This window comes from Conger conger, chromosome 3 (assembly GCF_963514075.1).
Source record: "Conger conger chromosome 3, fConCon1.1, whole genome shotgun sequence".
NCBI classification, from domain to species: domain Eukaryota; kingdom Metazoa; phylum Chordata; class Actinopteri; order Anguilliformes; family Congridae; genus Conger; species Conger conger.
This window is the reverse complement of record NC_083762.1, coordinates 66,189,708-66,261,796: the sequence shown is the minus strand read 5'-3', so window position 1 is coordinate 66,261,796 and position 72,089 is coordinate 66,189,708. Positions and strand designations below refer to the sequence as shown.

General features: G+C 41.5%; 1 protein-coding gene across 1 annotated transcript; it reads right to left on the bottom strand.

Moving 5' to 3' along the window:
- Positions 1–28,292: 28,292 nt before the first annotated feature.
- LOC133123516 (uncharacterized) lies at positions 28,293–31,975 on the bottom strand. Its single transcript, XM_061233986.1, has 4 exons — positions 31,633–31,975; positions 30,858–31,124; positions 30,192–30,335; positions 28,293–29,341 (listed from the first exon to the last, which is right to left on the bottom strand). The coding sequence occupies exons 1-4, from the start codon at positions 31,973–31,975 to the stop codon at positions 28,293–28,295; spliced, it is 1,803 nt and encodes a 600-aa protein (XP_061089970.1).
- Between the last annotated feature and the right edge of the window lie 40,114 nt (positions 31,976–72,089).

Genomic DNA, 72,089 nt, shown 5'->3' with positions numbered 1-72,089 from the left:
ACCATCACTGGGCAGTGAGGTGTGGGGTAAGATTGCGGTGGTGTGGAAAAATATCTCCTATTCCCTCAGCAACCTCCACTGCCCTCCTCTCCTCTGGGGAGGGAAACTGCTTGCTTCTGCTCTCCAGTCCACAGAGGGAGGGATGGCAGAGATCCAGGATCCAGGAACAGAGCGCCCCAACAGCACGTCACAACATCCCACTGCCGCCTAATCACTGTAAACCTGGATGGACTAAGTGAACCAGCCTATTATTCACAAAATGCTTTTCACACTACATTGCAGGGGATTCTGAATATTTGCGTACACTTCAATAGGATTACACCTTCTATGCTATTAGGGAAAAACAAACCAAAAGAACATTATTTAATTATTTATTCATTTAGCGCTATTTGCAAAAAAAGGGACATAGTTTTTTTTTTTTTTAAAGACCAGCTTCTTCACGTCTCGTTGCATCAATTTTCATTTTAAAGGTTTTCATCCCCACTCCTGTGAGAGACAAATACTATCCCCTGGAAGCGAATTAGATTAACGCATAGAGCATAACACATGCATAATGTATAACACGTAGAACGCATACCCCAACCCTTCGTTTCCCCGGGCGATGCCGGATAGACGCTGTTTGTCCTTTGTGTTGAAATGTTGAATCAAAATAAGCATTGCTAGGTGACCTTTGGGTGTGGGGGGGGGGTTCGACATTTTGTCGTTGGTGGAGCAGAAGTGTTCGGTTGAAGGGCAGTGCTGATGGTGCTCGAGAGCGAGTGACAGGGTGAGAGATTCCATCTTCACTCTAAAGACCAGCGTTGTCCTGGAGGAAGCACGTGGCCCCTCGTTGAAGGACTCTTTTGCGGGGAAACTCGCCGTCGCCTCCCGCGGAAGATGCCGGGGAGTGATGGTATTTGAGAAGCTCTGAGGCGTCGGCCCGTTCCCCCTTTTATGCCAGGGACGATTGGCCGCTAATTGAGGCAATCTAAAGCTAAACGCTTGAAGAAACTTCCCTTTATCACCCTCTCCAGCGGTTGTTTCTCATAGCGCTCTGCGATCTGTCTTACTGCGCTGTGTGTGCGCAACAGTTATTTACACACTGTTTACGTGCTGCGCCTACGACAGTTTTGAATTACAGGCTATGTAGTATGGGTACAGCTGTGCCTACCACAGAATGTATCGCAGTATTCACTGATGGACTGAATATGCACACACTATGCTTAATACTGTGTACTATTATGCACTTTGCATGCACTGTGCTTGTCAAAGTGTTACGTTACAGTCCATGGCATTCAGTTACACACTGTGTATGTACACAGTCAGCTTAACAATACCATTCATTTAGGCAGGCTTTGTTTCGCCATTGCAATATCGTAAGTGGCTTGCATGAAGGAATGGTTAACATCATTTTCAGAATTATGCAACAAATATCCATTTGTCACACTGATGAGGACAACAGACTGGTCATGAATTTGACTGCTTTAGAGATGTGTTGACACATTTTTGATTTTCAGATGTACTGACATATGACATTTTCCAAATGATTAATCAAATGATGTTGCTATGCAGACGTCACTTCTAAAACTGGTCAGTCACTCGCAGAACTTGGTGAATGCAAAGCAACTAACTGTAGGTGGGTAGATCAGAAAAGAAAAGGTGACTTTTACCTCAATACTGTTGCCATCAGCAGGCCTTGCTGCAGATAAAATAAACCCAGAACAGAAATGTGAAAATCAACATTTTGCCGTTTGCATTTATGAAAAACCGTATCTTTGGCATTCCTAAATGTGAAGTCAGTCTGACATTTCGTATAACTACATGTCAGATTTGAGACTGAGGGACATGCAGTGTTTGCAGTTATTTTTTACTTTCCCCTTCAGGTGGTGTTCTACACTGCTGAGTTCACAAGCCTCAGATGCCCTATTCATTTCTGTGGCTGCTGATTGTTTGTTGTTGCACAGAACTCCAGTACAGGTCATTACCCAGTCAGGTATTTGTGCTGTGGCAAGGGATCATCAGTGTTTACACCGATTGAACAATAACAAATAATAATTAAAAGAAACAAAGATGAAAACTTATTTCTAATAATAGGAGAGAGACAGAAAGAGAATTAGAGAGGGATTTTTCTTCCTTTCACAATTTCACAGTTTTACATAATGCTTGGTGTAAGAAAGTTCAAACCATTAAATCCTTGCACACAGAGGGAAATATAATACACTGGATATTAGGGCAACCTGTGGTGATGTTTTTCAGTCAGTATCATGGAAGGTGTTGTATACAGATATAAACCTTTGCATATTTTCTCTCAGCGAATGAATCATTTAAAAAGTGCACATTGGCTCCACATTTAGCCCTGTAGCATGACCCACAGATAGTTATTCAATGCTTTTGACAGCTAATATCACATTGATATCATAGAACACAGGCTGATTATCATAATAGACTAATAAAGTAAGTATGGGTCAGTATTCACCTACACTGTCACAAAGGTCCCATACAATATCTATGGGAACAACATGTAGATATCCTTACTGAAGGTGGGTTATGAACAATTAACTTCCTGTGTACTCAGACCATAGCAATATGAAATACACCTTTCTATGGTGATAACATTTAAATGTTCATTGCAAATCCCTAAGAAGTTTCAATAAAACCCTTTTACTAGCCAAAGTGTAAAATTGTAATGAATACATGTGCTTTGGGTATTGCTTGAAATATTGCTTTTCTTTACAGATATCCACAGATTGGATGAATAAATAAATACCACTCAAGCCTGCTGCACTGCAGATCTTTCTAAATACTTTCCAAAAAAGTGAAAACATACTGTATTCTGAATTTCTGAATTGGTCATTGAGATCAATTATACTGTAAACATTTACCAGTGGCGATGAAACTGAGAAACTGTCTTTTTTTCCAGTCAATGAGCAGTGTTCTCATTCATAATCATCATATCTGCATTTGTGCCTTTATTTTAGCTACTTCATCACTCATATCCTTCTGAAATCACAATCAAAACACCAAGTGGGCAGCCTGTAGCCTCGTGGCTAAGGTACACTAACACAACTGGAACCCGGAAGGTTTGCGGATCAAGTCCCGGTGTAGCCACGATAAGGTCCGTACAACAAGGCCCTTAACCCCACATTGCGCCAGGGGTGGATGTCCCCTGCTTAGTCTAATCAAATAAGTTGCTATACATATCTACCTGCCTGTCTGTTTGTCTGTTGAGGATGGTATGGTTGTGCGAAGGTCTATTTGAATCCTGCTAGGGGCCTTTGTGTCTCTGTGGGTTTCCTCCAGGTACTCCGGTTTCCACAGTCCAAAGTCACGCAAGCCTCAAGGACCCTGACCAGGAATAAGCTGGTTAGACTCCCCTGCAAGGGAGATTCTGGAATTTCACCATTGTTTCCCGCACGGAGAGAGAGAGCACCAACACATACCCTCATGGGGTCTGGGCAAAAACAACAAACTAACACAATAAAGTAGCATAAAAAAGGCAAAAGAAAGTAAAATTGAGCGACAACCTTTCAGCTCTTCAGTTTTTTCAGCTGTGCCTTTCTTTTCTAAATTCCTGCTGAACTGAAGGATAAACAAAACAAACTTAAATAAAAACCACCACACAAAACTGGCACTCTGGAGTGATCTTCCGGTCTCGGCCCCGTACTGTGGAAACGAGCGCACATTTAAGCACCTGGACTGATTATTTAACGCACCAGTTGGCAGAGCCGAGACAATCTGCTTCTCCAGCAGACTGAATGTGACAAAAATATATTTGCTTAGGCCTGAGCTGTGGCAGTGGTGACCGGGACGCATGGCGTCTTCATGCTGGCAGCCAGTGCCAGGTTTAAACAGCCTTCTCCAAACCCCAATGTTCACATCTTGTCACAATAAGTCACAATACCAGCCTGCTTTACACCTCCCCGGGCTGACATTTAACCAAGACCCTCACACTCAGAAGCTTGTCCAACCCCTTCTAGTGCTCAGAGCCAACAAGCAGTTGGCACAAGCTGCCAGTGGTCATGACATTTTCCTCATGTACACCATCGCCACCATAAGGTTACGCCTCAACCCTTCCAAACAAGCAGTGCCATTTTCCTTACTGATGTTACCCAGGATCCCCCTGACAACAGACAGACGTGAAGAAATAATCATGAAAAAAAATAACAAAAAAACCACATGGGAAAAAAAAAAAACATTTCAAAAAGAAAATGAACTTCACAGGAATTCCAATGGCTGAGCACCCCTTTATTCTGGAGAACACGCTTTCTTTTGATCGGAATCTCTGTCTTTTTTTATTTAATCCAGTCATCCAGCCAGGGGGTGGTGGAGGCTGAGTCCGGGGTCTCCGTATTAATTTAGAGCTGTACTGCATGGGACCAAGGCCTGGAGAGAGGCCTGCGCACACATTCTGATCACAAAGTTACCTTATCTATTCTCAACTGGAGTGTAATGCCAGATTCGCACACAGATGAAGGAAACCTTTGGCTGCATAAGCTGTTGTCAGTTCCCACCGAATGCTTGGCCTCGAGTTTTATCTCAAAGCAGAGTGAGATTTTTCTATGATCAACTGATGTCCGTGCACACATACACACACATGTACGCATACACACACAGACACTCTCTCTCACTCTCTCACACACACACTCACATACACAAGCACATACACATGTACGCATACACCAGTGGCGTTTCTTCAGCTATATAAATAGGTTGTCCATGGGGGGGCCAAGGCTACTTTAGGTGGTCTAAAATCCATGAACATGAAAAATAACCCACAAAACAAGATAAAGTATGTATAGCCCTTGGATTCATTTTAACATTTTTATAATGTGCCTCAACTGGAATAACCTTGAGCAATTGTGGATAGCAGGAAACTTTAGTGACGTCAATATTTTAATTTCCAACTGTGGTATTGGTTGGCGCTTGGAAAAACTTTCCTCAATTTCAGAACCACAACACCACAACTAGCTTTTTAGCTGACGTTCGCTGACGTGAGATAGCAACATTAGTAAAGCTTGCTAAATTAATTCATCCAAATTGTTTGAGGTACCGCAAATATGACAATGTCAATTTCTTTCACGTAAGAATGATTGCACCCACAAACCATATATTTTTTCAATAATACTTTCTAAACTTTGAATCTGTTGCCACTGGACGCAATGTGCGGGGACTCAAACGTGCACTAAACGAACCTCAGCTACTTACTTCCTAGTGGGTAGGTGTATTCATTCTTATCAGGCAGTTAAGTGATAGAAATTTGGGGCATCTGGGGTGGCCAATCAGATTTCAGGAGTAGCCCAGTGCCCCCCCCCCCCCCCCACCCCATCAACCACTGGCGTACTCATGCATACTGAAATCCTCCCATTCTCTATCTCTCTCTCTCTCCCACACATTTAACCACAGCTGCCCATTTGAATTGTATTGGCTGTGTTGGAAGTGATCTGATGGGAAAAGCAAAGTGTATTGACAGGCTGCAGGACTGCAGGTTTGTTGGATTGATTGCAGACAGCCTGGCATCTCCATGTCCTTCTCCCGCACGAGTCCTAGCAGGCAGCTGCTCGCTCACCCATACCATGGTCTGACCCATGGGAATTCCTCCACTAATCTCCTCTAATCTGTCTCTCAGCTGGGGAATGTGGATTTCCTGCTTCCTCTTCCCAAAACGCCTTCCAGGCCTGTGTGGTCTTGGCAGTGGTGGCAGATGGGCCTTGAGTGAACCGGATTCAGTAGCTATGTGACTAATGCTAAGCTAATCTTGTTTTTAATCAATGTTTTGTAACCGGACCCGGAGTCAAATTCAAACACTCTACTTATGTAAGTGCCGGTAAATTTCCCACATTCCCCTGCTAATACCTGATTTGTCACATAAACTCTGTATGCCTCTTCATACAGAAAGCATGCTATGATCCTGCCGCCTTTATAACTCACCACTGCACAGTGGTGAAATCCTACATAATTCAGGCTGAAAAATAACTCACTCCACCATACACTGATTATAAAGTGGGGCAAATGCCCAATTCCGTAATGTGTAATTGAGTATAAGAGGGAATAGAGGTCTGTAGTGCCTAATCACAGTGATGATTAATGCGACTCTTTTAGCTTGACCAGTCTGAGTGCTTCACTGTTGTGAGTACTAGAGGAGCGGAACTGGCAGGTCTGAAGATGCTGCATCCAGAGTTCAGGTTGGGGCTCTCATCTGGCAGCCGTCTTCTGCACTGCGTACCGGGTGGCTGAGTCACTGAGTGCACTTCCTTTGTCTACATTCTGCATTGTGCTTTGTAAGAGCACAAGAATAAGTGATTGGAGCAGATCCTTGGTGCTGAATAGGTCTCTCTTCCCCTGGATCCGACAGGACAGAACACCAACAGTAAAAACAAAATCCATTTAAATGTGATATCTTTAATCATATCGTGATGCCTAAAACAGTACGGAGCTAAAGCTTTGATTATAATCTTCTCAATGTGTTCGTCACAACAGCCATTTGGCTAGTTTGGCGACTGCCAAAATTTACTTGCAAAACTTTGTGAGGAAAAAAAGTAACGCTTGCATTTATTTGAAAGTCAAGTGTGTGAACATGACATAACAAGCAAGTTAGGATTGCCTATCCCTCAGTCTGACTGGTTGGATCCCTCAGGTGTAAACATGGGCCTCAGGTTATTTTTATGCTCTGCGTGCAGGTGTTGGTGCTGTGTGTTCAAGTCAAGGTTATTCTGGCTCCCAGTAATGGGATACTGTACACTGACAGTAAACTAAATTTAAAATCCGAGCCTCCATTGTGTCATCTTTTTAATGCAGCAGACCAGTCACATTTGTATTTACGCACTTACTTTATTCTACGGCAATTATTCAAGCCAGCGAGACATGATCAATCATTCAATGAATTAACCAAAAAACAAATCAAATTGCACTTGACATAGTGCTTCTCACAACAAGACAGTAATAGAGAACATTGGGTAGAGGAATATAAATTATAGTTGATAGTAATCTATGGAAAGAGCAATGGGACATTAGCTAAATAAGTCACCTAAAGTGACAGTGAAAGAGGCAGTGAGATGGGTTTAAACTATGCTTGACTATTTTTGCACCGTTTTATGAGCAGGGTAACTTGCATTGTAAGTTGTTCACACACACACACACACACACACACACACACAGATAAAGGTTTTGGCTAGCAATATCCAGACTGTGCACATGCTTACTGCTATCGTCATGGTTAGCAACCGCTCTAGGCCTTGATAGCAGTGTCACGTGCTTACCGTTAGCATCACGGTTAGCAACCACTCTAGGCCTTAATAGCAGTGTCACGTGCTTAGCATTAGCATCACGGTTAGCAACCGCTCTAGACCTTGCTAGCAGTGTCACATGCTTACCGTTAGCATTGATTGCCACATGGCCAGAGGCCTGAGACGGGTGCATGGGGATTGGACCCAAAATGCACGACTCAGAAACAATGGGTAGATAAAGTCCCGTCAGGGCTTTATTTGGGACGAATCCCAGGAGAGTGGTCAAAACAAGCAAAGTCCATACACGTAGATCCAGCCAAACAAACAGTAAACAAACAAAAAGCACGGTGCCGAGGGAAGAGGCGAACTAGTAGTCGGTAGACGTGCAGGGAGGTCCGGTAGCAGGAGAGCTGTCAGCGAGGCAGAAGTACAGGCGGACGGCAGGCAGGATCGCAGTCGAAGGCGAAGCAGAAGTCGAAACCATAAAACAAACAGCGAGGCAAAGGTACAAAATCACTAGGTGAGGACGTGGTCAAAAACAAACGATGGTCAACAAAACAGAAATCAATAATCAATGGTCGGTAAAACAGGCTTGGATCGTAACATGTAATCAATAACAGTAAATGCTCAAGAGTTGCGTTGATAAACAAGAGGCAGACAATTTCACGAAGAACAGTAGTGCGACTGGGCTATAAATGCGGGTGTAGACAGGTGTAAACAATTAGCTTAGAGAGCAGCAAGAAAATGAAAAACAGGTGCGGTGGATGACAAGTTTAACAAGGCAATTAGTAATCGTTAGTAATAAACCTATCCTGCCCTAGCATTAGTAAATTAGTAAATGACATGCACGAGAAACGTAAGGTAACATGAACACATGATTAGTTTGTTAGTTCTACCCAATCCTGATCTAGCGTTAGTAGTTTTAGTAAATAGACAAATGGAAACAATTAGGGTGTGAATGACAGAAAGAGAGAGAGAGAGAAAAGGCGGAACGCAAGGTTTGCGGAAAGACATGTAAAAGTGTATGTTTAAACCGTAACCAGTCTAAGCAACAATAAACATAAATCAAAACATCACACTAAACGAAACTAAGACGATAACCACTCAACATAACAAGGTAATATAATCGTAACGAAACATAACTAGACATGACGAGAAAATAAATCGTAACAAGAAACAAACTAAACAACATGACGAACCTAGACTAACATAATACATGATAAGACAATACGTGACTAAGACAAAATGAATAAACATAAAACATGGCAAGACAGACCTGAAACGTGACAGGGCCACTAGGATCCATTCACATTTCAAATATCACAATGCTTAGATAGTGTGCCTGATTTGCCTTGATTGGTGTCGCGAGTGGAATGCTGAAACGCGGTACTTTATTCCATCTTCCATCTAACTCTGCAGCAATTAGCTTCACTCTTCCAAATTACAATCCTGATAATTAATTTGACTAATTATAGGCAGCATATTGTCCTTGGAGCATACATGTTCCTGATCTCTTAGCAACGACGCTAAGCGAACGTAATTTTCCCAACATAAGCTTCTCTCTGCTCTGTACTTTTCCAGCTGTTTCTGTTTGTTTGTGCATTCCTCTCAGGAGAACACCTCACACGGTACCAGGAATTAAAGAGGAATAGCACTATTGTCCTGCTAACACCTTTATTAACACCACTGGAGTTATTTTCCTTTATGCCACACTCAACCCCATTCTCAATGGCCCAACTAAAGCCACCTCTGCGGACATTTAAACCTCCAGGTGAGTCCCCTTGGTCACTGAACTCTGTTAAAGCTGTGAAGACCTCTATTAAGGCTGTTTCAATCGGGCAGTTTTCAAAGTACAATTTAGGAGTAGGGGAATAGTGTAGCACAATAGATGTTTAAACATTGCATACATATGCTTGAGAATGTCTTCAACCTGTTTTATACCCTTACAGGGCTGAGGTTTTCCACTGAATTAGTCATTGCATTTTCCTTGGCTCTCTCCCAGGGACAAACGGCTGGTGGAGTCTGCCACCGGATAAGATGGCATTCCAGAACAACATCCAAGCAATCCACCGCTAAGTCAGATTGAGTCAGATGAAGGAGAGTTGCATTAAGGGAAGACCTAAAAGGGCTTGTATCAAAGCCTGTAGGAGATTATCAGGCGTATCAGATAACAACTTTGTTACCCTGGTTCTGTGTTTTTTTTAAAGGTATTTATTTTTTTCTTAATGCAAGCACACATTTTGTTCGATGGGATATTTTTTCATTTTTATCGTGTGAAGTGATGTAACGGTTCACCATGCTGTCGTTTCATGTTCTATATGTCATGTTTTATGTTCTCCAACACATCTGTGGTAAGTGAAGGTAACGTGCAGGGTTCACCAATCTGAGTTTTAATCAAATAGACTGACCCAGAGGAAGTGATAAAATGGCTGTACTGGTGTGCTGTCTGCAGTTTACTGTGGAAGAATGATTGTTTTTTTTTTTTTTCAGTGCCAATATACAGCACTGAACACAGCAAAAAGCTGAATGTACAGCGATGCGTTTTCTGCCGACAGGATGTTTATGAAGAGAAGAATATCAAAGAGACGCCGTCCCACAAGGCCTGGTCCAGATGGAAGAGACCCTAATGTGATGTCGCTTATTTAAGATTAAAAGCCTTGGGAATTGGGGACAGCAGCAGTTCTAGGAAAAACATTTAAAAGGACCTTGGGGAGACGAACATTACCGAACATGTCATTTACTACAAAAACAGCATATTCCTTATTAAAATGTATCAAAGCGGGGGGCTGGGGAGATTCAAATGTACCCGCCGTCATCAGGAGATCCTTGTTGCAGTGGGCCATCCCTGCCTGGTGATTGCGTTCATCTCCTCTTTCCATCATTACCCATTTCTCTTCATTCCTGCTTGCCAAGTATATGTCTTCTGATTGTTTTTCCAAGCTAATTTTAATCCCATTTTCTTCCTCTCAATCTGGAATGCCCAATTGTATAATTAGGCCCGTCACAAGACTGCAGTGTGTTCTTTATAAGCTCAGAAAATCTCCCAGACTGTTGAAGCTCGCACAGCACGAGAGATCTTCTACAGGCTACCTTTTCACTTTCATCTGGTGGAACAGGGGCTCCAAAGACCTAACAGAAATGTGAGGTGTACTCTGGATAATGACTAGCTTGCCTCCAGTATCAAGGTCACAACACTACACCACACAACACTTCTGCTCTACTGCTGTAATCAAAATGCCTTGGTCAGTTCAAATAGTTAGCCTGCAGAAATGCCTCTTTCTTTAGGATTTTTTGATGTCCCCTTTGATGGGGGTAGGTAGAAGGAGATAGAGGCAGCCTGCTTCAGACATGCCATTGTCTGGAGATCACCTCACGTGGATAGCATCTCGTTCTGCTCTCTTGTTTCAGAGCTCATTAGGCACCGTGGTGCCGATGTTATCACATTCATTAAGCTTAATCTCATGGTTAATATTTGTATCGGACTGCATTATGGACTCATATTTTTCTTTATTTGATACGGAATCTTATATTGAAGCAAAACAAACCAGAAAATAAACAAAAACAAACCAAAAAAAAAAGAATCCAAACTTCAATTTCAGAAATTCATCTTAAACCCTAAAATATGTTCACCTCAGCGGAGCTAATATAATTTATCTCTCTAATCTTGTGCATGTGGGGCGGAATGTGGGAAAGCAAACTCATATCCTTCCCTAAATAAAACATAAAGAGGAATGCATTTCCTGTAGGGAAAGGCCCCTGTCAGCATTTCACATGGTCTCTGCTCTGGCTGATGTGTCAGAAGAGTCTAAATGAAAGAGCGGGTGAGGTGTAATATTCCTGTCCTATGTGCTGATGGTCACATTTTGAGCTTTCCTCCCTCTTTTTTGCCCATGCAGCAGGTATATTACATGTTGTTAACTGTCAGATGCACTCCAAGGGACAGATAGCAAGTGCATATGCTTACACATGCACGCACACGTCATGTACGCGTGCGCGTACACGCACACACTTTTCTAGGCACACCTGCTGCGTAACGCAAATAGCCTGCCCCTCATAAAGCATGCAGCCATGGTGAAGCTTGTTGTTCAAATACCATTGGAATTGGCAAGGTGCATGATCTACATGACTTTGTCTGTGGTATGATTGTCAGCGCCAGGTGTGTTGGTTTGAGCATCTCAGAAACAGCTGCCCTCCTGAGATTTTCATGCAGTACAGTTTACAGAGGATAGTGAAATAAACAAAAACATCCAGTGAGCAGAAGGTGTGTGGGTGAAAACATGTTGTTAATGAGAAGTGTCAGAGGAGAATGGGCAGACTTGTTAAAGCTAAGAAAAAGGCCAGAAATGCCCAACTAGCAGGTGTTTACAACAATGGTATGCTTAAGGGCATATCTGAATGCATAATGTGACTAACCATGACACTGATGGGCTGCAGCAGCAGAAGACCATTCCAGGTTCTGCTCCTGTCAGCTAAGAACAGGAAGATGAGGTTAGTCAGTATGTGATCGAAATAATATGGTCTGACGAATCTCGAGTTTGGCTGTAAAATGCAGGGGTAGGGTTAAAATCTGGGACAAATCTATGGATCCATTCTACCTTGTGTGCAGGCAGGTGGTGGTGTACTTTTATGGGGAATGTTTACACATTACATCCCTTAATGCCAATTGAACATAATTTGAATGCCAATGCATATGTAAGAATTGTTGATATCCATGTGCATCCCTTCATGGCTACAGATGTTTTTCAAATGCATACGTCCAGCAGGATAATGCTTCCATGAACATGAAAGTGACTTGAGTTCACTCCAATGAACTTCACAGTCCCCAGATATCAATCCAATTCAGCACCTTTGGGATGAAGTGCCTGAGAGGTTCAAAGCCTGCAAGTGTGGGCAAAAAATCTTCAGGAATGATGTGACTCTATCGAGTCAGCATTGACCAAAATCCCAAAATACATTACATTACATTACATTATTGGCATTTGGCAGACGCTCTTATCCAGAGCGACGTACAACAAAGTGCATACCCATAACCAGGGATAAGTTCGCTGAAAGACCCTAGAGGTAAGTACAATTTCAACTGCTACCTGTACAACAAAGATAAGGACAAGGGCCATTTTTTTTTTTTTTTTTTTTGAACAAACAAACAAACAAACAGAGCAAAAGTCACCAAAGTTAACTATCCAAACACTGCTTACCTAGCCAACTAAAAATACCGATACACAAAGCAAGTCACAGAGACAACAATTAAGGTTCACAGGGAGGTAGGGAGGGATGGGGAGAGGTGCTGCTTGAAGAGGTGTGTCTTCAGCTTGCGCTTGAAGGTGGGGAGAGATTCTATAGTTCTGACCTCAACGGGGAGTTCGTTCCACCACCGTGGAGCCAGAACAGACAGTAGTCGTGAGCGTGAGGTGGAGGTTCTGAGAGGGGGAGGTGCCAAGCGGCCTGTGGAGGCTGAACGAAGAGGTCTGGCAGGGGTGTAGGGTCTGATGATTTTTTGCAGATAAGCTGGGGAAGTCCCTTTAACTGCTTGGAAGGCTAGCACCAATGTTTTGAATTTGATGCGAGCCATGACAGGCAGCCAGTGGAGGGAAGTAAGCAGGGGGGTGACATGTGAGTATTTGGGAAGGTTGAAGACCAGACGAGCTGCTGCATTCTGGATGAGTTGGAGGGGTCTGATGGCGGACGCTGGGAGGCCAGCCAAGAGGGAATTGCAGTAGTCCAGGCGGGACAGAACCATCGCTTGGACCAGGAGCTGGGTCGAGTAGGGGGTGAGAAAGGGGCGGATTCTCCGTATGTTGTATAGGAAGAACCTGCAAGACCGGGTCACCGCCGCAATGTTCTCGGAAAGGGACAGTCTGCTGTCCATCACCACGCCGAGGTTCCTTGCACTGGGTGACGGCGTGAGTGTGGTATCCCCGAGGGGATGTTTCCGGCACCATGTTGAAGAATGGCGTGAAGAATATTGGAGGTTGCCCATGGAGGAAAAAGGGGGTCCAACTTGGTAATAGATAGGTGTACCTAATAAATTGTGTGTGTGTGTGTGTGTGTGTGTGGGTGGGTGTGCTAGGCAATTGTTGTGCTTAGAAGTGAAGTGAAGTGGCTGCAGTATAATTTAATTTGAAAAGCACTGCAGCCAGAGAAACTACTTCTACAGCAACTATAGCTAGATGACCTACTGGTATAATTACTATACCAGGGCCAGATAATTATTTGAACTCAACAATTTAGACTACTTCAATTCCAGCTGATTTTCACCAATACTCAGGATATACATCATTTATAAGGCTGCATTCTTCGGCTAGTATTAGCATTCGGGGTTATTGAAATCTGATCAGGATATAATAAGAGCAGTTTGAGTAATCTTCCCACAATGCAGCAGTGCAGATGCCTTTCCCAACACAGACCCTCATATGGAGCTCTCCTGAACGAGTGAGCTCACTGGAAAACAGGCAGAGCCGGGAGAGAGCGTGTCAGCCACTCAAAGAGGGGATTAAAATGCTGTATCTGTATTCTTAACACACACCTCATTCTCTGTCATTCTATCAAGCACTGATACGCCTTGCATGCTTCACACATGTCCCTCGCACATTCTGCGGCAGGTTGCGATAAGCTCATATATTCCTTATTCATATTGCTGTGCTTGTATTTTTCTTCCTCTGCTTATATGCTCATTCTCATTCATGGCACTCTCTTTAGTAATGCAGTTAAATGCAAACGTATTGTGACAGTGTGTAGCTGTGCACATTGGATTTCATTTGAAATAAAATAATGAATATGAGTTTAAAGATTGTCAGCTATAATTTGAGGGTATTTACAGCCATATGGGGTGATTCATGTAGGAATTACACATACCTGCATTAAAGTCAGGTGGGTCTTTGTCTCAGAGTTTTCCTTGGAACATTTTTGTTTAGATGCCTAACTGTAGCTATGAAAGCAAAATGAGCTTGCAGGGGATACTGTAAACCGAGCACAATAACCTTATATGACTAGCTGTTTACAATGCAGACAGTGCATTTTGTTTTGTTTTTGTTTTTTACAATCAGGCTTCCCACTGCAGCTGACTTATTAGCAAAATGTCAATGTAAATGCTAGCAGATGTATTGTAATACCCTGGATTTTGATGACTTTGCACTTCCTGTTATCAGGTTAATGATTGCTTTATGTGTTTAAAATGTGAAATTTTCACATTAAAAAGGCGGATTAAATTGTATTTAAAATGAGTTGCCAATCAAAGCTTTACATGATTAATCTGACCAATGAATAGAGTAGTGGTTATGGTACATGACTGAGACACACAAGGTCAGTGGTTCGATCCCCGGAGTAGCCACGATCAGATCCGCACAGCCATTGAGCAAGGCCCTTAACCCTGCATTGGTCCAGGGGAGGATTGTCTCCTGCTTAGTCTAATCAACTGTATGTTGCTCTGGCTATGCACGTCTACCAAATGCCATTAATGTAATGTAATGTATAATGTAAGCCCCATTGTAGCGCTTCCAACTCAATGCCATGCTACAGCTGTGAGAACAGCAATGGGGTAGGACAGCAATACGCTGGACATCCTATTGAAATTAACTCACAAAGCGGTCCCTTTTATGAAATGAACCAGAATACAGGCCTAACCAAATTCTTCTGTTTGTGTTCAAGTGGGGTCCCTTTTACAAAATGAACCAGAATACAGGCCTAACCAAATTCTTCTGTTTGTGTTCAAGTGGGGTCCCTTTTACAAAATGAACCGAAACGCATGCCTAACCAACTTCTGCTGTTCATATTCAAGTGCTATTTGTAAGCCCTGCTAATACACAGAGTCTTTAGTTGAGGAGGATGCTACAACAGTAGACCAGACCTACACATACGATTGGTCATTCCAGATTGGAAGAAAGCACAGGGGATAGATATTGTGAAAGGAAGTAGAGACGGACCAGACCACACAAACTGCTGGACAGGACCAGCTCAGAATGAAACATTGCACATTTTCTGGGCTGGCTGTCTGATTGCCCGTAAGTGTTTTCGCATATTTACAAGTCATAAAAAGATACTCAGTCTGTAAAGGAGCAAAGCAAATAAAATAATTACCAGCCCCAGTCTTGTGTGAACCATTTATGTTTTTTAATTATACTGTATATCCTATAACTCAATTACCGTTAGCAAGGCTTTTAAAATACAATGGCTGCACTGCATAATTACACTGCATTTTCAGGGGAGAGAGAAACTAATTCAACTGCTTATTGAATATATAATACCCATATATAATTTCATATGCGATAAAAATTTGGCTGTTCCCATATTTATGATTTTTTATCTTCCCCAAACAATTATATGAAAAATAATTAGATCATTACCAAGTTCCCAGTTATTTTGTGGACAAAAATGGCATAAAAAAGATGAAAGGCAATTTTAGGACTCTGCTTCAATAGATCAGATGCAAGTCTATAACACTATAGCCAGGCAACATGTTTGATTGGGGCATCATCGAGATGTAATGCAGCATAGGAGCATTGATAATTCTGCAAATTCTGCTAAGTAAAATCCTCTGCTGAATTCTGTCAGAACTTGTAAAAAGATTAAAGTTGTATAAAATGTAGCAAGTGACAGTGATTAACTTGTTCAGCTAAGGTTAAAAAAAAGGCAAAATTGATTTTTGTTACACCATGTGAAATGCTAGGCTAAGCATAAAATAATCATAACAGTATATGTTACCTTCCAGTAAGTGAATTCTCAAAAGAAACCTGTTATCAAGCCAAGTACAGACATTTTCAATTCTCTGAATGACTCATAAATTGCTAAGTTGCTTTGCCAAACTTCTGTTTGCTTCCCTGTATACAGCAACAAATAAAGAAGGTTACTGTCATTGACAATAGTACCAGTAGAATGCTGTCTAACAGCGGAATGACACATACACTCTGTGTTTCACTTTATTAGACCTGTACACCAGCTTGTTAATGCAAATATTTTATCAGCCAATCATGTGGCAGAAACTAAATGCATAAAAGCATGCAGACGTGATCAAAAGGTTCAGTTGTTTTTCAGAGCAAATGTCAGAATGGAGAAGAAATGTGATCTCAGTGACTTTGACTGTGGAATGATTGTTGGTGCCAGAGAGGGTGGTTTGACTATCTCCCAAACTGCTGATTTACCCTTGATAAAAACGAAGACAAAATGGCTGTATACACTGAACTGTAGCACTTTATTAGGTATTTATTGAACTTATTTTTCAGACTTCTACTGCTGTAGCCTATCCACTTAGAGTTATGATGTGTTGTGTGTTCAGAGATGTTCTTGCATACCACTGTTGTAATGTGTGGTTATTTGTGTACTGTCACCATCCTGTCGGCGTTGACCAGTTAGGCCATTCTCCTCTGAAGTCTCTCATTAACAAGGTGCTTTTCTGTCTGCAGAACTGCTGCTCACTGGATTTTTTTAGTTTTTTGCACCATTCTTTTTGCAAACTCTAGAGACTAGTGTGTGTGTTTGTGCGTGTGTGAAAATCCCAGGAGTTTCTGATATATTCAAACCAGCCTATCTGGCACCAACAATCATTCCATGGTCAAAGTCACTTGGATCATATTTCTTCCCCATTCTGACATTTGATATGCAAAACAGCCAAACCTCCTGACCATGTCTGCATGCTTTTATGCATTTAGTTGCTGCCATATGATTGGCTGATTAAATATTTGCATTAACAAGCTGGTGTACAGGTCTACCTAATAAAGTGCTTGGTGAGTGTAATAATGATTATATATAAGTCTATATTGCTGGTTAGCTCTGCTGTCTTGAACACAGAGCATTCAAGTGATACGTCCACAAGATGGATGATCTTGTATCTTCATGAAATAAAATCTCAATGACACATTTTATTCTTGATAAAGGAGAGGTGTCCTCTCCTTAATCGAGCCAAATGGGTTGACAAATTGACTGCACCAATAAAATGAATAGTGGGCATACACGGGTGTTAGGTTCTCTGCCGTTGATTGGCTGAGTCCGCATGCATCATTCATTTCCATCAAAATGAAGGCAGGCAAACTTTTGCTGAACCACTTTCAGAAAGCTTTTGATCCACATGTATGTTAAATGAAAAGTGCTATCTAACAATTCCCAGGACTGAAAGTGAATGGGACATCTGTCTGCGTGTGGGCAGCTCCCCTTTCATCACCGTTGAAAAGAACACCCTGGAATCCATTGGGGGAAGCATTTTACACCAAAGTGCTTCCCACGGGGAGTAGCTGAATCCCCAATCCACTGCGGAAGGTACTCTCAACCTTCTCATGAAGCAAACATCAAAGTCAGCAAGCTGCACTACAGCTCCCGCTCAACCCAAAACACCCCTGACATGCTTCTAACTTTGCCCTAATATATCCTTTAAATGCCCCCCCCCCCCCCCCCCAATACCCCCAAAGGCCATAACACTGCAAAAACACAAGCAAAAACAGCCCTCAATCAGCCCTCAGACACCCCAAACTGCTGCACCCAAGCATTACACATAATATAGCAAAACTACATTAGCTACCCCAAGTCTGTCCATCTCCTTCTCATGAACAATTGGAATATACAGAGCTGTGGACATACAGTATATGCAAATTCACACAAGATGTCACTCAAATTAGCAAATTGTTGTAAGACAATGTTCTAGGCAAGATACTATGACGGCCCTGGAGTGCAAAACAAAACAACAAAGCAGAAAACAAAACACAACAAATGCAGTAATCTAAATGCATCATACCAGAGGGGTGTACGACAAAGTGAGCTTACGGGGCTAGCGAGGAAAATGGACAGTGTCTGAACGGTTCATAGATGAATGAGGAGGTTGGTCCACCACTGGGGAGCTAGTGTGGAGAAGCTCTGTGGTCAAGAGGACAAGATGGAAGGAAGTGCAAGTTGCCCAGCTGCAGCACAGCGGACTGGTCGAGCTGGTCGTGTTGGGTTGAATTATGTCCTGTATGTAGGAAGGGGCTGTCCTGTTGGCTGCAGTGCAGGCCAGAGAGTCAGGACTGATTCTGACCTTGGCGGCAACTGGCAGCCAGTGGAGGGACCTCTGCAGGGGAGTGACAGGCAAGAACTTTGGATGATTGAAGGCAAGTCGGGCAGAGGCATTTTGAATGAGTTATGGTGGCTGTAATTTTGTCATGCCGTATGCCTGCTGTGGTGACACCCTGAGCCCACCAGGCAATGGAACTGAGCCCTGGGGATTCTTACTCCACCCTGGATCATGTCCTGCTTTGGGCCAAGTGGGCTTATGGTCAGCCTCAGGAGCAGGGTAGAGGGTTCATCAGAAAGGACAGGCAGGGGTAGTAGCACTAGTATACAATAGCCACAAGTTTTACCACTCAGTTTTCATAAAAGTAACATCACAGAACTTGCAATAATGAATGAGGCATACTCAGTCCAAATAAACTATATAGTATATGCAGGCAATACCTACAAAAAAACAAGCAAAAACTTATAAAAAGTAGTTTTTGTTTAAAAGTAGTTGGTTGTTTACATTTTCTCCCACTTTATGTGTCAGTGTACTTTCATGCTGAGGTTTAAATGGTTGAAAGTAGTATCATAACAGTATAAATAACATCTTTTTAAAACTCACCATTTTAATAGAAACGGTGGGTATGTTTATGTACTTTGTTCTTTACTGGGTGCATTTCAGAAACCCTGCTTATTTTCTAAGCATTAAATACTGTGTATGCTTTACGTTATCTTACACTCACCCAGGTTTAATCCAGATTTAACTGTATTCATATTGGTAGCCTAATCACAACGCCCCATGTTAGATTATCAACCATGACCCTGATGTGCTAAACACAAAACCATGGCTGTTTCAGTGTTTATTAATAATAAACTTAGACACCATTATGTGCTGGCATAATGGATCAAAGCAATGTCTTCAAAGTCCTTCATACTATTAATAAAGAGATTACATCTGGCATATGGCTTCCCTATTGCTCCTTTGTAGTCTTTCAGCATGAAAGGTTTCTGGGTCCCAGGAACATGGATAACTTCCGAGCCATCTGGATACAGGAGTGTGTACGCTAGCGCCCTCCGTCCATGCCCTTGCTGAAGTCTGTCATTTATTTTTGTACCCAAAGACATCAGATCATCTCCTGTGGGTTTTAGAGTTAGTAGACAAAGGAAGGGGTTTCCCTGGTCATTGTTTTAAACTACTATTTTGTAGATGCATGAATGCAACATTAATCGTTTAATTGAAAAGAAAAGATGGGCACTATGTCCAACAGCATCATACAACATTGACACATACAGCAGACCTTTCAGCTCATCTGCACCTGTGCCTTTGCTCCCTTTTTATGGAAAGAAAAGTTTTATCTTACACTACTGTTTGAACATCTGAATTCAGTCCAATACAGAAAACTGGCATACTGTTTTGATTAACAAATTCATAATTAATATAGTACAAATGAATGCCCATTTCGGTTTAATACACTGTACCACAATTCTACAATGGCTATTATTAGCACACATTAGCAAAATGTTAACTTATATCCAAGATAGCTTCCATTATTCCATTATTCTAATGCTTACAATCTTTTAGAATTTCTAACACCTTGCTATATGATGCCATATGAAACCATAATTGAGTAGTGCAGGAACTCAAATCACGTCATCGGGGTGAGCTTTCACCATAAGCACGGGGATCAGACCCTAAAGGCAAGGGAAATAAGGCTTATTTACCAGACAGCTGCACAGAAACTACACAAATCACAGTTCAGACACTGAACTTAGTTCCTTCCCCCTGCCTGAGAGGCCAGAATAAACTAGAGCCAGCAGGCAGTATCATTCACAGGGCGAATCAGTCCAAATCATTATCCTAATCATTCCGACCTTGAGAGGCCTCCTCTCTGCCCAAAAACAGACTATGGATTTCTTGGTAGCAGAAATTCCAGGCTTATTTCTCAAATGTTAATTAATATTAACATTTTAATTTTTTCATGAATTGTGCCAGAGCATGATTTAATTGGATGGCTACCAGTTTCCATATGAATAATGGGAATATCTGGTGAATACTTCAGGTGATTATATGCATTCCTGTAACATATTTTATGGGTTATCAACCTGCAATTTCCACATGACTGAATGTATGGAAAGTAACCTTTCCAGGTGGGCTCTGAAAGTTTTAAATATACAGTTTTAGTTTTAAATATATATGATGTTGAGTTCAAAAGAAATGCTACGGGTATAGGTCTAGCTTATTGATTTTTAACATTAAACAAGCTTATTCTGACAGCATTTTCTCAGTGGGTCTTCCTTGACTCGGAGATCAAGATATTAAATTACTCCAGAGAACATCAATCTTAAATGAATGTAGAATTCCTCAGGGATATCATGCAATCTCAAATGTACCGGTCAAACTCGGTGGAAGCTTAATCGCTACGAGTGCATTTTGAGCTGACTAGGCAAATCTCAAAGGGTTAACTGCAGTGTTAATGAAACATTAATACAGGCATCATAAAAGATTGATGAATGCCGTATACATGAAATGATGTGTTGTCGTAAAGAGTATCACCAGATTGCTACTCAATAATCATAATTAATGATGCAGTTTGGGAGAGAGAGATGGAATATAACATCTGAAGGGATATGGTGTAGAAATTCTAGGTAGGAGAACACAATCTTTCTCTCACTCTCTTCAAAGGGAGGTGGGGGGGGGGTTGGTGGCAAAACTTTGCTCCATAAATACTGAGCTTGCAGTTATCCATGCATCACTGCATAAATAATCTTAAGACTAAATCATTTTAGTTCTGTGTTTCCATCTATTTAAGTGTACCCAATATAAACTCACAAAAAGTCTGTTCTCACCAAGATTGGACATTTACATTAATTTGCATCTCCATTAAATTTGGTGAACTAATATCAGTAAGCTAGCATTCTTACAGTGCTAGCATTCTTAAATATGACAGGCTCTTGATCTATTTATATCAGCTATTTATAGTATGTGTATAGTATGTTTGTCAGTATGTCATATTTTGGAACATTCTAGTTGAAATGTACACTGAACACAGCCACTTTCTGACTTCAGTTCTCAGCATGCAGGGTGAGGTCTGCACCTCTTCAATCAGTTCAGATGCAGAATGCATTGTGGCCTTGTCTGTTTTGATTAGTGCAGAGCTGGTTATGGATCCATGAAACGTTTCAAATTGGCTTATTTTATTGCTTTATAAAAAAAATAATGGCTCCTCGGTGTGCATTTCCATGTTAGAGAACGTGAGGAAGAAGAGGTATATTTATGAAATGCTGGCTGAATTACACTTCAAGAGAACACTGCCATTTTACAGACCAATATAAGATGGTCTGCTGGGTTTCGTCTGCTACTGTAGGTTTTATTATCTGCATGGTTTCAGGCTTTTAAATAACATTGAAGACATCTGTGTGTACTTTCCCAGCTTAGAAAACATTGAGACAGTGTTCCATTTTCGTACATCATTGAATATGAGGTTAAAGTACCGATTGTCTGCTTTAGTTTCAGGACATTTACATCCATTTTGGATGCTCTGTGTGTGAAGGAATTGCACCCCATTTTGTATATAGTCCTACATTTTTATGGGAGCAAAAGTAATTGGACAAATGAACATAATCTTAGTTAAATGTACTAGACTCCTCGTGCCAGTTTGGTGGAGTTATGGGTGGAGTGGAGTGGGTCATCCAGATCCTGTGAGGATTCATCAGTGCTTTCAAAAAGCTTTCAGAAATCAGTGCTCCTTTATCCCCATGTAAATACAAGAGCCTAGCAATGTTGGGATTAATCACAGTCCAGTTCAGGAACAGAACTGACATTAAATTCATGAATTGAAGAATCCTTATAGAGTAGTATTAGCATTTTTCATATAATAACTCATGATATAAACCTACTGTGTGATCCTTCAGGTTACCTTTACACCTGCTTTGGTAGTGGTGTATGGTGTCCTGAAGATTACCCTGTTATTTTAGGCCTACCTGTTGTTACATCCAGAACACAAACACTTCATTTTCAGCTCTCATAAAAGAATAGGCCTATTGTAGCAGGCTTACCAGCATTACAGAATCTGTCTGTAGGTCTCCCTGCCTTCAGCACGTCTTTATCCTTTCACACACTCACAACTCCACAGGCAGAACAAAACATGGCCTCTGACAAAACATTTATGTTCCTTTATTTATGGAAGAGAAACTAACTGAAACAGATGTGTTGTCCTGAGCTAAGTGAAGGCCTTTGTACTCTACAGCTGTTTTGCGATTGTTAATAAAGACGTTATTTATATCTGCTTTAACGTTAATCTTATTCAATGTGTTCCCGGCTGCTCTGCAATCGGGTCCTAACAATTAACAATGTTACACAAAGTCAAATCATCATAAGATGGACAAACGATATCACAAACAATGATTAAAAAATAGTGTGACTTATCCATAACATGTTATTCATGTAATCATTATGTATGGATAATAATGTATCTATATATAATTTCCTATTCAAATTAACTGTAGATGTACAGTACCAGTCAAAAGTTTGCCCTTTTCTGCTTTTTTTGATTGATGACAATCAATCATTAAGACATCAAACAATTCACATGTGAATTCACATACCTCAGTTCCTTGATGACTAAAAACCATCTAATCCACAAATGTGTTCCATACTGTATCAGCATAATTTACAGCTGAATCAAGTCCCACCCCCCAATTCCCATAGAGATCCAATTATATGCAAAGTGGTTTTAGTATCGCTTGTAAGACAACCTGAAAGTGAGATATCCAGACTCTGGTGATAGTTGATAGATTTCAGGAAGTCAAGGCATGCAAATATATGCAACCAAATACAAAACATAACATTTGACTTTACGTTAATTTGTCTCAAACATTGAAATGTATAAAAAGTGCTGTACATGGTAAAAATGTATAAATGTAGAAACATTTAATAAAACACTTTAATAAAAGCTGAGAATCTTCATATTGACCACATGTGAATTGTTTGATGACAAAAAATGCTCCAAAATGTGTCCAAACTTTTGACTGGTACTGTATGAAATAAGAATTGTAGAAGAGTGTCAATCTAGTTAATGCAAAAGTCTGTCACAAGTTACAAGAGGAAAAAGACTCAAAATGTTAAAAGAGATTGTTAAGAAACGAGACGCTGCATTGACACAAACCATGCTGTGAACACAGGGGGGAGCCTTTTTTGATAGATGTTTCTCATGAGTTGCATCTTTCTTATGTTTTATGTTGAGCAAGACAAATTCCCTCAGGTACAATAAGTTTAATTCATGTGTTTGTTTATTCAGCCTTTAACTATGCCATTATAAATTGTGTAAATGGAACTAGTGCTTTGTAACTAGTTCAAATAAAAATGAAAATGATTATGTTAACTATTTTTTTTCCAAAATGCAAAAATCATACTGAAAAACTTTGATCAGAAAATAAATTAGGTACCTTTTCAGTTGAAAACACTGTGCTGATATCTCCCCTGAATAATGCCTGTATTTCTTTCCGTGGGTTTTGCCTATGAAGTTTGTTTTCACCTACCTCACAGTCAAGCCCAAGACTTGAACACTTGAATGGTGACACTCTGTCAGACAGTCAAAGAGCACTGTGAAACAGGTGTGACTCTTATACGCAGTTTCTTAGAAACACAATCTTTTCTAAGATTGCACACATATTCCAGGGTCCATAGCTTCTATGCTGGGGGTCGCATTGCTCTTTGCATACCTGCCTATTAAATGTAGCTAATGTAGCCCTAGTCACTTTTTTAAGTTGCCCTGGATGAGATTGTTTTCCAAATAAATAATATTGTCTGCAATAGTGGTGGATGAGTAATGTTCAATTTTCTTTTTCTTTTTTTCAGAGCCTTAGTTTACAGCAACGCTGTTCTATCTGATACATTCATATAAAAACCTCTCACTTCACCTGTGCACTGTGCCTCTAATGTGTGGTAGTACTGCAACAGTGGCTGCCTGTTCCAGACCCCTGAATCTTTGGTACCCTTGCCAGCAGACCTCTCTAGCCCTTGCTTTGTTTGTGGTCTTTTGGTTTGTTGTGTGGGTTACATAACAGGTTGGCTTCTTGATATGGGAGTTGAGGTGCTGGTTAGAGCAGAATGGGCTAAAAAGCATTTTCAAGTGGACTGTGTGGGGGTCAGGGTGGTTTGTATTAATACAGCATTATTTTTTATCAGGTATTAATTCTTAACTGAATATGGGAGTCTACTGTCCAGGCCAGTTAACATTATAAGTCATCCAGACAGGAAATTGCAACAACCTTAACAACAACAATGGCAAAAACAGTATTAATAATGTTGCGTCCTGTGCAATTGATTAAAGTATATATCGCAATCTAAGTGAAGTCAATGGCTGGTTTTTGGATTACCTCTGCCTCTCAGGAAAAGACAACACAGTGGCCTTCAAAACAAACTCTGTCTCTCCTCCATTTCACTTCCTCTCAGCCACAGTTTGCTTTGTGCACTGTGGTGCACATTACCACACCCCAGCGGTGCCCGAGGCATGCAATTTATACACAGGTTTCCTTAATGTGTATGAAAGGTAATGCTAGAAGGGTCTCTGTGACTTTGAGGAACTACAACCCCCAGGATACCTTGCAATTTGGGTGCGCACACCAACTCTTTGTCTCTGAAACTTTTTTTTGACAGGGAAAGATCACCTATACCATACAATAAGTTTCCAATTGCATTCCAGCTTTCACATAGAAAGGGGCAGTTTATTAAACCTCCACACCTCCCTTATTTTCTGCCCAACAAAAACAGGTTGGAGGAGCACGAGAACAGCTGTTCTTCATTTGTCAGACACTGAAAAGAGCAGTGCCCCCCCTGCCTTGGGGTCCTTGGATATTTTGATGAGAAGAACTGACAGAAGAAAAATAGCTTTGTATACCAGGCCACTGTGTGCACTATTGGGACTTTCTTAATGGCCATCTCGCAAAGTACTGTGGGGGGATAAAAATGAAAATAATGATGATGACAAAAGATAGGAACATATTTCAGAGAAATACAATGTTGTTTCGTTCCTCGTTGTATGATCCAGTGTATGTCAGTTTATGAAATGGAGGTATGAGAAAATTCATGTTCCAGAGATAGCAGGAGTAGCATGTGGAATTAGGGGTTTTGAATATAATTGGGTGTAAATGTGAATTTCACCAGGCTGATAATTGCTCTCGCTTTGCTAACGGGTAATTACCTAATTTTCCGTAATTTCAGCCCAGGTGACATGTCAGATTGGTCAAAAAGACGACGTCCTTATAACAGAATCTGTGTTGTAAAGGCTGTGCAGCTGTAGTCAGGAGTAATGTTTGAATGCAATAAATATTTATACATTTATTTGAAAACAGTTTAAATGTATATATATATATATATATATATATATATATATATATATATATATATATATATATATATATATATATATATATATATAAAAATATAAATATCTTATGTGTACTTTTGTGACAGCACTAGTCAGTGTATGGAAACAGAAATGGATCAACGACGTGACTCATATACTTGGAAGATTTTTTTAAAACCACCCCTTTCATCATCTCCGACTTGAAATGACTAACCTGAATAGCCTACCCATCAGAAGACAAAATCACACTGAGGCCACGTCCACTTCAATGTCAGTGGGTTTCTGAGCAGGGAATGTACAAATTCAACATAAAAATGGAAAAAGAAATATGCTACTGATAGTGGTTTGTGGGGCGGATGTACTATAGGTATGGCCACTGGGCTCAAATTGCTGAAACAATGAACAGGTGTCCCCAATGCAGGCATTATAAACAGACTGACAATTCAATTCAATGATATTTATTTTGTATAACAAAGAAGATTTTCACAGTAGACTGTCACAAAGACGCTTTACAGCGGGTATAAAACTTATCATCCCTAAGCCCCCACTGACAAATATCCTCTGATGACAAATCTCTTCACAAGAGGGCAAAGAAAGTCTGATTTATAATAAATCCGATGTGCTCTGATTTATTAGGTGTCAGTACAACATTGATGTTAATTGATGTTAATTTTCATGACAAAAGTAATTGATATTAATGGTAATAGTACTAGTAATTGATGTTAATAGTAAAGTTTAAAATAATAGCCCTCCCCTCCCCGAGGTTGACCCCGATACGCTGGTTTTGAGGAAGACGTCTGATCTGTATAAATCGATGGAGCAGCTGTGTTTGCTTCCTGCCCGGAAACCCCAGGAGGACCACATCCAGCCTCGTTAGGACGACAGCAGCGCAGCACATCTGAAGCCCTGCAGACCTCCAGGGGGGTATTCTGCATTTACATAGAGATGCTCAAGTCCGATACCTCACTCCATCCCCGCTCATTGGGAATTGGATGTACAGTAGTGGCGCTTACATGCTGAATACATCCTGAATATCCTGCCCTGAGAATTGAAAGCAATTTAAATGTTTTTATAAACATGGCAATGTTTTTAATTGGTGTTTTTCCCCATTTTTCCCATTACCATAGACCTTCCGGGTACAGTGGTACCCATTGTTCTATGAGTTATTAGCGAGCTTTAAGCTCTATGGGAATTGGATTTTATCCAATCTCGAGACTGAAAACGATCTACGCAACGCCATCTTGATGGCCAATCAGGGCAAAGATGCGCTTTAGCGACCGAATTTGCATACGGTGGCTATATAAGCGACATCGCAGGCCGTCATTCTTTCTTCGAGACAAATTTTCAGCGAAGGAAAGAGACAGGGCCTGTGAAGCTTAAAGCTCGCTAATAACTCATAGAACAATGGGTACCACTGTACCCGGAAGTTCTATTTCTTTATTAGCTTCACTTTAAGCTCTATGGGAACCCTATAGCCCACGCCCTGTCGTCAACATCAGCCCCCTGATGCAGAACAACAGGCGATGGCAGTGATAGCCAATCAAGAGGGGCTCCCCTCAATAGCCAGCCCTTTTTTATGCATGAAAAAAAAAGGGGGACTGTATAAACCGAGGAGCCACAACCATCCCCAGCGCTCGGTTCATGTAAACCAGCTACCGAATACCCAAGCCGGGAGATGGCCAATATAAACATGCACGCCTCTAGCCACCGCGTAGAGGCGTTGCACATAATGTGTTTGAGCAGCAGCTACGTCCGATTGGACGCTGAGCTCAGGACTGCATGCGCCACCGACGGTGTCGATGCATCCAGCAGATAGAAACGCACAAAGGCGCATGGCGAACTCCATGACGCCGCTGTACAAATGTCCTGCACACTGACCCCTTTAAAAAGTGCCCGAGAAGCTGCCATGCTTCGAGTAGAGTGGGCGCGAACCTCCGACAGAGGGGGCAAGCCCATACACTCATACGCCCAGTTGATTGCGTCAGTAAGCCAATGGGAAAATCTCTGTGCCGTAACAGGTTTTCCCTTAGCAGCAGCACCATAACAGACAAACAGCTGATCTGCTTGTCGAATAGGCTGCGAACGTCGTACGTATATCGACAGAGCACGCACTGGGCAAAGTTTATGCAGCATAGCATCCTCCTCATCGTCATGAGGAGGGGGCTTGAAAGCCACCAGGTCCAATACCCGTGAGCGGAAGGACGTGGTGATAACCTTCGGGGTAAACGCAGGGTTCGGTCTCAGCACGACTCTGTCAGATCCTGAAAAGGAGAGACAGTCCGGGTGCACAGACAAGGCGCATAAATCGCTTACTCGCTTAGCAGAAACTAGCGCAGTAAGCAGCGCTACCTTAAGGGACAAAGCTCTCCACTCAACGCTCTCCAGCGGTTCGAAAGGAGGGCTGCACAAGGCTTTTAGTACCACCGTTAAGTCCCACTGCGGAACACGGGGTGGGGCCACGGGTTTCAGACGCCGGACGCCCTGGATAAAACGCTTTACCAGGGGGTGGGCAGCCACCGTAGAGCCACTATAGCCAGTATGGCACGCAGAAATTGCGAAGACATACCCCCTTAACGTGGACAAAGATAACCCCTTATCAAGTAGGCTCTGCACAAAGTTGAGCACTGCGGATACAGGCACACCAGGGGGTCATGAGAGCGTTCGAGACACCAAGTCTCGAAGGCCTCCCATCTGCCTTTATAAGCCATTGTAGTTGAGATAGCGCGAGCATGCTGTATAGTATTTACAGCTGCCTCGCTCAATCCCATGTTCACGAGCCTGCTCCTAACAGGGGCCAAGCCGTGAGGCGCAGCCTGCTTGGGTGGGGATGAAAAATGGTCCCCGCCCCCTGAGACAGGAGGTCCCGGCGCTGGGGAAGTCGCCACGGGACGTCGGTCAGCAGCAGGGCTACATCGGCCGTCCACTGTTTGTGCGGCCAATCTGGCGCGATCAAAATCAGGGGTTTCCTCTCCTCTCTCGCTTTGGCTAGTACCTGCGGTACCAGACCAAAGGGAGGGAAGGCATAAAGGAGGCCCTTGGGCCAGCAATGGGCTAGCGCGTCCACTCCCAGTGGGGGCGAGCCGGTTGCTGTCATCGCAAACCATAATGGGCAATGCGCATTCTGTCGGGAGGCGAATAAATCCACTCTCGCTTTCCCAAAGCGTGACCACACCTCCGCTACCACGAGTGGGTGAAGACACCACTCTAGGGGGGAGGGACCGCCCCGAGACAAGAGGTCTGCGCCGCAGTTCAGCTGCCCCGGGACGTAGAGCGCCCGTAAGGAGCGAACTCGCGGGTATGCCCAAGTCCAGATCCTCACCGCCAGCCGGTGTAGATGTGGACATTTGGTGCCGCCCTGTCGGTTTACGTAAGCGACTGTCGCTTTGTTGTCGCTTCTGATTAGAACGTGTCTGCCCCGAAGAAGGGGTTCGAAACGTTGTAATGCAAGCCATACTGCTGTGATCTCCAGCACATTGATATGAGGCAGAGGAGGGTTCCACAACCCGCTCGCCATCATTCCATTGCAGACCGCCCCCCACCCCTTGGTGGAGGCGTCTGTGTATACAGGGACATGAGTGGAGATAGCGCCCATTGGCACACCGACACTCAGCATTCGCCCATCTCGCCAGTGCGAGAGTGCTCTCACAACCGACTGCGGAATGCGAAACAGCTTTGCGCGGTCTCTCATTGGATCGAAATGCATTCGCTTGAGCCAGAGTTGCACCGGTCTCATGCGTAGCAATCCCAACGGAACCACGGCGATTGCTGCCGCCATTAAACCCAACAGGCGCATAATCGTGATTCCACTGATGCAGCGACCTGGGAGAAATCGGCAAGCGTGGCCTCTCAGGGAAGCAATTCTCTCCTGAGAGAGACGCGCCGTCATTGACAATGAGTTCAGCCGGAGCCCTAGATACTGAACACACTGGTTCGGGGTGAAAACACTCTTGTCGCGGTTGATGGTGAAACCCAATCCTTCGATGTGGGTTATCAGCATCTCTGTGTGTTTCGCAGCCAACTCCCTGGAAGGGGCTAACACAAGCCAGTCGTCCAGATACGTTAAAACACGTATGCCCTGTTGTCGCAACGGGGCGATAGCAGCCCGCGCCACCATTTCGAAGGTGCGGGGTGCCAGGGACAGACCGAATGGGAGTTTGGTAAATTCGTACGCTCTTCCCAGAAAAGCGAAACGAAGGTACTGCCAATGGCGCTGCACAATGTTCACATGGAAGTAAGCGTCTTTTAAATCTACGAGCGTGAACCAGTCCCCTTGGCTGATTGAGCTCATTACGCGCTTGTGCGTTAGCATCTGAAAACGTCGTTTCACCAAATGACGGTTCAGAGCTCGCAGGTCCAGTATTGGTCTCACACCGCTGTCTTTCTTTGGAACGAGGAAATAAAGGGAATAAAACCCTCGCATTTCGTCGTGTTTGGGGACTAGGCGGATCGCGCTTTTTGCCAAGAGAGTCTCTATCTCTTGGGAAAGTGCGCTGTTTAGATGCAGGGGCATATTCGTTTCCCTTACTCCTACAAAAGGAGGAGGGGGGACAGCGAACTGTAACGCGTAGCCCGCTCTGATTACAGTACTGAGCCATGGCGTCAGCTTGCACTTCCGAGTCCAAGCACAAAGGTTGAACGCGGACCTGGTTGAAAGCAGTGCAGACTGTACCACGGGCTTCTGAATCTGCAGAAGCCCGGCTCTTAAGTGGGGGCGGGGTCGAATTCGAGCCAGCGACCTGGTGCTTATCTGTGATAGGCCGACGTAGAGTCCTGGCCGGCTTCGATTCTGAGCCGGCGAGGACTCCAATACTGCCTGAATGTCGGGGAAAAAGGCCCCTTTTGACTGAGAAATCACCAAGCGCTGATGCCAGCTTTGAGGCAGAGGGCAAGGGAAATGTTTGTGTAACAATAGGGGGAGTGTGCTTCGTGACTGTAAGGGCGAAACTCGCTCCCGAGTAGGCGCTAGTAAAGTCAGTGATACAGGAGGGGTGTCCGGTCCACTCGACCGGATCGCCTCTATGACACTCTCCCGCGGAGATTCAGGAACGCTTCTGGGCTTTCGATTGAGGCGGGTGAGCCCTGGGTGCAGCAGGGTTGAACGGCTTCGTCCAAGCCTTGCCGCTAGCAATAGTGGTAGCGTCTCTACGGCCACCGGGCTGCTCCTCAATTGAGCGCCGGGCTGACGACACAGGAGTGCGGCGAGTCTTAGACCACGAACGGCGATCCTGGCGTCTTGCATCTGAAGCAAGAGGCAGGTGCTTCTGCAGAGTGGGTCTCTCCTCATCCAGTCGCTTAAACCTCGCTATCGCTTCGGTCACCGCTGGACCGAAGAGACCGTCGAGAGAGACTGGGGCATCGAGGAGGGGGACCTTGTCCGCTTCAGGGAGTGCCGAGTTCGCTAGCCATAAGTGCCGGAGAGAGGCTACACTCCAGCCCATAATCCGTCCAAAATCCTGTGCCAACCCCTGGGTGAGGTGCAGGATTGCGCCCGCGTTCTTCCTCAGCTCGGCAGAAACATCATCTGCGAGGGAGGAAGTAAGGGACTCGATCAAGTTCGTCTGTGCTATCGCTAGGATAGCAAGATTGTTCGTTGCATCGGCGCCTTGGGAACCGCAGATAAACGAACGTTCAGACAAGGCAGCTGATATCTGCCCAGACCGAGTGGGAAGGTTAGGCTTCCTTGCGCTCCACCTTGCTGTGGGGGCGAGGAGATGAGTAGCCAAGGAATCTTCGAGTCGCGGAACCCCCTCCGTCTGAAGCTTTTGTCGGCCTGACACCACCGTGAAAGGCGAAAAAAGACACTACCGGGGCTTTCGTAGACAAAGGCTTATCCCAGGTTAGCTGCACGTAGTGCTGCACAGACGGGCAGACGGGGGTCGGTTGCACACCGTGCCTCGGTGTGTCGCGCCTGTACACTGGAGCCACCAGCTGGTTTACAGGCGCTGCAGGAGGAGGGGGCCAGGGGAGCTCCGCTCTGGTCGCCGCCGCTTTCATCACGACCGGAAAGTCTTTCAACAGGGAGGGGTGGTGCTCCAACTCACCCGTCGCCGTTGGGATAGCGACAGAGCCGGAAGGCTCCAAACTGTCGTCTGGAAGCATCTCCTGGTCACTAGAGTGGAGAAGGAGGTCGTCGTCCTCGTCCCCAGAGCTGTTAGCGAGGGTCAGGAGCGCCTCTTCCAGATGGGCCGTGTCAGACGGAACCCTGCCATCGCGCAGGTTCGGTCTGTCCTCCTGAGAGTGCATGGCAAAAGGCTCCGGGAAGTCAGCCCAACTGGCGTCTTCGCGGTGCATGCTTGCCCGGCGCAGTAGCTCCTGCGCCCCGAGTGCAGCGCAGGCGGTGCAGGTCACCTTAGTTAAGGCCGCGAGAGCATGGGTCTCGCCGAGACACATAACGCAAGCAGTGTGAGGGTCCGTACCCTCCACGGCTGCGTCGCACCCTTGGCACCGCTTCATGGCGAATCTTCGAGCTCGACGTCGTCTAGCGAGGGCCTTTGAGTCGGGAAAAAAAGCTCCTTCCTCACAGCGGCGCGTTTCTGCTCGCAGACGAAGAACTTCGGCGTGGTAGAAACGTAAGTCTCCAGCTAGGTTGCTAACCTTGCGCTGAAAATTTGAGAAGAAAGAATGACGGCCTGCGATGTCGCTTATATAGCCACCGTATGCAAATTCGGTCGCTAAAGCGCATCTTTGCCCTGATTGGCCATCAAGATGGCGTTGCGTAGATCGTTTTCAGTCTCGAGATTGGATAAAATCCAATTCCCATAGAGCTTAAAGTGAAGCTAATAAAGAAATAGAACTTGAACCAATATGGCCAACAGTTTTCCATTTGGAAAACTGAAATTGTGTTTATCGTTCATGCTGCTGCAAGCAGACAAATATGCTGTTCTTTGAAAAACTGTTTTATTCACTCTACATTGCCCAAGTTGAATACACGGACATCCCTCATTGTAGTGTCCCTCCTTCCCTGGTCAATGCTACAACCACACACTGACCTGAAGGGTTCTGGCAAGCATTTCTATAATCCACATCCAATACTATGCCAGGTCTAGGATCAATTCAGTATATAACGCAGCATCTGTATGAACATTCAATTGATGCTGCAATAACATGTGGTATTTGCATAAAGTCTATTCCCCTACACATTATTATATGCTCCTTCAAAACAAAGTTAGAAAATAGTTTTTGCTATAGAAAAGGGGGAAGGACACATCTTTGCCTATTAAGCCAGGTTCTGCAGTGGTAATACAGTAGCGTAGTGGACATGTTAACATAATGTGGCGTATTAACCAAGCTGCATTCTGCTTTCTATACCTCAAGGGCAGGGGCTATCAGTGGATGGACTAGAATCCTTTTTATAGAGCACTGTTTAAGTTGTGTCTTCTGTGATTTTAAACATATTATACAGGAGGCAAATTAAATGCATTCATGTCCTACATAAGGAACATACAGCACACACACACACACACACACACACACAGTAATGTTTACATCCATGATTTTTCTGTAAAGCGAGGATTGTCATTGGGGCTGATGGGGCCTCAGGGAGCACTGATGTCAGAAGCTTAAGCAAGGGGGCGTTTGTAGGAAGAGAACGGGCAGAATATGCTCAAATTGTCAGCGACATTTTCCTACATAATTATAGTGTTTTATATTAAGAGTTGAAAACATAGCTATGCTTTTTTATACCTATGTTTATATTTAACAAGAATGAACAGCCTTCCCGAACGTGTCTTTTCTCGGTTATTTTCAAAAAGACGCTCTTTGAAAATTGCCAGCAGAAGCATTTTTTGTTTGCTTGTTTGTTTTGTTCAGAAAGCAGCGAGGGTGTAATTATTTCTCAAAGTGAACTCTCGGTGCACTCCACTGGCTTAGATCCGTTATATCAACCTGGATCAGTAAGAGCCCAAAGCCCTGGGTGAGACCTTTTAGTTTTTTGTCTTGTTTTTTTGCAAATTGATTATCTATCTGCGGCAATCTTGTTGTGAAGAGCAATAAAACGCATTCAATTTAATGTATCGATTAAAATTCACAAAGGACTACCCATTAATGGCATTCCGCTGGCTGGGAGTTTGGATTTCCACGATATTAGGGTCTGGGTATAGAACTCCCTTAGCACCTGCCAGGAGAGAAAGCTCAGGTCAAAGATCACACTGTGCACTCCGATGCCCAGTTTTGTCTTGCTGAGGGATAATTATCGCAGGCGCCTGTGTGAATTATGGATGTACAATTCATCTGTATGAGTCGATATGCCTCCCGGGGGTTCACAAATGTAGCATTTGGATGCAGTCGATCCTGCTTTTAATCTCGGGTTCGATCTCATAGGATTCTGTGGCGCACACTCCCAAGGAGAGTAAAAACATGCTTGTGCATATGTATTAATGACAACATAAGATACAGTATATATTTCATATACAGTGGCTTCAGAAACTATTCAGACCCCTTCACTTCCTGCATAATTTGTTGTGTTGTAGATTTAATTTTAAATTGATAACATTTTTGCCAATCAATCTACACTCAATAACGCAAAAATATTTTTATGAAATGTTTGCAAATTTATAAAAAATCACAAACCGACAATTCTATCCTGACACCAACAATCATGCCACTGTCAAAATCACTGAGATCGCATTTTTTCCCCATTCTGATGGCTGATGTGAACATTAACTGAAGCTCCTGACCCATATCTGCATGATTTTATGCATTGCATTGCTGCCACACAATTGGCTGATTAGATAATCGAAAGAATAAGTAGGTGTACAGGTGTTCATAAGAAAGTGGTCAGTGAGTGAATATTAAATGCGTGTGTGTGTGTGCGTGCATGTGCGTTCCTTAATGTTTCTATGTGCCTGTGGGTGTGTATGCGTGTGTGTGTGTGTGTGTGAGTGTGTGCATGCACGTGTTTTCCTTAATGTCTCCACGCCCCAGTCCATCATAAAGCTGTTTCCGTACTGGCACCAGCTGCCAGCAGCTACAGGGGCTTTTTATAAAGTACATGCAGCCGATCTGTCAGTTAAATATGATACACTTTCCCTGTCCCTTACATTAAAGTGATTTACCATTCAATACCGTTTACCCAGGCATCCACAGAATACAGCATCGCCTGCTAAGGCTAGGCAGTTTCTAAACATTGTCTGCTAAGGCTAGGCAGTTCCTAGACATTGTCTGCGAGGGCTAGGCAGTTCTAGACATTGTCTGCGAGGGCTAGGCAGTTCTAGACATTGTCTGCGAGGGCTAGGCAGTTTCTAAACATTGTCTGCTAAGGCTAGGCAGTTTCTAAACATTGTCTGCTAAGGCTAGGCAGTTCCTAGACATTGTCTGCTAAGGCTAGGCAGTTTCTAGACATTGTCTGCTAGTGCTAGGCAGTTTCTAAACATTGTCTGCTAAGGCTAGGCAGTTCCTAAACATTGTCTGCTAAGGCTAGGCAGTTCCTAGACATTGTCTGCTAAGGCTAGGCAGTTTCTAGACATTGTCTACGAGGGCTAGGCAGTTTCCAGAATTTGAAGTATTTACACTCACGCATACATGCGTGCACACACACACACAGACACTCACACACTCACAGTATATGTATTTATTAATGTATTTATTCATTTTTCAAATTTGAGTTTATCAATACTGAGTTTACTTTTCTGAGACACTTCACACAGACCAACATGCAGATTTGCACAACAGTTCATTTAATGTCCAAAATGCACAAAAACTGCCAAAGCACAGTATATCTCAAAACCAAATCTTTCCACCAAAACACCAGCACTAGTTTTCTCAGGAATGCTGTCCTTTATGACAGACACAACACCCCAAAAAACACTATAAATAGTGACAGTATAAGAAATGTTGTCTAACATGCAGTGCGGTCAGGTGCCCTTGTAGAATGCATATCATATTTCATTCTCAATAAATGCCACTGGTGTACGGCCCAGATTTGGCTGGACTCTCAGCCCTGCCTCTCTCATTGAAAGGCCATGATTTACCACATGATCAATGATCCTGTAGTAGTCCTCATCTCATCTGACACTACGGCTCTTGGTCTTCCTTTCTGTTGTCTTTCATCACACACTCGTCCTCCTCTCCCTCTCCAGATCTCTCTCCCTCCTCTCAGCCACTTCTCTATCTCTCGCCGGGTCCATATTTACATAAAAACATCGTTCCAAAGATGTCCCCACTTACTGTATAGATGTAAATGAAAACACCAGGGTAGCTCTCCAAATGAGATTGGAATCAGCTGTGTTTAGTCTCATTCGCATAACTTTAATTAACAGTTTTTCACCAGCTATAAACGTAGCCTAGTGGAGTGGAGAGCATTAACATTAGAAAGATTATCAGTCTGTAGCGGTCAGCCAAAATAGTAACATTTTGTGCCAGCAACAGCGCTTTGGAGAGCTACTGTAGGTGTTACAGGGGCCTAGTTACGAAATTTATTAATATGGCTGGTCATTTTGAGATAGGGCTTTAAAGGACAAAGAAAAAAATGTTTCTTTTTCTAGTTTTCTGGAATTAATACTTTGGGTGCAGAAAATAATTACTCACAATGCTACTGAATTCTGAAAAATATTTCTGTAGCAGTTCATCTGATATTACCAATATGTTTAAGCTTTTTAAAGACTAATACATAGTCTTCAGGTTCTTGTTTGCTCAAGGCATTTTTTGAAATGGATAATTTCATTTACGTATATACGAACAATAATGAGGATTTAACTTGCATATGCATATCCTATTGTTTCCATAAATGCCTTTGCCCTATGGTGGGCTAATGAGCTTCTTGAACTACTACATTAATGCATTTTGCCTAGTGACAGCTAAAAAGATTGTAGCTTGCGATTGACCTTTCCTCTCATTGTATTTGAACAATCTAGAAAAATGAACATGCATTCTTACTTTAATAAGGCCTTTGCTTTGCACAGGAACAAATCCCTTTGGGTTTTATAGCATGATAGTGTTATGTTCCTGTGTTCTGTCCTGTGTTAGTTTATCGTTGTTTATTTTCATTATTCTTGTAATTTATTATTTTTCATATTTCATGTCTGGTGTTCTGTTTATAGTCATTAGTTTACACTCGTCTTCTCCTGTGATGTCTGAGTCTGAATGTTTACTAGCCCAGTCACTCCCTTGTCTGCGTGCCCCACTATTCGGGTGTTTACGGTAGTTCCGGGGTTCAACCTTCCTTCCAATCTTGCATTCCTTACTTCCTGCTTTCTCTCCATTTCATGTTTGTACATAGCACTAATATATTAATCCCAACTAACATAGAATTTGTACAGTACTAATTATACTAATACACTAATATGTTTGTCAAACTAACGAACAAACATTCACTAGTTTTGGGTATTTGTAATTTAAATCACTTAACTAACTTACTAACACATCTCCAGTTTCAATTCTGTTCTGTAACTCCGCCTCCCTATTCTATCACTGATTACTTGCTTAGTTTCAGCAAAGTATTCGCACCTGTCTCTCCTTATCTCTGCATCTCCTGATTCTCTGCAATTGTCTACTCTCTAGTCCGAAGCTATTTCTATTACATGTGTGTCTTTGTGAATCCAGTCCGCGTTTTCGTTTCCCCCCTGTTATTGTCCTATTACCCTTTCATGTGTTTCACCTGATGTTTATTTGTTAGACCGCCCTCACTCCCATGCCCTGCCTAGTTTGTCTCATTTCCCTGTGTATTTATACCTGTCCTTTTCTGTTGCACGCTGCTAGTTCGTCTTGTTTTCTTGTCCTGAGCCCTTGATTCCTTCCCCCAGTTCTAGCCTCCTTGTTTCCTTGCCCTTGCCCTTGTTCCTGAGTCCTTGCCCTTTCCCTTGCCCTTGTTTATCTGGATTTCCGGTTCTGACCCCTGCCTGCTTCCCTGGACTCTTTTTTGCTTTGTGGATATCTGTACCTCTGCTTTTTTTGGACTGACCCCCTGGTTTTTGACCCTGGCCTGTTTTTTGACTCCGCTCTGTCTGCCCCTTTTGAAATTAAACCTGCAATTTTTCTGCACCCCTGTCTGCTTTGGTTCCTCTGTTCCCCCCGGCATAACAGATAGCAAGACTTGGCTGTGTGACACAGTGTTCATCACTCAACCACCAATATGAATGTGGTTGAAAACAAAGCCACAGATCTTCTGTCACTTTTACCGGGGAAGATAAATAAAATAATTAATACATGATTAAAATAAAATAAATATTCTCTCCCCTCAATGCCACACACCCCTTTTTGTCCCATCATGGTCTTATAGGTTACTGTAATGCATTTGCAAATCAGGAGGCCATCTGTTTTGTCTCCTAATACGAACAGGGCACGAAATCCCATTACTCCTCACTTTGCCTTAATTACACCCTGCCGGAACAAACCTTCATTCGCGAGTTACGAGTGACGCCCAAAAATGATCAGAGGTACGAGGTCATGGATAAAAGCAAGCGGCAAGGATGAAAAATAATTGCCTGTCAGCTTGTGAGCATTCAGAATAGCAACTTTTGTATTGAGATGGCAAAGCATCGCGAAACAACTTTGTTTTAGTGTCTTCTTACCAATGAGGTGTTCGTGGAAATCTAGCACGCTCTAACGACGGCTGCCCAAGCCTGTCAGTTTCAGCAGAGGTTTTAGAGGTTTAAAGATTTTAATACAAAAATGTCAATCCTCTCTTTGCGGTTTTCAAGAAATCATTTACAGTGTGCTAGACAACCTGCTTGTTGCAGGGAAGCGTGTCGCATCAACATTTTGTAAAGAATATACTTCAGTGATGAATAATTGTTTTAGGATATTTGGAGGAGGAGTGTGTGATGTTTTGGAAAATGGCTGTGATGTCAGCAGGCGTTCTGTTTCCTGAGGTAAGCAAGCTTTGCTGCTGAGAGCCAGAGTGGAATTACATATGTTGACATGGCAGCAATGGAATCATCTAACAATGGTGCGCCATTGGTGCATTGCAAGGCTTTAAAGCAGAAAGCACTCAGACTGGTCCAGTTGGTCTATCACCAGTGACACAGTCAGCAGAAGTACTGAGCAACTGGATTGGTGCGAAGACTAGCTGGCCATCAGACCTGTAGTATTACTTAAAGGTACAATAGGTAATTTTGGACTTCTAACAGTCAAGAGAGGAATAGCAGCAACCTTCAAACTTCAACACTGTTTATCCCTCCCCCTTCTCTGTAAACGCGCTGATGTTGAAATGCCATTGGCTGTGGCAATTAGAGCCAATTTTCAACCAATGAGCTTGAATTATTGTCCAGGTATGGTGCAGTTAATGTGTTGGTACAGAGTATCGGGCCATCAACTGTATATTTTGAAACCTGAATTTAAGGTATAAACACAGGCAGAGGGTGAGTCAACATGTCTGTGAGCCTTTTTCAATGATAGGAAGGGATTTACAATGGTCTTTTAAGACGTGTGGGAAGTTGTGCATGTGTGGGAAGTTTGTGCATGTGTGAGGGAGGTGACTGTTATATATATGTTATATATATAGCTATTCTTTGCAATTACATTGTGCGGTTTTCCCCCTTAAAAACGGTCACATTATTTCAACCGCTTCTTAACTATCGTATAAATTAACTAATGGCTTAATGAGCATTTAAGCAGTTTTTAAGTTTCAATTCAAAGTAATTACTCATTAAACCAATAGCAAGCCTTCTATTTTAAATGTTTTCTCCCAAAGGTCAGCAGTAGATCATATTAAAATAGGTGTATATATAATATAGGTATATAAACAATTCCAACATTAACATTAAATTAATTTGCCAGGATGCAATCAACATTCAACTCATATATACATTAATTAGAAACTCAGCAGTTGCCAAGATGAACTCACCAAGTGATGTTGTAATTAGAGAAAATGTGTAATTATTCTTATTCTTTTACTGGTCTATTGGAACCTATGCCACAGAGAATATTTGCCTTGAGCAAGTGAGTATTTTGGCTTTTTGAGATTGCTCATCGGAGAGGGACTTTATTCCATCTTTGTGTCGGGCTCTTGTGCTCTGCATGAAATGCTGAACAGTGGCATCTTTTCCCTCCGGACTTAGAGGGATTTACCGCTCCCTTGGACCAACCCAAAACATCTCAAAGTAATAGCATCCACAGAAATCAAGTGCACACTTTAGCCTTCCACTGGGCCAGCTTAATCCATTTTGGTCTGCCGAGATCTAATTCCTGTCTGATCCAATTTTACAAAAGCAATGTTTTCTCAACAGGGAATTTCTGCTGGGGGAGAGCCATACATGAGGCCTTCAAAAGCGTTTTCTCAAAGGATCTCGCACTCCCCAATGAGAAGATAACCAGCACGGCTCCGTATGCCGATGAAAACGCAAACACTCTCTCCCCGCTGTCAGCTTCATTTACCCTTGTGCTTTGACACAAAATGAAAACTACAAAAAACAAAAGATTTTCTGTTTGTAAGGAATAGAGAGTGAACTTATTTATTGGGAAAAGGAAGCATGTACTGTCGATCGTAATGTTTTCAGAAAATAGAAAGATCTGCACGCAGCTTTCCCCTTACTGTGCAAAAGTGTTGTGCTCTGTAGATTATTTTCTATAAATTTGGTCTTGGATATTTTTATATTTATTGTTTTTGCTTTTTGCATTGGTGTGCCAGTAGAAAAGAGCTAATTTGATATTTCCAAACATTAATTTTCCGAAAAATGTTACCGTTAAATATTTATATTTCTGTATTTAGTATATGATGAGCAGTAGGTTTCCCCAGGCCTTCTTGACTAAATTTTCATAGTCTTCCTAGGAAAATAAAAATCAAGCAATGCCTTTATAGGAGAATAACACAATTTTCTATCGTTAGTTTGACTTATTTATATGCTCATTTAAATATACACTCACACTACACTGCCATTTTCTTTCAGTCCTTTCTAGCATTATGATATAAAATCCAAACTTATTTCAAGTTTAGTTTGTTTGTACAACTTTCATACCCAAGGAACTGTTCTGCCAATTCATTTATTCTAATAAACATATGCTATTTACAGCAAAACCCATCTTTGCTGACTAAGGTTGCATATAATATGGTTGTGTAATGGGTTGAGGTTAAGCTCAAATTCACATTATTACCCTATATTTAGTATCTGCAAAATATTACTGTGGGAGAAAAATATCTGTATTTTGCCTTCATTAACTGTCTGTGTTCATGCATTTCACTACAGTAAATCTTCTGCTACAGAGAAATGAAAATGTCTGAAATGCTCCATGCAATTCAATCAGCGAGTACAATCTGGTCAAAAACCCAAAATGGTGGAAGTGTAGAAGCAGTAAAGGATGCTATGTGGCCTTACTTGTGCCACTCAGTAATAGGATTGAATACATATCATCTAACTATAATTTATTAACTCCAATTATTCTATCTCTTGTAATTTATCTCATTATAATGACTCTGTCATTAACCACTCAGACTTCATTCAACTAACAGCTATGCAGAGAGTGTCAAAGTATGCGTATGAGGAACTATGGGTAGTGTGGCTCTATATATGTTATAGCCTGTCTAGACAACATGGCCATGCCATTGTGTAGCCAATAAAGAATACAAATGTGTTTTGTGAGAACAGGCTGTATCAATTCAACGTGTATGTGCAGTGTGCTCAGAACCACAAAGTGTAACTGCAATAAAGGGAAGATTTCATTAAGACAAATATATATATTAGGCAAAATAAGATGATAATCCTGTATACGGGCCGGTGTGGGCTTTTTTCCGTTCATTCCTTTTTTAATGGTGCAATTGCTTGTACATAGGAATTCCATAATCTACATGTTGTATAGGCTCTCTGGAACAAGAAGAGCCCATGTATGAACTTCTCTGACCAGTATGGGTAAACGAGTTACATAGTAAACGCGTGATCCCTATCTCTGAGCAGAAAATACTAAATACGAAATACTAAATACTAAATACTAATAATAAGATAACTTCAGCCGAGCCTAGAACCGGCTAGTGGCATGGTATTGAAATAATGATTGAGAAGTGTGATTTCATTACATTTCCAACAGTGTAGTTTGTTAGGCTTTCATAAAACAACACATACTTTTTTTGCCTGCGTAACAAAACCGTAGCATTTTCAATAAGCACGCGGAGACTGTTACGCAAAAACTGTTCTTGAGATTTTATGGAGATGCCTAAACCTAACTACAAGATTTCCTTTAGGGGACTTCCAAGGAATCTCTCATCTATCTAGCCTCTCGAATATTCTCGTGTTAATATTTCTGAGGAAGACGGTGAAAACACCTTTGGCTCCACAATAGCGGGCATTTTCACTTACGTGACCCCATTTTATATCAGTGAGCATCTAAATACATTCTCAAAATATTGTATTATTATTCAGTATGCTTATACATAAGGAGCAAGCCTGCTTTAGAATAATAAATAGCATATGAAATTGTGAAATGTGTTTGACTGGGGGTTGGGTATTTGACAAAAACGTCAATCAATGGACCTCCATGAATATATTATCATACAAGATGTTATTATTGTACTTATTTTTTACAATCTTCTTGACCTTTTGCTATCTTAACACAGCACAAGCAGAGGAAGAGGTAGGGGGAGGGTGACAGGCAGGGGGAAGTGCAAACACATTTTTTCAGGATAAAATGTGTTGTATACTTCAGTATGCGAAATACAGTATTTTACAAATCACAAGACCCATAATATCATTTAGTTTCTATGTGGTCTTTTGGAGTCTCCAAATGTCCTTTTTGGAAAACTGCCTAGACATAGCGTAGAAAAAAAACAGCGCAGAATGCTCATTTTGTGTGATATTGTCATCAAATTTTTCCAGTGTTTTGGCTGTTGTGGCATTGTGTTTGTAAGCCTGCCAGGCACTGCTACAATAATCTGTATCCACTCAAAAACAGAAAATCTTTTCAGTGAGAAAAAGATCTTCCACTGTGTTTGAGCTTCTGTAACTTTGATTTAGCAATATGTAAGGTCATTCTGAGAAAACAAACCTAAAAAGGATTACCTTTCAGACGACACCGGGATTATACCTGTAGTCAAAAGGGTTCAAGAATAATAGCCATTTTATTTTCGGTATGTACTTTTCAAGCTTGTGTTAAGAAAAGGGGTGATACTTCAGGGGTTAAACAGTGAATAATTCAAAATACAGCATATTTTGTCACTAAATATATTTTCATCATGGTAACACATTTCCCATAGTCATTCCTGTGGGAACCATGCAAGGCCCAATTTCACCTTGAGAAAAACAATAAACTAAACAGACATTTCTGTGTCAAGATGCACTCATGTCACAGCCCACAGAATGCACCCCACCTCCCACCCCACCATACTACATTAAAAGGGATGCTAACTCATTATGCATGGAGCTGGCTCTTCAGCACCACAAACCATACTTCTAGTATGCTATACTTATATGTGCAGGGTGCAATATTAAAGTTATAATGTACAAGCTGATTCAGTGATTTGGGCAGTCCCAATAGCACCCCTCTGGGGTGGTAGTTTGTGTGCTGGGTCTACAGGGCACTTGAGATGAGCAGTGCTTGTTTATTGCATCCCACTGGCTCCCTGCCGGCCTGTGAACACCATTTGCATTCCTTTGGTGGGCCAGACAGGAGCTTCTCCTTCTGTAATCTGTAAACACAATACACAAGGGCAATGCTAAAGCCTTCGCTAAAGCAATTTACATTATTCATATACAGTATAATAACTGCTGTGACCATTATACATCTCATATATTTAATGTATTAATTATGCATTGGGATTAATTGTGAATTCCAGTCTATGCCGTTAACTTTGCGTAATCATGAAATCTTAAGTATTTGCGATCTTTCTTCAAAGGGCAAACATGAACCAGTATTCATGAAAAAGACATGCTTTAAAGTCTCTCTCTCTCTCTCTCTCTCTCATATACAATGGATTTGTCTTTAATATTAGTTTAATAAGACAAAGAATTAATGACCTTAACGTTCCCATCCAAACTGATTTGAGTCTTCCAGGCAATACATTTTTATCAATAACGATGTATTGCTTTGATACACATGCTAATGGATTTGAATTTCAAATGTTAAATAGATTTCCTGCATCCTATTAATGAATAATTCACTAGCGGGAAAAAAAATAAAGAAATAGTTTCTATAATCTTACCAAGCTGAGACAGAAAGATGTGAAGAAATGATGAAATTATGAAAATATCAGATATTTGCTCATTTAAACTAAATCTTTTTTGTATTACAACCTAAACTGTCCACATGTACAAGCGAAAATGTATCTACACAGTAAAATAATGTGTTTACACAGTCCTTATAAAGGTAAATTCTATTCTAACAAAATAATGTTTACATTTTATTTGAAGGCTCCTACCTAAGAGCCATATAACTCCTTCATAAGCACTACATAACACATTCTTGAGCACTACATAAGCATTCATAAGTATTTATGTCAATAACCTCAAATACCATATGCATACGGTCTGTTATGTCAACATAGATGATGCAGATTGTGTCATTTCACTTGACATGTCACGGTAATGTTACTTGCTGCATCAATGTTGACACACCATATGTTTACGGTTATTGCATGATACATGAAAACACATTATTCCAGAGAATGCCAGAGAGGTATATTTATTTCTCTTACTCTCAGTTTCATGTCAAGCACAATACAGTACTTTTTCCATGAAATGAAGACCTACAGTTCTGTAGCTCTTATCGTTCTCCATCCTCTCAGGCCATCTCCTCCTTTCATACCTTCCTCTTCCCCACAGTGGCCAAAACACAAGAAGCTACTCTCTCCATGTCTCCCCCTGCCTTACACGCATAGGAATATCACATTATTCACAAGACAGACACAAGCGTGATGTAGCCACGCAGCCATACATATACATGTCCTTAGTGTGTTATATTAATCACATAGATATAGTACTGCCTTTATCTATATAACTTGTAATGATCCGTGGAGTAAATATTGCATCGCAAAGTCCTTGCATTTAGACTGGTAAGGGAACCTATTTGTCTTCCACTGAAAGGGTTCTTTTGCCAAATAAGTGTCTTATGTAAGTGTACCTTAAGTATGCACTTTGTATTCAGAATTTAACAAAGCAAAGCAGTGCAGGGGAGAAGAGGCAGCACACACTGGTATTTTCTCCTGATGGGACTGTCTTTCTAACTTTCTATATTTAGTATTATTGTTTTGTCAAACATGGTAAGTTCCTATATCTTGATTGCTTCAGAATATGTATTTATCTAGGAAGACGCATTGGAGTAACAGTAGAAATAGATCTTGTCTCTCATAAACCACACAGACCAAGCTTGTCTCTCTATTTGCTTAGCATGTAAGAGACATATTATTGCATTTGCGGTAAATCAATGGACCTTTACAAGTAGTTCACTTTGTGAACTGAAACATGTAACTAGTTTAGTTGGGCTGCATGATGTGCTATCGTAATATATTCCTATATACCCTACAGGTAACTATAGGTCTGTAAAGCTACACCGTGCTTGAGTCATGTTTGTCCTAAACTATGGTTTACCTTGAAGCTCTGCGTGATAACTTGTATATAAAAGGCACAATACAAAAACGATTCATTGATTGATCTGTTGATTGATGTTCCTCTGTTTTTTATCAAACCTTGGGCATGGATGCTACAGACCAGTCGCACTGTTCTCATGTTGCATTGGCTTGGCGTTTACTCACACACACTGCCATTTTCCCCATGCCTGAATGCTCTCATTTTGAAGGAGGAAGCGGTAAAGATCACGCCAATGTCATTTTACAGCAGGGACATGGCATGTCAGCAATAAATAAGAGTTACAATCTGTGCCATTGTTGGTATTTACTGGAAGAGTTTAGTTTAAATATCCTTCTCAAGGAGATAAGCGCAGTGTCTGTATGTAAAACATGCAACCTTGTGATTTCCATTAAGCGCAGAGCTACACTGCTGCGAATGTGTGTGTGTGTGTGTGTGTGTGTGTGTGTGTGTGTGGGGGGGGGTCATGTATTTGTGTGTAGCAATATACAAACGTGTTGGCTACTTACAAAATAAAAGCACCATAATCAATGTTTCTACTTTCGCTAATTCACCTCTTTGTGCCTTTGAGTACAAAAAGAGGCTTTTTGTCTAACCTTGACACTAACTCGTTCTTAACTGAAAATCGAAGCCAGGTTAGGTGTATTGATGATGCCTCCGTGTTGCAGCTTGCGAGTGGAGTGTCGGTCCTCTTAACCGTTTCGAGACCAAGCCACGATTTTGCCCGGAACACAACGGCAGGCATGGCTCATTTTCCAGGCTTATTGATTAGTAAACAGCGGAGGGCGCGTGCTTCAGTCAGGGAAGGAGAAGGCGAGTGACCGGAAACCATTACCGGTGCCCTACAGTGATTGTCCCAGCAATCTGGAGTAGCCTCTTTGTCAGGTCTAATGCCTGAGATGGCTGTGTTCTGACATGGACAACTTTATCGCTAAATCGATAGATATGAGAAGTAGATTAGAAGACTTAGGCTATTCCAGGCAACGCCGTAAAACCAGGCTCCGCACTCCCTTCAAGACATCGTGGCAATAAAAAAACCAAACAGGTCAGGTTACAGCAAGCCTGACATGCTCACCCACAGACTACAAAATGAGCTTGCATGAAAAAAAAAGTCAAAATAAAAGCGAGCCCAGAGGCTGGTACATGGCTACAGCTGTGCAGCGAGTTCATGTCTGAGCCCACATATTTTCCTTTGATGCAAAACAAAAAAAGATATCAGCTTTGATTTTTCACTCATGCCAATGCTGCCAAGCCTAAGACTGAGACAGTCCAGAAACTAGGCACTCTGCCTCTGATCCAGCTGCGGCCATCTACGATTTGCTTTCTGTTAGTCAAACAATCTTTGCAGTGCATCAGGCCAGCTCTAAAGAAAACTAGCCCTGTGAACTATCAAATGCAAAATGGCTTGCTGTACAAAATCAGGGGAGATTGTGTTCTTAGAAGCACACCCTCCCCCCCTCCCTTCCCATTGTATGCTCTCACGGTTATCCCAGTTTTCATATCACATCCAATGATTGCACTCTGGAGAAAAGCAAGGTCACCTTCTCGTGAAGAATGTGAACACTGCATGCGCTTTGTAATGGGAGGCTACTGTATGTCTGAGATTAGTAATGAGGCATGGGGTCTTTGATATGATTCATAATGGGATGCATACAGTACTACGGGTTGTGATTAGTAATGGGGATGAAACACTGTATTGGTAAGGTGACATAGTGAAATGTTTGCAGTTCGGATCTCAAACTCCAAACCCCAGTGGAGAGGTGTGTTAGGACTGAGCTACTGTGTGTGTGTGTGTGTGTGTGTGTGTGTGCATGCGCGGTGTGTGTATGTGCGGTGTGTGTGTGTTACCAGAAGTGACTGTTCGCGTGATAAGGGGCTATTTTGGCTCCTAAATGCAGCATTGGTGATTGATAAATTTAGCTACCCAGCATGGTGCTACAGGCTCTGGCAAAATCACCCCAGCTAGAAATCAATTGTTCCTCAAACTGCACAAAACAGTCTTTATCACAGAGAGTAATTTTTTTCTTTTAAATATATTGTAAGCCAAAAAAAAATACCCGACAAAACAGAAACTCCAGAAAACCATGGCAACACAAAGAAAAAAATCACCATACTGAAGGCTATTCCACCTGTAAAAAGAAAACTGTAACTGAGATATGGTTATAATTCTCACCATTACTATGCAAGAGCCTTGTCTTGGGAGAGATATTATCCCAAGCGGTAAGAAAGAAGCCACCAATCCCCATCCCAAGGCCGCCCAGTCAGATGGTCCTCAGTTTGACCATGAGATGTCTGACCATTCAGTGTCAGCGGGCTTCCTCTGAGCGGTGAGGAGTGCGATGCTAATGACGAAGAGGACGTTTGCCGATGACGGCGACCGCCGCATTAGTGTAAATGATACAGCGGATGGCAGTGACAGTGTTGAGGGCCTGTCGTCAAACGGCCGAGGTTATCGCCAGCCACTCCATTACAGAATTAGATTGGGGTTACTGATGGGTGAAATATGAAGTTATGACCAAAGGTCACTGCACTTTCTGACCTTAACATTAATGTCTGAAATGTAGTGAAGCAGGAATTAAATAAATTGAAAAGGGAATAGGATTTGAATAATAATAATAATAATCATAATAATAATCATAATAATAATCATAATAATACATTGTAAATCCAATACCACATGAAAGCAGCATGTTATTATGTAATGTTATTGGCAAAGTTACATTAGGTGCATTAGTGCAAACAAGTTCAAACGTATTCATTAAGCAACTGATAAGCTAGTGATAAGAATTCACATAATCACACAGTAACATAATACTGATCCTGCTATAGGAAAAATAGTTGAAAAAAGTAAACTGAAAATCCAAGTGGCTCAACCGACTGTTCCCGATGTATGCCTATCGCACTAAACAGCCTGCATTTCTTCCTGTTACAAAGAAAACAGATCGAGAGCTGAATGCATGGATCTGTATCCATGAGCGTGGCTTTTGATTGACAGTTGCATGCCGTCATGATGAATTTTTACAGTAAATATAACGAAAAATTGCAAACGTGATGGTGATGATCGCACATCGCATGTGGTATTTGGTTAAATCCCGTGTTCAGTTTGCATGCTATGTGGCCTTTTGATCATTCATGTGTTCACTTTTCATTATTTACATTGCCATTTGATAATTGAAATATGTGGTCTTTTCATATATAAATGTGCCTAGGAATAGCTTCTATATCCTGCAAGCATTCTTCCTGGTTTAAAATAAGAGCATAATGCTGACATTTCTTTGTTTTTCCTTTTCATTATAAAATGGCAGAAGATTAAAGCCTTGTTGCCATGCTGCCTCCTGAAGAGACCATTATACTGCAGGCTTTATCTGTCGGTTTCTTGCCTTTGAAGAAAAAGAAAAATACTTTCAAAAAATAATTTCTGAGGCAGACTGATCTGGCCACAAAATAATCTACTTTTTTCCAGTGTTTCTTCAAAATACACTTAGCTATTATCATCATCATTATTATTATTATTATTATTATTATTATTATTATTATTATTAGTAGTAGTAGTAGTAGTAGTAGTAGTAGTAGTAGTAGTAGTAGTATTACTATGCCTTTATGAAAAGAATAATATCAAAAACAATACTTTTTGGTTACCATTTTTCGGTTACTTTGAAGGGTGCCTCTTAACTTGACAGATCCAAGCCCCTCTGAAAGTTCTCCCAGGTGACGGAGGGCTTGAATTCATTAGATTTTGCCAGAATCCTCTTGAGAGAAGAGCATCTTACCAGGTTTGCACTAATCCTTCTAGATAAAGGCCTCTTGAGGGAAATCAATCTGGTGAATTATGTGTCCATAGCCTCTGTGAAAGCCATCATTGCAGAGTGCATCAGCAGTCCAGTGGGAGTTAGACAATATCGTTAGACAATCAGTCATTGTAAAGAAAACAAGACATTCAGTCTGTACAAAGTAGATGAATATTTCTCAGTGGATACAATAGGTATACCTGATCACATGAGCTTACACAGAAGCCTGAAGAATAGACATGATTAATAACTAACATGAAGTCTCCCACACAATCGCACTCCTTTTCTCCGTAAGGAGTTTTGTTCAGAGTTGTTTGTTTGTTCTGCTCGCCTAAGTATGTACTGCTTGCCTAAGTATGTACTGCTCACCTAAGTACGTACTGCTTTCCTAAGTATGTACTGCTCACCTAAGTATGTACTACTTGCCTAAGTATGTACTGCTCGCCTAAGTACGTACTGCTTGCCTAAGTATGTACTGCTCGCCTAAGTACGTACTGCTCACCTAAGTATGTACTACTTGCCTAAGTATGTACTGCTTGCCTAAATGATTGCCTAGCCCCACAGGCTTAATTGTGTATTTTCTTTATTTTATTTCAGTTCCAAAGCCCTCGCCAATACGCAATTTTATTTTTTTACTTCAAAGGAAAAGAAAATGAATTATATTACATTACATATTTTATTTTCATTCTAAACTGAAGAGATATTTGCTTATCATTGTAGATTGAAGAGGCATTCATTCATTGAAGAGGCATGTGTTTATTAATCATTTATACATTTATTCCTCCTTTGCTTATTTTTATTTTGTTGGAACTGGTGCTCATATTCCTTCCGGATCAGCTGGGGGCTGGGAAAATAGCACTGCCAAAAACGGATAGTTCACTTTCTCAATGTATTTTTATTTTTTTAAATGGCTGATATAAAAGTAGTGACATTCAGGGCTTTGTGTTCTAAAACATGGAAATCTACTTTAACTAACTCCAAAGCAGCTTGTTCAGTAAATCTCCCAGTGGCTTTACACATGAATATATTAATTGCATAGTTTTTTTTAATGTAAGCTGAGATATCAGTTTTAATTGAAATTTCACTTTCACGTTTTTCCAACCTTTTGAACAGTATCCATGGAAAAGAAAAAAATGAAGAGCAAAAAATTATTTACTGCCTTGTATTTTCCTTCCGACATCAGGTTTTGCTTCTGAATGTGAACCGGTGATCCGTATTACCAGGATGGTGTAGTTTGGATTGCTGGTGAGGGAGCTGTATGATACTTCCCTCCATGACGAGGAGGTGAGGGTTGCCTCTGCAAGAGGTTCTGATTAAATGAACTGTGACTATGTTTGATTTGTGCGGGGTGGGTTCATTTAATTTTATTGAAATTAATCGATTTTTTGATGGCTGAATAAAGGACAATCAGAGGTCAAAGGCTGGAGACATCCCAGTGCCCAAGGCCAGACATGAGTTATGGTTTAATAATCTCTCTTTCTCTCTCTCTCTCTATCTGCCTCTCTTTATCTCTCCATATCTCTCTCTCTTTATCTCACTCTCTCTCTCTATCTCTATCTGCCTCTCTATATCTCTCTCTCTTTCTCTCACTCTCTATAGTATAACTTGGTATAATATCATTTAACTCTTAGGGCTCTATTTTACCAATCTTAGCGCATGGTCTAAAGGGCAATGCGTAAGCCCATCCACTTTTGGTAGTTTAATGATGGATAATTCTAAGACACAATTCTAAGCCTTATATATGCCATAGACTATAATGGCACTTTTATAGTTATATATAGATATTGTTGTGTTTCATATTCTAACTGCCAACCGTGGTATGCTAGTTTGTAAGTTGATGTATTCTTCGAGGGTTCCCATTATATCTGTATGGTCATGCTAAGACTCGGAACCGTACTGTCCTCTCGGGTCCTCTTCACACTTGTTTCTGTGTTCGATCTGCACTTCATTGTACGTCGCTCTGGATAAGAGCGTCTGCTAAATGCCTTGTAATGTAATGTAATGTAACAAGGTTCAAAATGGCTGAACTTAGTGGCCAGTGTCTTTCATTCCCTTTAAAGCCACCTGCGTTTGCACCTTGGTGGATTGCTCATATAATGGCGGATTCAGAAAGATTTTACTTTCAGCTTCACAGAACAACGTTCTGTCAAATAAGCCACCATCTGTGTACTCATGTGTAACCATGATACATTTGTATGGCCAATTGTATTCGTCATTACTGTTATTGTGATACATTTTTTGATCATACATAGGTGCACTATTCTATACTACTGCTGTGGCCTAAAAAGAACAATGAAGCTGCAATATGACATTAGACCTGGGGCCTGTTCTACAAAGCAGGATTAGTGCGTTCGCCGGAAAAACCTGGTCCATGTTCCGGATTTTGATGAGATCCGAGTTTTACTAAGTACAGCTATGTTAAGCCCAACCCACTCACATGGGGGCAAGCTCATTTGCTGCAGTATTTAGAATTATTATGTCAACTGCAACTGTCTGAAAGTATGCTAATACACTTTTGTTTGGTTTACCACCACCATGCCGAGTGTTAGACAGAGCTCTTGGTCTAGACATTCATGTAAAATTTCAAATGTATCTTATCTTAATTTATTTTGATTCAAACCTCAAAAAAATCCTCTTCCCTTACCATTGTAAGTAGCTTAACATTAAAACTTCAACAAGCACACACAATTGCAGTAGGAGTTAGTCAGTAATTGAACCATTATATCCTTGGATCTGAGCATCCAGATAAGACCATTGCCATTCATAACAAAGGTCCCCGCATTATCAACTGCATCAATTTTACCAGACCAGATCATTCTAGAAATAAAGCAGAAATAAAATAAAAATCTAATATGTAACTGTAACTCATGAAAATACGGACATACACACATGCATCTAACCCACTTACTCCTGGTCAGGGTCACAGTGGGTGCTGGAGCCTATCCCAGCAAGCATTGTACTTATACATTCTCACTACTAATGAAAAATACATAAATAAAAATAACAAAAAGTGCATCCATTTTTATGGCCAATTAAGCACAGCCCAACATTTTTCTTAGACAATAATTTTCATAATGGGAATTAAATTGTAAAATCATGTACTACTATATCTAGTAATGCAGCGAGAGTGACAATAGTTAAATGAAGATCATAATTTGAGGTGCACATTAATTATGTCTAAACAAACCCAGCTAAATGAGTTTACGGAAGGCTTTGCTGGCAGCTGCTGCTTCCAGAATGTGTGTGAGGACATTTGCACAGATGTTTCATTATCTTGTCTCACTGAGTAACTGTCAGAAATCTTCAACCATATTTCAAGGCCAAAAGGTTCAATTTTCAGCAAAATCTCTGTGTGCACAAATAAACAATAGAGGTGTTTCCAAGCCCGTTCTGCCATCAGTCTGGAGCTGTAAATATCCCCTGCAAAGTCAATTACTGCCCTAATTGAAACTGCCATTTCTGAGACTGAGTCATATGTGAAGCTTGAAATCCAATTTGATTCAGTGAAGGAATGTGCAGAAATGCTTTTGAAACGATGGGTTTCATAACAAATATGTTACTGATATTTACAAAAAATTTTCCTTTGACGGTCTAGTCAATAATAAGGTCAACGCAACCTTCGATGTTCAGGCTATTCAGCCACTAGCTATTAAGAAAGAAGCACCATTGAACATTATCCTTTCATGTCTACAAACATAATCCTTGACGACTAAGATGTACTGTATATTTACGTTATTTCACAGTAATGCGAAGTTGTATCTAGACTCTAGACGAGCCTGTGATTGACTGCTACTGCGCTCTCTCGTCTATCACAGATCCGATCGGGCTTCCTGTGGTTTTCCCTGCTTCCTCCTCGCTCGGACGGACATGTGTGAGAGAGTCTGTGAGCCGGACAAGGTGCAAGGAGCGGATGCCACACATTTCGGGGGCCTTCCGGAAACGGCTCACCCCCACCGGCCGGAGGGCCCTCCGGGTGTGTCGGCGAGCGTCTGTGCGGACGCGGCAGTTGGCGAGGACTACGCGGGAGGGCTGGAGGTGACACGCAGTCACTGTTGCATCCCAGCTGCCTCTCGCAAGGCAATGGCAGAGCAAAGCACATCAACGCTCCGCCGGACAGCTACGCAGTCTCGAAGCCCGAGGGAGCTTTCCACACCCAGGACACATTTTTCTGCTTATACGTATGTGTATTTATTTACATATTTATTTGCCTCACTTAATGCTTTTCGCTGACAGTGTCTGGCCTTGTCTGTTGCTCACATTTGAACAGGTTGTTCTTTTCGTTCCTTGAATAGCAGCCCATGGTATTTTTTTCCTTCAGATGTAAAGTTTGTGTTTCACAGACTGTATGTTATTCATTTATTTATTCATTTATTCACGGTATGGTGATGTCACGATTCGGGCGGGGCCAAAGCGCAGGGCAGATAGCATTTTTTCAAACTTCACATACAGCAGAACACACATTATTTAAGACAAAATTATATTATTTCATAAATGTTGAAATAATGGCATGGATTAAAACATTTCACTATAAAGTAGTTTATATTTATTATATAGCATATATTAGCATATATATTATAATTACCCTGTACAGAAGCTTGAATTCATCAAAAGCAGTGGGCCAGTAGGACCGTAGTGGGTATTTTATCACAAATCTGACATGGTTTTATGACATCCCCAGCAAGGCCCTATTTGATATCTTTATAAATAAGGGACGTTTTATTACATCATCAATTAATGGACTGTTCGCTTTCATCATCAGTGAGGGACTGCACTCTGAGCACTCTCTGGTGGCTCGCCCACGGTGACATTTGCTTCCTTTTTATGAAAGCGTTTTACATTGTTTTCCTGCGGGTGCTGCACAAGCCGGCAGCTCTGTGCTCTGTGTACCAAAGCTGCCATATCACCATCTACATCTTCTCCTGGGCTGCTACATTGCTGTTTATTTGTTAAAGGGCACTTACACGCTTGTCCCAGGGCTACAGAGGAGACTTAACATGGCCTTTGGTGAAGACGCACAATTGAATTTTGAAAGCTGGCGAGCGCTGTAATCCTCTTTACGTTGCGGAATGAAGCAGCTTAGATCCGGCTCTCCCTGGCCTAGGTCTCTAGGCCCCCCCTAGCAAAGCAGGCTCCCCATTCCTGAGCACCTTTTCAGGCATTAATCCCACCTCCGACACCACTGCCAGGGCCCAGAGATCCAAGCAGCGGGGACACACAGACGCAGGAGGGAGCCAGTGAAAACATGGTGCACAGGTATCCTGTGTTTCACCTTCAAATGCCAAAGTGTCCAGGACAGAGTGGGGAGGGAAGGGGCTGAGACCAGGATTACAAGCCAGGCTGGGGGAGGCCCAAGGCCCTCTGGAAATACTGCTGTTTGCCCCTTCCCGCATCATACATCCTAGTGGATGTTGTAATCCAGCTAGAGGGCACTGGATCTAGAGGGTACAGAGGACATGTAAAGCTGCTGTCACATGACAAGAGTGAAATGCTGCATTCAACGCCAAGTAAGGCGATGGCGACACATGGGAAGAATGTACAATTCCAGTTGTTGTCGTTCAGGAGGTTATTGTTTCTTTAACGGGAACAAGCCACAGCAATATGTGATAGTAGTTGGTTATCTGTGGTTATAAAATGCTAAAATGTGTATACTCGCTTTGTGAAACCAGTAATATTCCCACAACGTTTATCCCACAACGTCAAGAAACTAACCGGGCTAACTCAGCCAGCTTTATACAAAGCTGTGATGTGACTGAAAATGCTAGGAAAGGTCAGCTTCAAACATGGTCAAAGTTGAAATGATTTGAACCCTGATGGATCTCAACTTGGCTTTATTATGAGCTGTGTGCTACGCCAGGCTTAACGTTGCTGCCAAGGCTGGCATCATCGCTCCCTCCATAGGAATACAACGGCTTGACGCCATGTTGAGTGTTTTGACACTAATCATGTGAAAGCAGCTTATGTGGGTGGATATCTGTATAAACCTTACAAGATGCTAGTGGTACAAAGATTACACTCGCAGCTGAACAAGAGAGGCGTGGAATCAAACCTTTAACTTACAATCCTATTCACTAACCATTATAGTTTGCGCTTAGGCTAAGATGACTTCCACTGTAAGGAAAAATAACATTTGCTTTTGATAATCAAGTGTGCTGATTGAGGTGTAGTTATGTGCATTAAATGTAGGGTCAAATAGAGGTTACAGGCTCATAGTGTCATTTCTTTGACCAGGGACATGCACTGTACAAGATGACAGCCTAACGCACAAACCAGAGGAATTTTCCAGAGGGTCATTGCAACCACAAGCTATAAAGATGGAAGTAAGTGGCAGCGTCTCCTTGACCTGCCAGCCAAGAATGGAAGACACGAGGAGCTCAAACGACTGATCTGTCAATCATACAGACAATCGTCCTGCAGGGAAGCCATTACTAATATCTAATACATCACACCGGGACACATCGTTAAAGACCGGCTACAGCGTTCTGTAAATTAGCCTAGCCTCCACTTTACCCACCCTGTTATTAATCCACCTTCAGAAACCACAGTAACTTTGTACCTCACATATTTATAATTAAACAACTGAAATGATTTATCTCAGTCGAAGTGAAACAGTGGGGAACCCAGGCCCTGTGGTTTCAAGAGGTTTTCTGCCTTTTTGAGGCCTTACGTACTTGGCCAGGTACAATTACAGGCCACACAGGCCCAGGAAATCTCTGGAATGTGCTCGACCTGGACCTGGGTCGCCCAGCCTTAATACGGCCATTATCCATTTAAAATAGCATTTTAACAATTTCAAAATGAGGGTCTTTATATTATGGTCTTTGAGAGCCTGTGGTAGGCGTTCAAATTACGTACATGAATCTGAAATGTGTCCCAATCTACAGTAGCCAATCTGTAATCAGAGTGCAAGGGCTTTAATCAAAGGAGGAAAAAAAGAAAGTAATAAAATATAAGGAGTGTGAGGGTGTTGGGTTAAATGGGGAGACCAAAATACTTAAACACATGAAATGTGCATAATACAGGCATGTCGTATTTTCAGAAATACTTACAGCAAATACAAGAGCATTTTATGACCATTCGGCTGTAGTGCAAATATAAAACCAACTTAATTTATAGGTATTTGCTCATTTCATTTTGTGTCAGAACTGTAACTTCTTCTGTTACTTGTACATATACATTACACATAATCAAGCAGAATTCAGCATTTTGGATTATACTGTATATTTATTATGTATGTTGGTGACAGACTTCCCTTTGGTAACTGTGCAAGAATGTGGCCCTTGCCAAAATAATAAAAAAGTTTCATATTATTAGTCATGTTCACTTTGCTTTTTGAATTAAACAGCTGCAAACTTATTATTGGCCTGATTCACTTGGCTCTGTCTCCTGATTTATTTCGAGCATAAATTAGTGAGCTTCTTGGACTGGGGCTACGGCTCAGCATCACATCACCTTAACTATTTAGTCTGTTAACTTTAATATGAAGATGGCTCATTGCCTTTGAAACCCACATTTGAAAGCCGCTGGTCATTCTCAGTCTCCCTGTTTTCATGTAATGTGCTTCATGATATTTAATATGTGCAAAAAGTCCTACCTGTAAAATTCTATTTGCTGGGAAGACAATTAAGACTACAATTATAATTGTATCCCCATTGCAAAACTGATGCGTATTCATTTCACCATTCATTTTGAGGGCACCCTAATTTGCATTGATAAAGGCTGCTCTCTCAACCAAGTTCCTCTTGAAAAAGTGATATCTTCTCTTGGAAAAATAATGGATGAAAGAATAAAATAGAGAATGAAAAACTTGGGGGCGATGTATAATGCAGAGGGCATTAATAATGATGTGCATTCACACTGGAGCTAGGACTGGAGCTAACTCATAGGGCTTTAAGGCCCCCAGCGCAGATGAAAGGCCTCCATCTTGCACAGGTGACTGGCCGGGACGGGTGATGTAAACAGACTTCCCCACCACAGTCCAGCAGAAGGGCACATTGCTATGTCACACCACCGGTGACCTTCACAGTCTGGCAGAGCTTGGCATTACTCCCACTTCAGCCCAAATGGAGGGCTCACCATTTTATCCACACTGTATTAATTGCCAAAATAGAATGACTATTATTTATTTGTTTTTACTTGGAGTGGAGGGTGCTGTGGGACTACTAGGCTGGAGATATGGTCCCACAGGCTTTCCTTTGATGGCCTGCTTTCTGTTGCACTGCTTCAGAGTCAGAGTGACAGGGACTTGATAGAAAGGGCCCATAAATCAGGCCTCGTCGCTAACGGCAACAAATAGGACTGAAATTCAATTTATCTTTCACATTCAACATGTGGGGCTTCTAGGCGGCTGCTTACGTCTACATTCACTTCATGCTGTTCAACTGTGGTAATCTCAGCGTTCAGTGGGTTACAGGCACCATCAAAGCACAGACCTGACATGCACGTACACACATACACACACACATACACAAACGCATTAGCATGCACACGCACACATACACACACACACACAAATACATGAACATGCAGGAGGCACACACACACATACACACAGTGTTATGGAAATATTTAATTGGTGGCTGAAAAGTAGCACAAAATTCAAACATCATCTAAAAAGTACAGCTAATTAGCTGGTGATGTTCAGATGCTAAACACATCAGCGTCAGTTTGACAATGGTTGGAATTCTAGAGGGAATTCTACAGTCCTAGAACTCCAACTTCCATTTTTTGTACTCTACTAAACATGTCTTCTTAGAGGCCTGCTGTCAATCCTATCTTTTCAAGATGCATGAAGCACATCACTTCCCTTATCAAAATATATATGCAGGTGGTGTCGGCTATTTGCATCTCAGAAGGAATAGTTTTCTCGCTAGTTTAGTGCCAGAATGTGTGACTGGGTTTCTTCATGCGGTGGATGAAAGGAGAGGGATCCTGAAATAACATATAAGTACCTCTGAAATGAGAAAAATATATATTTCCAAGAATCTAATTGCATATAGCGTGAACAAGAGACAAGACTGAATGATACGTTATTGATTTTTATTTTGAAAATTGATTTTTTTATTGAAAAATAATGGAACATTCCTCATGTTATATGAACACAGGATGCAGCATCGTTTCTCTATTAGAAAGACAATGGTTTCAGTTTTTAGTACATACTATATATCCTTGTGACATATGATAGCTATCAATGAATCAATTTGCCTTAAACAGTCAATACTGTCACTGTCAGCCTTTTATTTCTTTTAGTGTAACACGGTTGTCAACAATCATTCCATGGTCAAAGTCACTTATTCAAAGATCATATTTCTTCCCAATTCTGACATTTCAGCCAAACTTCTTGACCACATCTGCATGTTTTTATGCATTTATTTGCTGCCACATGATTGGCTGATTCAATATTTTCATTAACAAGCTGGCGTACAGATCTACCTAATAAAGTGGTCACTGAGTCTATATTAAGTAGAATGTCATTAAGTACTGCAGGGAAGCTTGAGAGGACAAGCTTTGGTACCTCTGTGGCAATGTCATTTGCTTCATCCTTGCCGATAGTTAGATGAGCTAACTGGTTAAATTGTTATCTCCGTTACCTCTCGCCTGCTCTCCTGCGATGTTACAGGCCGACCACCGATTTCATTTCATCAGGGGTAGTGACAGGAGCTGTATTTGAAGTGGCAGTAATTAATAGGTGTGCAAATTAATTAAAGTAAAGTCAGTGACTGGCGGTCACACATATTTCATGAACATGCTGGGTACACCAAGAAAAGGTTGTAATCTACTGAATTGACCATCCACAGAGTGACAAATGGCATCATGGGGAAACAGAAAAGCGATGTGACTAACTATAGCTTTTCTTCGGGTGATAATTAACTAGTGTTCTAACAGCTCCAGCAATGCACTTTACAGGATTTCCTTTTGTACGTTCATGGCAACAGTGAGTAAGTCAATAAATAAAAAAATACATGGAAAATAATGCTTTTTCAAGGCTGTTGGAAACAATGGGGAAAGTGCACTTACGAGGGGAAGCAGATGATCGAATTTCACAATGAAAACTCAGCCCTCAAAATGGAGAGCCATCAAAATATCCTTTGAATCCTTTCTTTTCCCATCATTAAAATTTATTATCCAAAGTACTACCAGTTGTGGGCAGTAGTAGTAATATGTAGTGCATTTCAGCTGGGGAATAACTGTGTCCCTAGGCCAGTTATTGCCAACCCATAGCCTACAAATACTGCAAAATCCTTTTTTCACTTTGTTAAATTGAGCGTAGCCTTTATTTGATCAGTTCTTGTGGTACAAACCCCATAAAGCTGCCCTTATCAGTCTGTTGCTACTCAACAATTGCATTTCTTAATTGGCATAAAATAAGGCTATATACATTTATTGTCTCTCTGTAATTCAGTGTAGTCATAGTGCATTCCATTAGCATGTTAGAGATATTTACAATATTTCAATAAACAATTTTTTAATGCAAGAAGACTTAATTTACTTTAATACGCCAACAGCTGGCTTTTCCGTTTTACGACGCTCTTGATAAAGTGGTAGTTCGCATGTTTTTCCCGTATAAACATATTTCATGTTTATGGCGGTGTCGTATAACGTGGTAATTACTAGATCCCGAGGAGTTGGGGGAAGGGTTCGGTGAGTGAGAACCACGCTTTCATTACTGGCTAACGCTTTGTCCTTGGCAGGCCGGGGTCCAACCCTTCACCCACAACCGCTTGCGGTGAAGGACACAACACCCACCCCTTCCCTGGGAGCCACAATGCTAACACCGATTGATCAGCACCATGAATACCTTCCACCTACGGGCGGTGAAGTAAAATAACCAGTGCAGGTTGCAGCACTGCTGCAGGGCTCCGTCCCCTGGTCTCTGACATGCTGATGCCAGTTCAAAGATAATGCCGCATCCATCATTTCCTGCAAAGCGAAAAATAAACCATGCGAGCGATAAATGTCAGCATATTTAAAGGGGTCCTCGCTGGTCTACATTTACGGTACCTTCCGCTCAATAAATAAATAAAGTTTATGGATAACCTGATTCACAGTTCAAATGTGGCAGGTGCAGTATTGCCTCTCAGACTGTGAATTGAAAAAAAAAGTGTCCTCTTTCCATCTTTGAGCTATGTAATACGGGCAATGGTATGCTGATGTGCAGATAGTTTAATGACACTATCTGGCTCCTCTACTCTCTGGGGTACGTGGGCTGTGTTGGCTGTCGGGTCCTGGTGGGCCAAAAAATCCAATTGGCACAGGCTAGCACTATCACTGAGGTGTGTAGGAGGAACTGCCTGCTGGAAAAGCCTGATTCAAAGACACCTGGAGACTCAGCCAAAGCCTTTAAGTACAAAAAAGTGTTTTCTTTTGTGCTTTTAGTGATTTCAAAAGCACAAACACTACTACTACCACCACCATCACAGTGTAGTGTGTGTGTGTGTGTGTGTGTGTGTGTGTGTGTGTGTGTGTGTGTGTGTGTGTGCGTGTGCGTGTGTGTGTGACTGATCTGACTAAATAGGCCGCAGACTCAGAGGCTAGACTCATGACATGACACAGGAGGACCAGAGGCACCTCCTCCACCTGTCTGCACACGGCAGAACATAGAACCCAACAGAGCGTGCCCAGGAGAAGGGGGGGGTAGTCTTTGTGCATTCTGTTCTGAACAACCCCCCTCCCCCCTCCCTCTTGGGCTCACATGACTGCATCCTGTTTCCTGTTCTCCTGGTTGCCTGCATTTCCATTAGTTTGATGGGCAAAGACAATTGAGCAGGACTCCCCAAAGATGGATTATCAACACAATGAGGCAGAATCTGACAGCTAACTCTGATGGATGGCATCCCCTAAGACCACCTTGAAAATTGTGCCATGATGCAAATCATCTTAACCAAAATGAAAACAATATGCATAAACATGGACGGATAAAAGAAAATCAATACACGCCTTCAATTACTAACGCTTTATATTTGTTTTATAGTTTCTAAATGTATTTTCCAAAATAGTAGTTACACAAAAAATAGGTTTTTCTGTAACTACGTATTTACTTCAGCATTGACTTATTTGAATATATTCATGTTCATTGAGATTACAATTTCTAGTTATTGAAATTAAAATCCAGTTAATTAAATTGTTGGGTAAACCACCCAGTGTGTCCTTGGGATAGATCCCCAGTCTCACTGGTGGAATGCATTTGCAGGGACAGTCAAGAGCAAATGTCATATTAAACAAAAAATGGTTGCTGGTTGTCCTTGAGAGGACTGATGGCTGAGGAAGGGAATCTGCATACGGAGGGGAGGTACGGACAGATCGGTCAAAACCTGCCTCAGCAGACTGATGCCCGGATGTGTCTTTTAACATGATTGGAAGAGATCATTTATCAAGGCCCAATGAGGAACCCCCAATTTAAACACTGATTGTTCACATTATGCAGACAGCTAACAAAGAACCCTTAATACACCTTAATGGCCTGCATGTGAATTATGTGAACGACATTACTGAGGCGAAAGGAATTACACCAAAAAAAGCCCACGGGAAGGTCGTGCCATCCCATGACGACACTGGCAAAATACAGCTGCCCAAACGTTGCTTGTTCTGAGGGGTAATCTCATGCACACACTTCCCCTCCATAAAGCTCGGTTGACCTCGAAATGGCACTGCCCTCCGCCTTTTTTTCTTCGCTCTTTTGGATCACAAGCTGGTCAGCGCCATCTGTTAGGAACTTGTGTAATTGTATTGGGGCACAAGTGGAAATTAGTGTAATACATTTTCACAAATTTCCTCACAGAGAGTGATCGAAGTATGGAGCAGAGACAGAGGCCCATGGGCTGTTTAAATTCAGGTTTGAGCACTGGCCTCTCTCCAGCCCACTGGCAAAAAGAAGAACCTAAAGAGACTGGATACCCTGTTTTCATTCATTTCTTACTTTGGCAAATGTTGGAGGAGTTGAGATCCCATAGGCCCTGGGGGCATCAGCATGTACTAATTGGGAGCACAGAGATGTCCTGACCCCCTCGTGTAAACACACTGCCTGTGCTGTGTTGTGGATTGCAAGCAGTCCTGTTTCAACTTTCTTCAGTGTCTGTGTGTGTGTGTGTGTGTTTCAATATCAGATCCTGTGTTTATGTTATTACATTTCTTTATCCACAGATCTGTCTGTTGAGCAGTAAAGACAGGTTCACAGGTGCTGGTGGGTTTACAGGGGGAAATTTGTACAGAGAATGTGACAGTGATTATGCCTCTTGGTGAGTGGGCTCCAGACACACTATGCTCAAAGGAACTCAGACATGCAATACTGGGCAAAGGTTTTAGGCAGGTGTGAAAAAATGCTGTAAAGTAAGAATGTAAGAAAAAATAGAAATGTTAATAGTTTCTTTTTATCAATTAACAAAATGTAAAGTGAGTGAACAGAAGAAAAGTTGTATATTTGGTGTGACCACCCTTTGCCTTCAAACCAGCATCAATTTGTCTAGGCACACTTGTACAAAGTCAGGGATTTTGTAGGCATATAGTCAGTTGTGTGATTAACCAATTATACCAAACAGGAGCTTATGATCATCAATTTAATATGTATGTCATCACAATCATTAACTGAAACCGAAACAGCTGTGTTGGAGGGTTAGGGACCCAGGTACACCCATCTACTGTGCAGAGAAGTCTGGTCAGAAGTGGTCTTCATGGAAGAATTGTGGCCAAGAAACCATACCTCCGAGGTGGAAACAAGGCCAAGCGACTCAACTATGCACGAAAACACAGGAACTGGGGTGCAGAAAAATGGCAGCAGGTTCTCTAGACAAGTCAAAATTTTAAATCTTTTGCTGTAGCAGAAGGCAGTTTGTTCGCTGAAGGGCTGGACAGCGGTACAAGAATGAGTGTCTGCAGGCAACAGTGAAGCATGGTGGAGGTTCCTTAGAAGTTTGGGGCTGCATTTCTGCAAATGGAGTTGGGGATTTGGTCAGAATGAATGGTCTCCTCAATGCTGAGAAGTACAGGCAGATACATATCCATCATGCAGTACCATCAGGGAGGCATCTGATTGGCGCCAAATTTATTCTGCAGCAGAACAACGACCCCAAACATACAGCCAATGTCATTAAGAACTATTTTTAGCGTAAAGAAGAACAAGGAGTCCTGGAAGTGATGGTATGGCCCCCACAGAGCCCTGTTCTCAACATCATCGGGTCTGCCTGGGATTACATGAAGAGCATTTGAGGCTGCCTAAATCCACAGAAGAACTGTGGCTAGTTCTCCAAGATGTTTGGAACAACCTACCTGCCGAGTTCATTCAAAAAACTGTGCGCAAGTATACCTAGAATAATTGATGCTGTTTTGAAGGCAAAGGGTGGTCATACCAAATATTGATTTGATTTAGATTTTTCTTCTGTTCATTCATTTCTTCTGTTCATGCATTTTGTTAATTGATAAAAATAAACTATAACATTTCTATTTTTGAAAGCATTCTTATTTTACAGCATTTTTTCCACACCTGCCTAAAACTTTTGCTCAGTAATGTATGTAAAATGTAATTATATTCAATTACATTTTTTATTTTCTTATTTTATTTTATTTTAAAGTTTTATTTTATTTTATTTATTTTTATATTTCAGAATTAGGGCCACTAGTTTGACTCCACCATGTGACCTGCAGGAATTTAAACTTTCCAAGGGTTATCCTGAAGGGGTCCCCACAGCCACTCAAACAGCACAGTCAAGTGACTAATCATACAATTGAGTTTCCAATTGATATTATATATATATCTGGTCCTCATTCCAGGACATGGAGAGCCGCAGTGTCTACTGGCTTTTGTTGGTACTCAGAATTTGAGTAGCACAGCAAATGATCAGCTAAAGTAGTTGATAACACAATTAATGAATGTTTGCTGATCTCAAGGAAAACACCAAATCAGACTCTGTGCCTCTTCAGGACCAAGATTAAGTATCGCTACTGTAAAAAAGAAAAATGCAACCACATAAAATAGAGGACTTCCTTTGGAGGAGTTCCAAGGAATCTTACGTCTGAGTGAAGACAGTGGAAATACCATTGACAACACAATAGAGGGCATTTTCAGTGACGTGACCCCATTTTATATCAGTGAGCAACTAAATGCATTCCCAAAATATTTTATTTTTATTCAGAATGCTTATAAATAAGGGACCAGCATGCTTTATAATAATACATATTATAAAGCATGGTGCAGTGGGTAGCACTGCCGCCTCACAGCAAGGAGGTCCTGGTTTCGAATCCCAGTCAGCCGGGGCCTCCCTGTTTGGAGTAAGTATGTTCTCCCCATGTTTGCGTGGGTTTCCTCCCACAGTCCCAAGACATACAGGTTGGGCTGACTGGAGAGTCTGAATTGCCCGTGGGTATGAGTGTGTGAGTGAATGGGGTGTGTGCCCTGCGATGGACTGGCCACCTGTCCAAGCTGTATTCCTGCCTTTCGCCCAATGTATGCTGGGATAGGCTCCAGCCCCCCTGCGACCGGGTTAAGATAATGGATGGATGGATGGATGGATGGGTGTGAAATTATGGAGTTTAGTAGGCAAACTGCAGTATTTTATACCACATAAGACCCGTACTATCATTTAGTTTCCATGTGTCCTTTTTGAGTCTCCAAATGTCCTTCTTGGAAAACTGCCTAGACATAGATCAGAAGAAAACAATGCAGAAAACTCATTTTTGGCGATATTGTCCTCAAATTTGAAAGAAGATTTGTCCAGTGTTGTGACTGAGTTGGCTCCATTGTGTTTCTAAGCACACCAGCCACAGCTACAATAATCTGTATCCAGTCAAAAAACATAAAATCTTCAGTGAAAACAAAAGCTTCCATTTTCACTGTGTTTGAGCTACTGTAACTCTGTTTTAGTAATATTTGGAGTAATTCTGACTCTTGGAAAACCCTTTCAGAAGAAACCAGGATTATGACTGTAGTCAAAAGGGTTCAGGAATAGTAACCATTTTATTTTGGGTATGTCATTTTAAGGTTGTGTCAAGAAAAGGGGCGATACTTAAGAGGTTAAAGTCTTCAAGTCCACGATTAGTTAAATACTTGAATAATGTTTGTGTGTGTGTGTGTGTAAGTTAAACATTACATGTTATTTACTGCTCTCATTTATAATGTGAGTATTTCTGGCTGCATCAAACAAAAACCTATCATTCAATATTTACAAATACTGCAAATGCAGTCCATGGTAGAACAGTTAGTAATCAAACTGTTGCTTGTATACACTGCTGTCAATCATTGTCATTGTGTGTAATTGGTTGTAATTATTTTGTCAGTTTAGATTACTGAGGTGGTGCAAATGGTACAATCATTCAAGAAGGGGTTTGATAAAGTGGCTATTGTGACCTCTAGCTGGAGGAGGATTGAAGTACCATGCAAGAAAACAAGAGACACACTATTATTTATAATACACAGTATGTGCCTGAAATGTAAGCTTATGTCATAGGCTAATCACATGAATATACAGGAGAAAACAAATCCTTCCAAAAAGCCCAGAACACTGAACACATGGCCAAAATCCTGGGTAGCATTACACATAATACATTTTGATAAAAAATGCTGAATTATTTATGATTTATGATGGATTGTTTTCAATCCAAGTATAACATCCAATATTTAAAAATGTGTTATTGTTAACAGCTCATCATTGCCTGATTACAAATGACAAGCACATGTTAACGCTGTTGAGCACTGGGAGTGACATACATACAAAAGAGGAGCTAGCACATGGAGACACCATTTTACACTGATGCGGGCAAGCTGGTGTGTGTGTGTGTGTGTGTGTTTCTTTTCCTCTGTCTGTAAGTTGTCTAGTGACTGCTTTTGACGTTTTAATTAGGATGAATAGGAGTCAAATTGAAATCTCTCCCCCAATGGCCTGCAGCAGATTTCAAATTGCATTTCAGTTTGCTTGGAATCTAATCAAGCTCTTGCGTCACTGCAGTAACAGATATTGTCGAATCTGCGCTGGGGATTTTAGGCAGACTTAGTCAGGCTCATCTTCGCACTGTATCCCCGCATTACACTGGAAAGGGCAATCTGATAAATAAATTAAATAAATGAATAAATTAATTAAACTGCTTCCTTACTCTACTCGCAGCCAACAGATAATGAGGGGGAGCTGGTTGTGCTCCATCTGTTGCTTGGATACCGATAAGTGTCAGAGAGCGGTCTGAACTGTTGGTTACCCATGAGGAGACGTGAGACGGAGGATACGATTTTGAACTTTTCACATCGTATGAACTCTTAATTAGTGTCATCTCCCGATTAACAGGGTGGGGCATTCAAATTCAGCAGGCGTTTATTCCCACGGTTCTTTTTGAGGCTCGTCTCTTGACGGTTGTGTTATGTTAAAATAAGAACGATCTGACGATATCCAAGCCTTCCTGTAAGCCGGCCTGACTTTCTGGGTCAGCAGTTAGCCTGAGCTTGGGTGTGTGTGTGTGTCATCCAGACAGTTAAACGTGCAGGCCAAGAATTGGAGTTGGATTTGGAGTTGATCCAAAACAGCCACGCCTATGACATCAACTGCTTCTAGTGCAACAGAAAAGTGAGATGGCATATTGCTGCCATAATTACAATACTGTACCAGCAAGCGGAGAAAGCACACACACACACACACACACACAGACATTCATATAAAGTGCATGTCCCTAAGTCTGAAATAAAATCATTCTTTAAGTGTGATTTAGAAAAACTTGTGTGATTTATGTGTGATTTTGAAAAACTTTTTTCTTTTTTTTTTTTTTGGCAGACTGAGCAGCTGGATAACAGCCCCAAACATTTTTTATCAATAATTTAAAGAGTGTCTCTCAGAGACCCTGCCAATGCCCAGCTGAGAATGGGGAGTGGGCCAGTGTACAAAAATATATTCAACCGTAATTCAACACAGTCATAAAAGTCCCCTGAAATGACTTTATGGAGCCATCCCCCCAGAAACATGACAGTATAGATCCAACTGACTGGTTGCTGTTATATATAAAATATGAATCATGTTTGCAGGACTTTGAAATGGTAAATAATTTATTTTAAAAAGTAAATTATTTCAAGACAAAGAAAAATGAATGGAGTGCTGGGAGTAATTTGTTTTGTCATGGACATATTGCATTTTTGTGCCTTTAAGTAGTTTCATCCAGTCCTGCAATACACATGAGTAAGAAGAATGTGTCTAACTAAAACCTTTAGGACAAGTACTAAAGACACCCTATAGTTATTTATCAAAGGTTTCTACATCTTGATTTAAAATATATTCTGATAAAACACATTCACTCCATTGTTGTGTATGCTATGACACGGCTATAACTGTGTTATAACACTGCTATAACATTAATGCAAGAGTAACACAAATATACTTTTGATTCATCCCTATTCACTATCTGTAGACAGGAAACAATTGAGCACAGGTAACATTTGAGCAGTTTTCAAACACAAACCTGAAACTGTACTTAGCAGCACTTGTGACATTAATTAAATTACATGTGTGGGTGATTGCCACAATTCACTGAAAATCATTCAGGTGACAAAATACTTGAGAAGTATTCAGGAAGAAAATATTCATCCATTTTTCAATTTGCTTCCAACAGCATATTCATTGCCACTCATAACTTAAGTGTGGGGTAAAAAACATAAAAACTCAATGCAGGTGTCTTTCAAAATTAGAAACCACAGTGAAATCTACAGGACAAAAGACACATATTCACAATGATTAATGGAATAGCGATTATATCCTTGCCCTGTCAAAGAATTGCGAGTGTTTCTCTCAATTCTCAAAGAAACCAGAATGTTTCTGACATCACACTTCACCAACAAATATGGCCTCCTTTCAAACACTGTAATACCAGAGCACATTTATGCTTAGCAGACTAATGAAAAGCAACAAAAAGTGTTAATGATGCCATTGACTAATTACTAAGTTGAGACCTTAAAATGGCGGCATGGCTCATAAACACATTCTACACTAGGGGGCCAGGTGCCCAGGAGACACATTTAAGTACTGAAGGGACGGTGAAGCCGGGTGGCAGCTAGAGCCCTTGGCTCGGCTATATGGAAGACGATAATTATTGCAATTGCTAAATCACACCATTATTGTTGAGGAATATAAATTTAATGATGTTTTTTTTTATTCGCATTTTAATCAAAATTTTCAATAAAGGAAGTTTTAGGGATGAGGAGTATTTTGGAACGCACTTGTTTCTTCCCACGTGTCGTCCTTCAGGGCTGGAGTTTGTCCTTTGCAGCTCATTTAGTGCAGCTGTCCTCTTTGCCATGCTACAAATAATCTATAAATTATCTGGCGTGAAAGTGAGGCACAGTGAGGGAAGGCAGTGTTGCCTCTCCTAAGTAGGATGTTATCATTAACTTGTCAAGTCTGACTTATTCCCAGTTCACTGCAGTTTCATTTATTTCACAATGTGACAATAACAGGAAAACGGCAGGGACACCTGTCCATTTTAATGTGTGTGTGTCTGAGTGTGTGTGCGCGCGCGCGTGCGTGTGTGTGTGTGTGTGTGTGAGCCTGTGCCTGCTTGCATGCATCTGTGCGAATGCATCCACTGGAAAAAAAAAATAAACCAAATTTCTCCCATATTTCTCAAATTTCTCCCCTCCATGTATATGCATCATTTATTATTAGTAGTGACAGGAAGATGCATGGCCAGTTTAGTACTTATAAAAAAAACATGTGAATGCTTGAACATCCAGCTGTGAGGCACATTCATGAAATAGACAAGGTTAAGTTGAATTGCTCAATACTGTCAGTGTTCGAGCCTGGTGGCTCAGGCCTCACCAGGCTCTGACCTCAAGCAACTCCCCTAATGCGTTCCAAAACTGTCAACTGCTTGTGTCGATGTATAATGTTTAAGAATTCAACTGTTCATAAAAAAGTCATTTAACTCATTTCTAGGGGCATGGCAGCTGTTCGTGTTGAGCCTGTTTGCATTCTGAAATTGGGAAAACGCAATCTAGCTGGAATGTGGAATGCCAAATCGGGGATAGAATTGTAATGCACAACTACTGCTGCCTCCCGCCAGAATAAATGGCATACTAATTGTTTTTGTTTGTTAATTGATTGTTTATTGAACGTACAGGCATGTTTCAGGTTGATTTTGTTCATTTATGCTGATTAATTTCTTCAGGCTATAGGGTTGATACGATAATACAGTACCTTACTTGAGTTATATCATCTGTTTTGCCAAGGAGAGAAGGAAAGCTTTATGAGAGTTATCAGGAAAGACTGAAATAATTCTGGCATTCACCTGAACTACCTTGCCAGACCCCAAGTCCAGTCCCCACATCATGCACTGTCGGTGAACTCCCCTGACCCACAACATCCCAATGGCTCCCTGAAAATCCTCTTACATCTACAAACTCAGACCCCCATCCCCCCCTCCTCCCCAAACTCCTCTAGTCCCTCTCCAACCATGCCTCCAGCTCTGCTCTGCCTCCCCTGGAGAGCTGGCCGACTGTGTCAAGCCTGAGCACAGCACTAAAGACATGAGATAACTGCCACTCCTTTGATGAAGCATCAGCCTGTCACTGATAAGACTTCTTTCTATGAGGGCACAACAGGCAGTGTGAGACAGTAGTGTGTGTGTTTATGTGCGTACACGTCCATGTGTGTGTATTTACAGTATATGCATGCAGTATCCCTACCCCATTATCCAGTGTGTGCTTACATTTTGTACACTATCCATTCCTTTATGCAATTCAGTCCTGTGCAAGGGTTCTGTGATATAGGCAAAGATTGGATTTTAATGGGACACTTTCAGGTCTGAAACCACTGACTCAGTCAGACTGCTATGCTTGAGAGGTATTCAAATTTGATTGGGCAGAATGTGTTCTAGTGGAGTATGCATGGTATATTGGTGGCATGTAGATGCATTTTACTTTTAAACCATAATCTTATGGAATTTTATAATTGTATAAGCATGTGCCTGACAGTACCAACATTCATATTTTTACTGTCACATCATTCTTGTGGCTAATATTAATCTAAACACAGGAACATGAATATTCTTATGGTTAATTTAGCTTAACAAACACACAGGATATGAGGGGACAATTACAATGGTCTTAGCTTAGCATAAGCGCTAACAACAGGATTTGTCAGGGATTAAGATGGAAATTTATGACACTGCAGCAATAACAAGCTGATCCCATTATATTCCTGCGCTTGTGGCAGTTTTTGAAGATATTTGGTATTCTGCGGTTCAGTTGAACTGCTAATATGGTGTTTGATTAATGAGAAATGTTATGCGCGTTTGTCAGTTGAAACACCTCAGTTGCATTGAACTTAATTACTTCACACATGATCTATGCCCCGTATGCCAAGCCATTTGTGCCAAGTTTGGTATACCTACCAGCCTGTCGGGAGCAATTTGAGGTTAGGTGTATTGTTCAGGGGCACTTCGATACACCCAGGGAGGGATCGAACAGGCAACCCTCCAGGCCCTTCTTACTTGACTGCCAGACCACTGCTCCTACCGCCTGAGCTAAAATCACCCCTGGTAGATGGTAACAGACAGAGAAAGCTCCAAAGCTGAAAGTTTCATAGTGGGCAAAATCAACCCTTCTGTCCACACAGTGGGAATGGCATAGCTACGGCCTATGGACTGCACCACAAACTGTGTCTCAGTCATTCACCGTGGATGCACATGCAGTGCTTTTAAAGGTTTGATTTAAAAAGACTGGTGCTCTCACCTCTCACCATGTCCTCCCATTAAGACTAAACAACTGCCATAATGTATAGATGTAGCAATTCCTATTCATATTTTACTATTGAAGAGGTAAATAACTAGCATGCATTTTAAATAGGGAACTGGCTTTTCAGAAAAAATTAAATAAAATCCTTATTGTTGCACATAAATTTCACCGAAGGATTTTTCTGAGAAGAGAAATGGGGGATCATACAAAACAGAAGATGAACGCATGAGAGGATATTAAACTTGATTGCAGGAATCCTGCCAAGGTTAAATGTGAAAATAATATTTTTGTGAAATCCCTCTTGATACTATCAGCTGTAAGTGAAAAATTATATTTTCAGATGGAACCATGATAAGGGTGAACTTTAATACTTAAATATCTGCAGGCTGTTCTGGAGTCAGGAGAGTGGCGATAAAATGTACTTTCAGCAGTTAATTTTCAAACCACAGAAAGAGCTGAATTAATAAAATAATATTCACGCTTGAGAAACTGACCAGAAAATGTCAGAAGGAAGGAAAGCCAAAGAAGGATGTGGCCTAAATATATCGTAAAGGAATATGATTATCAGACACCAGATGGGTCAAATAACACAGCAGAACAAAATTAGTTTCCTTGTAAGAAAGTATGCGGATTGATACAGATGATATAGCCTAAGACTGCACATTAAGCTGTTTCATTAAAAAAAAAACAATTAAATGAATATTTTAAATGACTCAATTACAAAGGTGAGCATGGTTGCAAACCTCAAAGAGTTACCTGCGGGTGCTTGCAAAGGATAAACAATCTCCTTTACACTGTTTCCTGCACATCCAATTATTGCATACTATGTACAATATTCAAGACAGTATGCAAGAGCATCTGATTATTGTTGAAATACACAATTACACAAATATAGCAGATTTCACACTTCTTCACACACTGGCTCAGTCTAATCCCTTCTTGCATGGAATTTCACTGATATTGAAATATGAAAGTGGTTGGGATCATAAAATAAAGGTGCAATTTCACACCAAACAGAGATTGTAGGCATTGTTTTTCAATCAAGGGAAGTATGAATGCATTATATTCTCTCGGCTGTCAAATAAGTGTGAGTTCAAAGCATCAGTGGGCTATTTTTCCCATGATGGCAGAGGGTTCAGCTCTTGCAGTTGTTAAATCTTACAGTTCTAAGGCAAACAGTGGTCTTGTTAACAGAGCCGCGTGCTTCTCGTGTCCTCTCATTGAATTGTCATGTGTGACAGCAAACAGAACACTGATCCCTCCAGCGTCTGTGTTCAAGAGTCTTTAGTTAGTTAGTTTTGACTGTAAATCAATGCTCAAAGATAAAAAAAAACTAGTCAGCCATTTTGATACACATTTCTTGAATCGGAAATCTAGAAAACAATTTCTAGATTTCTAGACTGAAACTTTTTATTGTATGAGAACAGAATAGATCCAGTAGATTAGAATTAAATAAGGTTCTGATCTCAGACCACAGCCCTCTTCTCCTTTCTTTATTCTGGAACTATAGAATTTATTTGGGAATAAATGCTAGGAGTTGGTTCGTGCTGTATCTGATGCCTTTTAGCACAGCACGTTTCATACATGAAGAGCAGCCTATAGCCTAGCGGCTAAGGCGCTTGACTGGGACCTAGAAGGTTGGTGGTTCA

Coding starts and splice junctions, on each gene's coding strand:
- LOC133123516 (XM_061233986.1), bottom strand. CDS start 31,975: ATGAAGCGGTGCCAAGGGTGCGACGCAGCCGTGGAGGGTACGGACCCT. Junction 31,125..31,632: donor CGACCTCCTTCTCCACTCTA/GTGACCAGGAGA, acceptor GCGGTTCCCAAG/GCGCCGATGCAACGAACAAT. Junction 30,336..30,857: donor TGCCCCAGTCTCTCTCGACG/GTCTCTTCGGTC, acceptor CCCGACATTCAG/GCAGTATTGGAGTCCTCGCC.